Source organism: Rhamphochromis sp. 'chilingali' (genome assembly GCF_963969265.1).
Source record: "Rhamphochromis sp. 'chilingali' genome assembly, chromosome: 10".
Lineage (NCBI taxonomy): Eukaryota > Metazoa > Chordata > Actinopteri > Cichliformes > Cichlidae > Rhamphochromis > Rhamphochromis sp. 'chilingali'.
In genome coordinates, this window is record NC_137937.1 from 23,687,096 (window position 1) to 23,748,043 (window position 60,948).

Genomic DNA, 60,948 nt, shown 5'->3' on the forward strand with positions numbered 1-60,948 from the left:
TTACTTTTTGGGGGAAGTAATCAGTAATTAGTTACTGATTACTTTTTTCAAGTAACTTGACCAACACTGCTTATCATAGTCAGATAAGCCATATAACCATATGTACATCATAATCTGTCATTAAAACTATCACGCAAAAGCATCCATAAACCCTATACTTGCATTAAAGCTCTATGACCCTATAAATCCCCAAATAGAACCTAAATCACCCAATTAACTCACCCCCCACCCACCAAATGTTATCCTTTACCTGTCCCAGAACCTTTAACTAGTGTTCAGACCCCCAAGGACACATTTGCCTGAACACAGGTGAGTGTTTATTATGTCATAAATTCACTAAAATCATCACTCATATTCAAAATATTTGCACAAATGCTTTTACCCACACTATTCCTAACCAAATGATAATCAATTGCATTTGTGGCTAACACTGTCTCTTTATCTCACAGCATCTGCCCAACATCCACTGAATAGCTCATTAAGTATTGAAGGGTTCTCATAACCATGTTTCTTAAAGTGCAAACATGCACATAAAAGCGTTCGTCGTTACCTAAAACAAAATGCAAATTCCTCCTAGCAAGTAATGAAACAGCTCTTTGTTACATCCTATTCAAGCTCCCCCTGTTTGAAAGTAAGTTTCCTCCTAAAGCAGACGTTTATGTGGAAACCGTCCTATTTCTAATTTCAGGAATGCTTCCATGGGTCAGTTGAGACAGTAGGAACAAACAACCAGTATAATCATCCAACTGGAGGAATTGTCGGAGATGTTATTTTGACTTTGAAACCAAACCTTTTAATGAAAAAAAATTGTAATAGGATATACTATTTTCTTGTTATAACATTGTGTTTTTCATCTCCTGTGCGTAAATATTTGATCCCGAACATGATTTGTTTTTATTATTAAGTGAACCCATCTGTATCTGAAGCAAAGCTGCAAATCAGGGAGCTTATTCCCACTGAGAGACATTCATGTGTGTAAAGCCAATGTCTCACACATCGAATTTGTGTGTTCATGCAGATGTGTGTGTGTGTGTGTGTGTGTGTGTGTGTGTGTGTGTGTGTGTGTGTGTGTGTGTGTGTGTCTGTCTGTCTGTGTCTGTGTGTATATATATTTCCTGATTGTGGGTGGGCCCATTAGCCCACAACCTCTCATAGCTTATGGGTCAGTGGTTTAGGAAAAAATGTTCCGAACCACAACCACACATCAACACTAACCACAACACACATAACCACACCGTCGTGCCAAACTATATACACACATGCGCACACACATGAAAAAACACCCTCGATAGTGTGACACACATCATAACAAACATTGCTCACATAAACCAAACACCCTGACACGGGGAGCATATGTGTGTTTGTGTGTGTGTGTGCGTCTGGCTTTACTGAAGTTTTATGATGAAACATGAAGACTGAACCTAATGCAAACCATATGACAGAACCAGTGTTTGATCTCCACATGCAGCTCTCTGAGACACAGAGGGGCATACGGTGTGTGTGTGGTCACATGTTCACTTTACACATGTGATGAGTTAATGGCCTCAAACACACACACACACACACACACACACACACACACACACACACACACACACACACACACAGGCACAAAAAGAAAGAGTGTGTGCAATTGAGAGGGAGAGAGCAATGCAAGTGAAAACATTTGTTTTAGCAAAGTACTGTGCAACTACCAATCCAGTGACATTTGCCTTCAGCTGCACTGATCACACAGAAACAAGGACTGACTCAAAGGACTGCTCTGTGGCTGGTACACATTTTAGCCCTTTTTTAAAAACTGGGGGTTTTTTTGTAAACTGAACTCAATCTTACTCACACGAAATGTTTCATTATTTCACCGTGAAAGTTTTGCATTGTAGCCTTAGTTATAACACTCGCTTTTATTTTTGTTCATGTGAACTTTTTGTTGAGTTACAGTTAAAGTAGTTCCATGGATGGTATAAAAGATGGACGTAGCTACACCAACTAGTTTCTGAAGTCCCATTTTGAAGCCTCGAGATGAGCATTTGGGCCATCGCCATCTTTTTGCAAAAAACATGGATGTGACGACCCGGAAGCTACCTGTCCATCCATACTGTCTATGAGTAGTTTGTTACAAGCTACATTTTGAGGCGACTGTGCGCAAACGCCTTTCAGTTAAAAACTGCTGCTGTCACTGATTACGATGATTGTAACACTGTGCTCGAGGGAACATCAGAAGAGACGCATGACTGCCTTTGTGTATCCTGAAAAAGAAAGAAGAAGAAAAAAGAAAGTGTATTTGAAGATGGTTTGACTGCGTAAATGTTTGTCTTGTGAATTGTTTAACCACCGTTGAACCCTGACTTCAGCCTTTTCTCTTTCTGTTTCTTTGTGAGTGCTGCTGGTCAAATGTCTCATCTCTTTGTTTAGCTTGTCTTTTCTTGACGTTGCTGCTTCAGGGATTACCATACCTGTGTGCGCTCGCTTACTTATTATTTGACTGTGCAAACCCATTTAAACAGCTGACTGATAAGATCTCTCACTCACACTTGCTCCTGTTTGCTATTTTCATAGCTGCTGAACTGCAGCCGTATACATAAAAAGGCTGAACGGTATTCTCGGAAAGCTTTGATCAGATTGGATCATGAACTCAAGTCATTCTGTCAGGGCTTTGTTAGCCTGCGGACAAAATCACAACACAAAAGCTAGCCTCTGTGGGCAACAGTCATTGTTCGGCTTCCTGTGTAACCACAATATCTGGATAAGTGGTAACTGATTCCATGCACCAGGCATTGTTTACAAATATGAACTTAAGAAGCTAATAAATAAAATAAAAATGCAAAATATTTGTCGCACCCTAGCTGCAGGTTGTAATTCAGCAAATTCAGTTCCTTTTTTGGTCTCCACATGGAGTGTTCACCTGCATACAGAAAAACCCACTTAACTTGGATTGGTCAATAGATTATGGACAGCACACTAATACAAACAGAACCGTTATCCATTCCCAACAGCAATTCATGTTCTTGTGTTGGTCTATCAATATTAGCCTGTGTCATGGTGCAGAGGGAGTTGAGACTCAGTGAAGTTTTCACTTTACCTGTCAGTCTATGTTTCTTTCCTCACCTAAAGCTTGGGTCAAAGGTTTCATGCTCACACTCATTATGGGCATGAATGTCATAGTAATTATGGGAACTGTTCTTCTTCCAAGGTGGAATTATTGTACAGTATTACTTTAAAAAATAAGACTTGGGTGCACAAGATTGGATTTATTTTGGATTATCTCTAATGCCCACAGGCTCAAATATATACACCTTCACTAATATTTGGTGAAATGTCCCTTAACAAACTGCAACCATTTCAACCATTTAGCTGTTGATTTGAGGTGAAGTTGAAGAATTTGGAGGTAGTCCTCCTTCTTCATTATTCCATGTAACAGCATGATGCTATGGCCGCCATGCACCGTGACACTAGTGTTCCAGTTCAGTTCAGTTTCCAACCGGCCCTCTTCTGGCCTTCGCTGTGCGCTCATGCACCTTGCAGAACGGAGTTTAATGTGCAAGAAGTGGTCGATAAGGATGAAGAAACAAAAGCAAAAACAAACAAAAGGTGGGGCTGAAAAGTTAAGAGAGAACTAGAAATAGATGCAGCAAATAGTGTCAGAATCACGGAAACATTAGCAGTTGCACGGTAAACAGTAGTGCCAGGAATAACTAATAAAGCCCTGGCAGTCACAAGAGGATGCTGTTGCTACCACTGGAGAAATGTAGGAGGAGGAGCAGTAATTGATGTGTAAGAAGATAGGGAAGAAATTCAAGTAAAATGTAAAATTCAGTAAAATGGCAGGATCCATGATTTTGTCTATTATGAGCTTTGGTTTGTGAAGAGATCATAGATACAGGTGGCTGGAAGGAGTGTGGACTCATACTTCAGGACAGAGGTGGAGCTCGGACGAAGTTGGTTTTGTTTTCTGACTGTGATACCATCCAGACAAATCTCTGGAGAGGTACTGGAAGAAAATCCAACTGGGAGGCTACAAAGCAGACCAAGAGCTGAGTTATTGTAGACTTTCTAAGTGTTATTGATGAAATAATTTCAATTCTAACCTTACAAAGACTTATTTGTTTTAAGGCGCTCTTCGTTAGCTTTAACTTTACCTTTCAACACATATTGCAAAACACTTTTGTCTCGTTTATTTGCTCCTGTTCTTTCTGCACATGCTACATACACTATTTAGAAATCTAAATATCTAAAGCTACATAAGGCATTAAATGCTAATCTCTGTGCTTTAAATAAAATGACTATAGCAACAAAGTAAATTTAAATCTGTGAAACCGAATGTGGTTGCTGTAAAAGGGACTGGTTGAGGATGTTTTTCTACTGTATCACATCCAGTCAGGATGGGGATGGACACCTGATGGAGCTGTAGTGCAACTTAAATAGCACCAGTGAACATCTGAGGATAAGGATTTTGGTAGGAATTCCTTTGGGAGCTCTGTTATACACCCTTTCTCATTCTCTCTGTTCTTCGCCAAATCATTTCATCTTTCCAAACCACACCTTTCCTTCTTTTTTTTGTATTTTGCTTTTTTTATTTCTTTTTGTCCCTTTTCCATTTTGATTGAGTTCATTCAGTCTCAATAGAACTATTGCCTCCTTCCTTTTTACTTTTCTCTTCACCAGTCTACCTAGCATGTCATGATGGGGGTGGGGGGGGGGGTCTCCATTTCTTACCTGTGGTTCTCTTTGGCTGATCGGTGTTTTCTCTGGGGAAATCTTTCAGAAGAGCAGTACAACGCTGCAAACCCCCTGTGACTCTGTCTCAGTTTCCTATCATGGCAATACAAGGTTCACCATACAAAGAGAGTGCACACACACACAAATACAGTAAACAAATATGCACTAATGCAGGCACAAACAACACTCACATTAGAGTGTGTTTGTGTAGTAGAGCGAAACAGAGTGAACACAGCTATTTGTATTTATTCCATGTTGACTCAGTTCAGCGCTGTAATGATGCTTGTCATGTTCCACAACAAAGAATGAGCCTACTCACATGTGTGCGGGCACACACACACACACACACACACACACACACACACACACACACACACACACACACACACACACACACACACACAGGGCTTCTACAGGCTTCAGGCTTATAGTCACACACACACACACACACACACACAGGGCTTCTACAGGCTTCAGGCTTATAGTCACACACACACACACACACACACACAGGGCTTCTACAGGCTTCAGGCTTATAGTCACAACTGCACAGATAAATAAGTACAATATACTCCCAGACAATAAATAACTACAGGGGATTGGATAACTCCACCACCACAAGTGTTTGAAGCAGCAAACAAACACTCACATATGTATCTTTGTGCACAAGTAAAGCTCTCTCACACTGTTACAGTCCTGATTTTAATCCTGTGTTAACTTCAGTATCAAATGTGGGTTAATCTGCTCACGGGAACATGAAAAGTTATTCTGATTCTTAGTAGTAGCAGCATCAGTAGTGATGATAATAATACTAACAGTAAAAATAATAATGTATTGGTTGAATGCCGATTGGTTGATAAGTGGGCCAGAGATCACCAGGAATGGAAGAAGTGAGTAAAAAAAATATAAGATTAATAAAAAATACAGCATTACATTCTGCAATAATGTCCTCTGTGATTTTTTTCAGTCTCTTACATCCTTGTGGACAAATTTTGGCCCACTTGTTTACATTCTTAAAGGTTTGTGGACATTTGCTCATGCACAGCTCTCTTCAGCTCCTGCCACATTTAACTGTAGAATACTTTGGTATAAAGAGTTCATCACCTCAGTGACTGCGAGGCACCCTGTGGCTGCAAAACAAGCCCAAATCATCACCCCTCCACCACCATGTTTGACAGTTGGTATGAAGTATCCATGCGGATATGCTCTTCTTTGGTTTTTACCATTACCTTTTCTGGACATCCAGTCTATCAGATAATGTTCGGGACAAGCTAGTATGTGTGAAAACAGCTTAGGAGAATCTAGAGTCCTAACAAGAAGTACTCTTATCTACATCTATTTGATAAATAGTAGATATCTTAAGATACTGGTCTGCTGTTTCTTTTTTTAGTGGTAATTACCACTAAAAAAAGAAACAGCAGTCCAGTTTGGGGGTTAAAGACTGCAGGAGGTTGGAGAGGTGTTGGTGTCACCGTTATCAGTTCACCAGCCAGCAGACTGAATTTAACATCCTGTGTGAAACTCCCTGTATGGCACTAATACCACAATCTGGTGAGCTGTGAAGGCCCACCAAAGGAAATCCTATGAGTTACTAAGACATGCAGCTACACCTTTGACGTAACAGCATTGGTTTGCATCCCTCGGCCTGATACACACAGTCGACTACGGCGCAATAATACAATTAGCTAATATGTTTCCCAGTATGATGTTGACTGGTTCATTGGGGCCAGAGGCATCGTCGGCAGACTTAGGCAAACAATATTCAGAAGCACATACAGCTAATCAATTTCGAGGAGGTTCAGTGTCCTTGAGGAACCCAGAGCAATCCAAGCATCACGGGTTGATGTGTTGCCTTGATAGCATTTATCCCTGTGTCCCAAGTGAGCTTCTTACCACCCACAAAGCGTACCAAACAGAAACAAACTCTCAATAGAGTCACAAAAACATTCAACACATTCAACAAACACTTTCTGAGCTCTTTTAGAGAAACTAAAATAAACTTTTCTGAAGTGCTTCTTTGTTTGCACCACTTGTTGCAGCACCAAGGAATTTGGTAAATACCACAAATAAAAGAAAATTCATGATGAATTACTCATTTTTGTGTTTCCCTGTTTTTTCTATCCTCCACTGTGCCCTCATCTCTGTTCTCACATTTGCTTGTTAGTCATTTCTTTTTAGTTACTTTTCTGATGTGCTGTTTTCACTTTACTGTTCCGATTGTTGTGTCTCATTGTTAGATTGTATGCTCACCTTTCTGTGTCCATTGCGTTTTAGTGTCGAGCGTTCATCTTCTTAACCACTATCTAATTCAAGATCACAGCGCTGGAGAGCTGAACCCTAACCCAGCTGCTCGAGAGGTCGCCAGTCTGTCTCAGGGTTTGTTCCCATTCCCTTCTTTTGGAGTTCTGCTGTTTCCTCATCTCCTCTTGTTGGAATATCCTTCTTAAATTTTGGAGCAGTCCATGATTTAGTCCATTATTTGTTTATCCCCTGCACTTTGGACTCCATGTTGTCCCCTATCTGGGTTGTTTTAATAACTTTGACTTTACTCATGGCAAAGACGTGCAGCAAACAAAACATTTAAATTCAAAGAAAAAGAAAAACACAATAAATACTTGAAAATAATCATACTGGTTGAATTTCTTTTAGAGCTGGTAAATCTTTTACAAACACCTTCTTTGGTTTTCTAACATAACATTTTATCAAGTCTTTAGATTTTTATCAAGAAGTGTTGTGTTTGATTTCTCTTAGACATTTTTGATTTCTATCAGAGGTGTGTTCTTTTGGCTGCAAACGAAGAAAAAAATATCTCGGAATCTGGTGGAATTTCTTTTGAAGTAATCTGCACTCATCTCTGACATCCTTCCACAAAGGACCAAATTTTACTCAACATTATGCAGTCTGTCTGCTTCCCAGCCTGAGGAGGGTGGCTCCTACCATTTGCCCAACATATCCAACTTTTTGTTTCAGTTGAATTAGCTATTAGAGAAGAAAACCTTTAACAAACAGCATCCCAAAATGCTTTAAACACAGATGGAAGAGATTTTGGTTTCTAACAAGCGGTGCAAGAATGTGTGTGTATCTACAACCATGAGAGAGCAAGTGTGTGTGTGTGTGTGTGTGTGTGTGTGCGTGCGTGCGTGCGTGCGTGCGTGCGTGCGTGCGTGCGTGTGCGTGTCTAACCATGAGTAGATGAGGGGAGGCATGTGGTGGCCATTTAGAAGGATTAGAGCTGTCAGAGACATCAAGCACGACTAATTATTCTGTTAGCACACTACACTGCAGGGATACAGTGTGTGTGTGTGTGTGTGTGTGTGTGTGTGTGCGTGCGTGCGTGCGTGCGTGCGTGCGTGCGTGCGTGCGTGCATGCGTTAGGGAGCTGTAAGCAAGGAAAGATGGAGGGCGAGCAGCTAGTAGCTAGAACAGGGGAGATATATAAGAGATATGGATATGGAGGGCAGATGGAAATGGATAAGGCCAGACAAAGGAGAACAATAGTGGGAAAAATTGAGGAGCCGTGAGAGCTGCAGTTATTACCCAGAGAGAAAGCACTCTGTATGAAAGATGGATAGATGGGAACAGAGGGCGTCATTGAAAAGCCCAGTGGTGAAATGTGTGAAACATAACAAAGACGGAGAAAGAAACAAGAGAATGAGGACGTGAGGAAGGAAAGAGATGTTAAAATCGGAAGGACGAAAGAAACAGAGAGAAGAGGGGTGACCTACCTCATGCCTTCACGGATGACTGCATTTGTATCCAAACATCCCAACATGCCCTGCTCTGCCACTCGGGGCAAAATCAGCCTCCAGCATCCAATCAGCCGTGGCCTTTTACCACCTCGCCGTGGGGCAGAATGTGCACGAGGGAGTAAGTCAGTCAGTATATTTGTGTTTGCATGTGTGTGAGTCAAAACATGAGCGTGCGCACACACGCATCTGTTTGTATATGTGTGTGTGTGCGTGTAGTTATAGAGCTCCTCACTACGCTGCCTCTCTGATTTATCTTCAAACGGACAGCTCATTCGTCTCACACACACCTCCTCTCACATCCATCCCTTCATTCCTTCTCTCTCTCGTGTTCACCATCTTCCATCCATCTTCTAAATACCACCCAATCAATCCAACCTTTCCTCACTAAATTCATCTCTTCTTCCATTCACTTCTCCTCGTTCCATGTACCCATCCCTCAATCTGCATTTACTTCCCGCAGGGATACACAATTTCCACAATCGCACTGAGGTGGAAGGATTTCAGATTTAATACATCCCCCACTCGTGTGATGTGCTCAGGCTTCAGAGGAAGAGGTGAGGGGTTCGATGGAGGACAGGGAACGGGAAGCAGCAGAAGCAAAGTTGTAGGATGAATACATGAATGAAGGGAAACGTTACCCAGGGTCCTCTTACATTATTCAAACACAGCAGTCTGTCTTTATCCTTGACATTAAAAGTGAAATACACTGTTTAACATGCGGTGTCAATCAACAGCAATTTCAGCCAACGGCAGCTTAATTACAAATCTAGTTCACAGATGACAGAATCTCCTCGTGTCACGAGTCACTTCAGACAGCATAATTAGTGGCCACAAGCAGTAGTTTGAAACATGATTAGACACACAGCTGTCTGAAATCAAGAAGCATTGCAAATTTTTAGGCGTTATCTCAACAACCTTGAGAGACATCATTATCTGTACATCATGTCTCACAATTTTTCATCTTAAATCAAAAGGTCTTTTAGAAGTGATGCAGAAATGGAAAGACATAAGAACAAAAGCAGGAGACAGAAGACAGTGTGACAACAAGCAGCAACTTCTCAGGCTGAAAACTGAAGCCAGAGCAGAAGTGCCTGAAGCTGCAGTTCCTTCAGTTGGTCAGCAGAGGTGATTCTAAATTGCATGTGAGTGCGGGCGGTTTTCTGTCTCACTGTGTTAGGCTTGTGACACACTGGTGACCTGTCCACAGTGTACCTCGACTCTCCTTCTACATAACCACAGGATGTAACCTGTTCCCCTGGGACAGGGTGCAGACAAAAGCACGTCAGAATCAGAAGTGCATTTATTGCCATGTTTTCCACACAAATGAGGTGTTGGAGGGAAGGAAGATTCCAGCCAATCACCTTCTCAACCTGATGAGGGTGGTGTCATCTGCAAACTTCAGGAGTTTGATAGACTGGTGAATGGAGGTGCAGCAGGAGAACTGCTGCTAATGGACTGATGGTCAAAGTCAAGTGAACAAGCAGTGACGAGGTGAATGACCTCGTCCCTTTATTCTTTCCTCTCGGCAGAGAGATAATCACATCACCTGTCTTGCTTTTCTGTTTTATTTACAGCTTTGACCATGGGTGCACAGCGTAAAGCCCACACACCAAAGCCTAATTTAAAAATCTGTGTCGTACCTTACAATGCAACCAGAAACCCCTCTTCCATTCAGACATTGCAGGCTTAAATACATCTGACATGTAGTTACCTTTCTCTGGAGGTGCACATCACATTGCATGGAAGGTAACGTTACAGGGTTAAAAGGGATTTCCAGTTAGGATGTATGTAGCCACAAATATCTAAGGCACTAGAATGATAATATTCACCTCTGAAATGCTCTGTCTCCGGTGTAATGGTGCAGACCTTGCTGCCTTTCAGTGCATCTGAGCTATTTGTGAGCTTGTGGCATGAATTCGTTAAGTGGCATCCGTGATGTGTGCTGGTTTAATGCTTAAAATATTCACAAAACACTTTTTGTTATGCCATTTGAACGTAAATTAAAATACATTTTACATAACGCATAGTAAACTTATAGTACATAAGTTTACTATAAATGCAATGAAGCATTGTTGTTGGTTTATGAGGATATGTGTATTTGATTGCACTTCTTTAGCCTTTATTCAAGTTCTGTGGAACCCAAAGAGATTTTATTTTTAGAGCTTGCATTACACATATTTGTCACAGCAAATGAACCAACAAAATTCATCATAAATTTCGTCGGGAGGTGGACACAGAGCAGAGCTGGTGGTTTATAGGCTGGTGGTTACTGCACTCTGCTGGTAAGTGATGGGACTTAAACAACATACAGCCAAGTCAGGCCGTGTGTGAGTGTGTATATTTCTAGATCAGTTTTTCATTTCCCTTTCAGCTCTGGTGCTCCCTCTATTCATGAATTGTGACTGAAACTAAAATAACGAGGTAACGATTTTTAATTATCATGTTGCTCATGGACAGTGGGAGGGGAAGAAAAAGAAGTATCACTTAAGAGTGAGAAATTGGAATAAAGTGCAACTGACAAGAACAGAGAAAAGGGAGGCACTGAGAATTAAAAAATAATTGTCCTCGCAATTTCTTCAGTCAAGGTTATTTGCTAGGAATAAAGATCAGAGCACAATGAGCTCAGTGAGGGGGTGATAAGAAAGGGAAACAAAGAGAAAGATGATAGACAATTAAAGTCATATTATGGGGGCATGCCAACTACATTAGCTACCAAAGCTGAAAATTAATCATCATCGTGTGCCTGTCAGTGGGTAATAGTCACATCTGTAATTGGGACAAATGGGTAACCAGTGGGGCATTTAAACTTTGGTGTGTGTGCGTGCGTGTGTGCAAAACATGCTCTCATTAACGTGAAGAGGGTAAAATGAGTGTGCCATCAAAGATAAACAGCGTCTACTCTTCATCCCAAATAAACACCGCAGCAGATGTTTTCACGTCTGTAATTAGCACCTCGTTAAGCGCAGAGGGGAAAATAATGTGTAAATAAAATAAGCAGCTGTGGAGGAGCAGCTAAAATAAAACCTTCATGTTTCACTAAACGCTGGAAGATCAATACGAAACATTTCCTTCTGCTGAGAATCGTGTTTGCAGTAACTGCAACCCTGTGTTAACAATGTTTATACTGACTAAAGATATATAACACTATGACACAGAGATTGTAAGGTATGTGTTAGATTGTATGTAAATATGTAATTACAGTGACCTCTTGCCTCATTGTAAATGTTAGACCCTCAGGTAACTTTCTTTCTAACATATGGTTGTGTGTATTTGTAAATCTTTTATTGCTGGTTTCAGTCTCTTAGATTTACCTGGTCCCCATCCGCTCTTCTCTTCCTCCCGGGCGTTGACATTTTGCCGCATTTTCCTGAGAAACAGGGTGCATGGGAGCTTCTGCACCCTGTTTGTAAGCAGCAGATCAAATTATGCACATCTAACCTTGCTGTAGCAAGAGACTACTTCTGTTTGGATCACTTCCAAACTTGTTCCGCCTCTCTACACAACTTAATTAATTCTGATTGGCTCTCGTCTCTCCAGAAAATTTTCGTCTCGATTTTTTTTTTTTTATTATTATTATTTCTTGTGAGTGAAAAAAGGAAAGTAGTCGTCAACAGTGTGGAAGGGCATCCAGCAAAAAAACTGAGATTTCCATACTGGACCAGTCTCCATCTCTCCAGTGTTGTTGGCCAACACTGTGGTGGTCCTAATGCTCACCTAAGGTAAAGGAAGGGGAAAGGTGTGTTCGGGAGGCAAGGCAGAGTGGGTGGAGATCAGTGTCAGGGGTGATTTGTGACAGGAGAATAGCAGCAAGGGAAGGGTCACAAGATGGTAATAAGGCTTGTTATTATGTTTTTTTTTTTTGGACACAGGAGGTGGAGCTGGAGATGGCTGAGTTGAAGGTGCTGAAATTGTCGCTGGGAGTGACTAGAGTGAACAGGATTAGAAATGAGTATATGAGAGAGACAGCTCAGGCTGAGCGATTTGGAAACAAAGTTAAGGGGGCAAGCCTGAGATGGTTTGGATATGTGGAGAGAAGGAATTGTGGATATACTGGGCTTCCAGGCAGGAGAAGAGGAAGCCCACAAAGAAGATTCATGGATGTAGTGAACGAGGACATGCAGAGGACAGAATAGGATGGCAGAGATGGGGTGAAATGAAGGCAAACGATCCACTATGGCAACCCCTAAAGAGCGCAGCAGAAAGCAGAAATGTGTAAACTGACATATTCTTACTAGACAGTATCAGTATCAAATATTGACTGAGCACAAATGTTTCCACATGATCCTTATTTAAAGAGCCATCCTGCATACAAACATACCTTGAGGAAATGTATGATTTATAAAGTTCTATTTCAGTCAAGGACAATCTAACAAAAATAATAAAATAAAAATTATATCTCATATAAGTATTTTACTGTATTTTCTCATCTGTAGCTGAGTTTTGCAGCATTTGTTTTAAAGATAGGCACAAACTTAACTGTTGCCCAAAAGCTAAATAATCTGAAACCTTTCAGTCCAGAATCACGCAAATACTGGAGACCTGTTGAAAACCACCTCTAAAGCACTCTAGTGCAGTGGAAATACCCCCAAAATTTCAAGATACCCCATATCGAAGGTAGAATGGTTTGGTTTTGGGATAGCTGTAGCTCAGGAGACAGAGCAGGTCATCCACTTATTAGAAAGTTGATGATATGAAAGAAAAAGGGGAAAAAACATCTATATCTGTAGGGCCTTCTTCTGACACAGAAAGAAATGTAAATATATTACTTTAAAGTTTTCAAAACGGAGAGAAAACACGCCAGGTGCAGGTCAGAGTAATAGACGGGCAGGCAAAGTAAATGCATTCAGAGAAATCATGAGGTCTTTGATGTAGTGAGAAGTTGCAGCAGTAATAATTAGTTACAATATCTGTAATAGCAGCAGGTGTACTAATACAGCTAAAAGTAAAATTAAAATCATGAGTTATGAGAACGAGAGCTGGCGCTCTTTACGCATGCGCAACGCGCAAAGAGCTGGCGCTCTTTACGCATGCGCAACGCGCCACTGAAGGAAATGGTTAGAGAGGAGTGAGCAGACCAGTCGTGAGTTTCCACGAAATCTGAGATTTGACTCTGATTTAATCCCCGCTTCACTCTATAGAGTATAAAGAAGGGGTTTACGGACGTCGGAGCTTTTCCCCGTCTTTCCTTAAAACACCTGCTGGAAATTATAAGGATAACCTAGGCGGTGTGCAGGACCTGCACAGACCCATCGCTGGCCCCTGTCGGCACGGCTACTTGGGGACAGGGCTCGTCTGTTAGCCGCTACACCTGCTAACTCCAGGTAAGCGTAAAGTGGAAGGTTTGAAACACTAAAAACGAGTTTGTGTTTTTAAACTACAAAGACCTTACTCACCAAAGAGTGTTTTACTACTTGTGAGTGATCACGTTGTTGCTTGATGTCGTGTGCGGCGGAACTTGCCACAATAACAAACATGTCTGCTAACCTCACGATTGCACGCTACGTAGTTTGCTATCAACAGTCATCTGTGCTAGCTGATATTTTGGTATCGGGTAGCAAGAACTACAAGAGAGTTGGCTTTAATTAAAGCAGTTATATCCGTGAAAGCACATCAAAATAAAATTACAGGCAAAGGCGATTAATCTATGCACCTAATATATATTTTGATCCCTCTGAATTTGTGTTGAAAAGAAAATAATACTTTGTGGCTTGTATGACCAACTTTTAATGCGCCTGTAGACCAAACCATTGTTGAGTGCCCAACCTTTAATTTTGAAGAGATTGTGCGCGCATTTCCGGTTATGTCTGTCAATTGGGAGTAATTTCCTGAAGCTTCCTTCTGAACAAGCGGCAGCCAGACTGGCGCCGCTAGTTAGCTGAGCAGCTAGCGAACACAACAACTCAAACTTAATTTTTACCCACGAATAAAAAGCTACGGGAGTTTCTAAACTCGGCTGTGGATATACGGAAGGCCGCTTCGACATGTCATTTGGTTGTTGGTGAGCTAGCATTGTCATTATGCGGCTAAAAACTTCTTTTTTCTTTATAAGGTTAAGTTTCTGGTTCACACCTGCTGCCAGCCACCCAGACTCAAAACAGAAATCCTGTTTGTTTGTTGTTGTTGTTTTGTTTTCCTGGAAAGCTAATCTGTCTTTTGAATTAACAAGGCAGTAACTCAACAGGAAAAAATGCTGTTAAAATGTTTTGTCTTATGTCTTTATATTTACCTACTGAGCTGTGCAGCACCATAATCTATTCTAGAGGTTTCAAAATTACTGAAAAGCTGAATCAGCTTTTCAGCTAAACTGATTTTATTTTTTTGCTTTTCATTTTACTTCCAGAGCTTGTCACCAGTCTCATTAAGAAGCACTGCTGAACTGTGACAGTCTCTCTGCCCTAACATCTTGACAATGAGGTGAAACCGTGTCAAAAAGCCGCAGTGGGAAAAACATTAGCCGAGATGTCCATCACCAACACTCCTACCAGCAATGATGCCTGCCTTAGCATTGTACACAGCCTCATGTGTCACAGGCAGGGCGGCGAGAGCGAGACGTTTGCCAAGCGCGCCATCGAGAGCTTGGTGAAGAAGCTGAAGGAGAAAAAAGACGAACTTGACTCTCTCATTACAGCTATCACCACCAATGGGGCTCACCCGAGCAAGTGTGTGACCATTCAGAGGACACTTGATGGACGGCTGCAGGTATTTAAATATAAAGGCTGTTTCTGCTTAATACATCAGTGGTCATGAGGTTTTACACATCTATGAAAATTGCCAAAGATAGCACCGCTTGTCAGAAAAAAAATAGTATTTCTGCACCGCAAAGGTAATTTGCAAAGAGCTATTATCCAACAGATTTGGCAGATCTCAGCATGGTGTGCAGTGAGTTCTTAAAGAAATTTGAGGAAACTGGACAAGAGGAGGACAAAATATGTGGCAGGCCTTAAAACTAAACTAAGGAATGGCCCTTAAGATGAGCCATCTGCCAGAAATGGTGTCACTGGAAGGGAAACTAGGGCGGAAAATCAGTGGCAACAGGTGAGAGGGAAGAAACTTAATTTGATATTTTTGGATCAAATTGTCACTGATATACACAGATGAGACCAGGAGAGAGGTACAACAGTGAAAATCTATAGCCATCAGTAAAACACGGTGGAGACTATGTCATGGTTTTGCACTGTCATCATGTAAGTTTGAAAATTGCATGAATATATTCTTTTTCCCCAGAGGCCCATAAAAAACATACATGGGCCAATAAAACGCTGATCCACTGACCCGAGGGCTTTTAAACTGTATGCTAACATCTACTCCATCAGAACGTCTGTTATCTGCAGCAGGAAACGTCACATCAAAGTGCAGGGCAAACCTCAGAGAATCCTGATATGCTCGCTTTTCTTGAGCGCACCCGCCACATTTTCTTTTAAAGGCTTACAAACACACATACTCACTCATTTACTAGCACGTTTAAACATGCCGACACACAGGTGAACATATACCTAATGTAGGGCTGCCACGATTTGTCGACTAGTCACGATTACGTCGACTATCAAAATCGTCGACGACTGATTTAATAGTCGACGCGTCGTTTGAAGCTTTGTAAGATCCCAAAAGACGCAGGAATAAGTAGCAGGATTTAAGAGTGTAATAACGGACTGAAACAGAAGATGGCAGCACTGCATGTACAAGGATGCCAGCTGCCGTTAAACCCCGAAGAAGAAGAAGAAGAAGCAGCTGTGTCCCAGAATTCATAGCGCGGCCCAGCTTAGTTTCCAACAATGGCGGCAGCTAGTTAGTTTTAATATTACTCTTATTATTCTTTCTGGGTCAGAAAATAAACGTTTAACGTATTTTCAGGTGAGAATGTAGCTGTGTAAACCTCAAATATCGGCTCAGTTTATCAGGACACCACATATTTTCAAAAGCGCTCCGACGTTTTCGGAGACGTCTGTTACCCACCAGCTCGATAGCTAGCCGGGGGCTAGGTCACTAGCGCGGTGAGAACACCGGACTCCCGGCAAATTGTTTTCTAACCCACCGCCGTCTTTCGCTACTCAGGTTAAATATATATGAGTCACTTAGATAAATTAAAAAATGTTGTTGTTTGGCTTTTTTTTTTTTTTGTATTTTATTTGTTCCTGAGTAAATCGGTTTGTCTGAGATTAAAGTTATAGTTTTTACACAGCTGAATAAACGTCAAGCAGACAGCTGATTATCAGAAGTGTGAGATGCTGGAGAATATACTCCGTTGTCCTGTTATATTTTAGATAGCAAGGAGTTCATTAAACTTCACCGAAACAATCTGCAAATTTCATTAAAATTGAATAAACTATCATCTTGTCTTTATTTTTAGTTAGCACCTTAAACACTTAAAGCTGTAAGCTAATGATAGTTATATAAGAGCAGATGCTGCTGGTGCAATAAGCTGTAGTTTTACGTCCAGTGGATGATGATCTGATTAGTCGACTAATCGCATAAATAATCGGTGACTAGTCGACTATCAAAATAATCGTTTGTGGCAGCCCTAACCTAATGGTAATTCATCCAGTCAGAACTCTTTTTGCCTCCTGCTAATGTAAGAAGGACTTCCAAGAAAAAAAGAGGAAATTTTTATGCCTTACTTTAGGTTGTATGTACCGTATTTCCCGGACTACAAAGTGCACCTGAATATTAGTCGCACAAGCTAAAATCAGGGGAAAATCCTGTTTTGTACATACATTAGCCACACCTGACTAAAAGCCGCAGGTGTTTCAATGTTGTCTTATCATATGTAAGAGAATATGCACAAAGGGAATTGTCAGGAAAGAGATGGCTGTTTGGAGACACATCCCTTTTATTAATATTTTGAAAAACAAGTTATGGGTACATATTTGCATAACTTTTTAGGTATATGTACAAGTAGCGGTAATTACAAATACGAAACATGTACTGTGCTTCGTAAATGAGTAACAAATGTAGTACATAACAATAACCTACAGCACACCAGAAAAATAGATTCAGACTACCTTTTAGGCTCAGGTGCAACGACACGGCTTTAACAAGAAGAAAAGTCAGTCATTCACCATCTTTCTCTTCTTCCTGCGCACTAAAACCACCAAAGTCCTCTTCTCCAGTGTCGGAAACGAACAGGCTCAGGGTGGCTTCGTCATCCACTCTCAGCTTTCCTTCCTTCGTTTTCACATTTTTCCACGCTGTCAGGTTCCACCGGTGGAGTTGAGCATAACTTGCTTTTCGCAAGATTATTGCCGCTCGTCATCCACGTCTCCCGCTGAACGCGTAGCGCTACTTTGAAGTTTGTTTTTCGCGCTACTTGTACGGCACTATGTTGCCTGGCGGATGGACATGTGACCAACATACCACTCTTGAACCCCGATACTGTGTGTCTGATCGCATGCCCTTCCGCCAGGCAACGTAGTGCCGTACAACAGCAGAACAAACAAAACAAATAGTCTTACAATATGACAAAAATCATGGACAATCCATAGAAAAGCCGCAGGGTTCAAAGCTTGTGCAAAAAGTAGCGGCTTATAGCCCGACAATTACGGTACCTTCATTTATTTGACATTGTTAATTGTCAATGATTTTGTTTTCCTTTTTTTTTTCTTTGTTTGCATTTATAATAATTTATGACACATAAATGCAATGGTATTGTATTTACAGATATTATATACAGTTAAACTATTAAAACATCGGTTTCCGTTTGAGAAATATCAATGAGCTACACAAAAGTTGACAATAGGCGTTCTTTTCTGCAGCAAGCATATAAATGAATTAACTCTGTTTTCTGTTTCTCATTGTTCCCAGGTGGCTGGACGTAAAGGCTTCCCTCATGTAATCTATGCACGGCTGTGGCGCTGGCCTGACCTGCATAAGAATGAACTGAAGCACGTGAAATACTGCCAGTTTGCCTTTGACCTCAAGTGTGACTGTGTGTGCGTGAACCCCTATCACTATGAGAGGGTGGTGTCTCCTGGTATAGGTGAGTAATGTTGGTGAGGTTCATTTAAGATTTGCAGTTGATCCAGTTATAATCTGAGTTACAAATTTGGCTACCAACAGTTAATAAAACACATTTGTGGACGTACAAAGTTACTGTGAAGCATTTCGCTTTTATTCATTCATTTGGTAGTTTTGTTAAAAAAAAAAAAAAAAAAAAAAAAGGTAATACTTGCCTGATGAGGTATTGATGGATAAAAGGTTATGTGTTTATTGTAATACCTGTGCTGATTTTCTAATATTGTCTCTAACATATGCCCTCCATATGATAATATTTTAAAACTGAAACTAATACAAAAATAAGCCCAAACTAAACATTTTCAAAAATAAAAACTAAACTGAATCAAAAACAAGAATCAAAATTTAATTAAAAAAAAACACAAAACTATAATAACTCTGGTCTGTAACACAGATTGTAGTTTGACAGCTGCTTTGCCGCCTTAAGTGTTGTGATATTTACACACATCTGCATACCCATGAGCATCTGGTGCTGCCAGTGACCTGTTCCACCTGTCCTTTCTCTCGGTGTGCAGACTTATCAGGACTGACCATAAACAGCTCCGCCGGGCACAGCTCATCCATGATCGTTAAGGATGAGTTTGATTTTGACGGACAGCAGAGTGTGTCCTCCATTGATGGCAGCCACTCCCTTCAGACCATCCAGCATCCCCCAACCAGTAGTCGGCCACCACCGTCGGAATCATTTCCAACTCCAACTCTGCTCCCGCCCCCTGAGCCCTCCACCTCTGTCTCAACGGCATCCTTTCCTGCTGTTGCTGCTGGATCAGGCAGTAAGATACAGTCATAAAACATCACCTCGTAAACTTGCTTGTCAGTGTGAACGTTTCATACAGTCTGCTTCTCGTCTTTGAAAGTGTGTTGCACTTTTTGGAGTTCCTTGTCTTTGTCTGTCCAGCTTCAGATCTGACTTTCGTTCTCTCCTCAGATCCCACCTCCGCCTGGCCCAGGAACGGCTTCACTCCCACCATACCCCACCACAGCAATGGGCATCTACAGCATCACCCTCCTATACCACATCCAGCACACTACTGTAGGTACACACTGACACTACAGCTGTAACTGTTTATAAAATCACAGACTTTTCTTTGCAGAGCAGGTGATCGCTGACATCTCTCTCTTTCTCAGGGCCAGTGCACAATGAGCTCGCCTTTCAGCCTCCTATATCCAATCATCCAGGTGAGGAAACGCAGCCCACCCACCCAAATACACAAACCCTGTTTCAGGGGTGAATACAATAGAAAGTCTGATTTGAAAGCATCACACTTTTAGAAATGTAAAATGTAGTTTGGTTTTTCTTTCATTATAGATTTATATATACATATATAACTCAAAGATAAGAAAGTTTATGTAGCCTTGAGGATTAACTATGGTTTATTTCTATTGATGTGAAATTATTGAGATCTTCTTACCCTCTGTTTCAGCTCCTGACTACTGGTGTTCCATTGCCTACTTTGAGATGGATGTTCAGGTTGGGGAGACATTTAAAGTGCCCTCCTCGTGCCCCATAGTGACTGTAGATGGCTATGTGGACCCCTCAGGCGGTGACAGGTTCTGTTTGGGCCAGCTCAGTAATGTACATCGCACTGAGGCTATCGAGAGAGCAAGGTAGGCACCAACAAGAATAATGAACTGAGATTTTAACGTGTTTTGCTTGGTTTGCGTTTTTGTTTGTTTGTTTGTTTTGTATTGTTTTTTACTAGGGATGGGTAAAATAGCACCGGTTCTGACATAAACGGTAGTAACCAGACCGAAAAGCAGCGCACATTTCGGTGCTTTATTTCGGTGCTTTTTTTTTCCTGAGCTGTGATACACTTTAGATTCTAGCCAATCATTTTACGTTTCCGAGGATAGTAGGCGGGTCCAGGTACGTACGTTCTTTTAGAGCAGAGCTACAGATTAAAATGCCCAAGGCGAAGCGGTCAAATGTATGGCTGTACTTCACAGCAAAAGATGCAAACTCAGCACCCTGCAACAAGTGCTTTAAGCTGATACTGTGATACTGTCAAAGGAGGTAACACCTCAAATCCAATGAAACACCTGGCGACGCATAGAGGTTGTTTTTTTTTTTTTTTTTTTTTTTTTTTTAAGCCGAGAAATGCGCCGTATTTGATAGCTTGCTGCGAGACCTCACTCCGTGCACATCTACTGCGGGTGGGTTGCCTGTTATCGGACCCAGAGCAACATCCCCCAAAAACCCGAAGAATAGAGTCCTGGCCCCTAGCCCTGCCAGTGTAGCAGAAATGATGAGGATGATGATGCAGCAGCAGCCGTTCTTCTCTGCGTGAGTAGCTTAATGTTGTTCGTGTGTAATTTACGTTGAGTAGGCTAACCACGTTATTACATTAATGCAGGTAAGGTGAACTAGCAAACATCTTCATAGCTACGTGCGGCTCTCTTCTTGTTTGATGGCAGATACTCCCTTCACCCTGGCCAAAAAGGCTAAAATGACCAAAGAAAAAGTGGAAAACAGTTAAACATGAGAGGTTTGTGTTTTTTCCATTGTTTAAGCACTGCTTCCAGCCAAGAGTGATACCATATATGCCCCATAGCTGCAGAAAAGGCTAACATTGTTATCTTTTTACAAAAAAACCCAGCTGAACATGAGAGGTTTTTGGACAAAGTTGGTGTTCTCCATTCTTTGAGCACTGTTTGAGCACCGGCACAGTTTCAAAAGTACCGATTTGGCACCGGTATCGGATAAAACCTAAACGATACCCATCCCTATTTTTTACAGATTAGTTGTATCAGTTTTGGTTAAATGTTTGAAACTGAACAGTACCATATGTTACATACAGCCACGTGAAAAATCAAATGCACCACACCAGTCAACTGTTTACCAGCAAACCACCTTTACCAGCAATAACTCAAAGTAATCATTTTCTGTGTGACTTAATCAGTCTCTTACATCATTGTGTAATTTTGGCGTGCTCTTCTTTACACCTTTGATTCGGTTTATTGTGATTTGTGGCCATTTGTTTATGTGTAGATCTCTAAAGGTCCTGTCAAAGCAGGTCTTGAGTATGGTGTTCTTAAGTATTGGTTTTCTTGAGTATTGGTCTTGAGGTCTGGACTTTGGCTGGGCCAAATCCACATCTCAGTCATGCTGTTGTAGATTTGCTGCTGTGCTAGGGATCATTGTCCTGTTGCATGACGACCTTTTAGCCAAGCTGTAGTTGTCCTTCTGATAACCTCACTTTTGACTTTAGAATACGTTGCTATACAGGAGATTTCATGGTTGCCTCATTTAGAACAAGGTGCTCAGGTCCTGTGGTTACAAAACACACCAAAATCCTCACATGACCACCACCGTGCTTGACAGTTGTTATGAGGTATTTGTGCTAATATGTTGTTTGTTTTATGCCAAATGTGGTGCTGTGGATTATAGCCACAGTCTAAAGGACAATCTTCCAGAAATCTGGCAGTTTTTTCATATAAAACTTTGCAAACGAATCCGTGCTGCCGTGTTCTTTGTAGAGAGATGTTTTCTTCTGGCAGCACTTCCATACAAGCCACACTGTTTTGAACGTCATGCTTAGATGAGTGATATGTTTGTGGGGTTTTTTGTTTTGTTTTATTTTTTTGCAGTTTCTCTGAGCATTGACCTTGAGGCCAGGGAAGATTGGCAGCTCTCTTGAATGTTTTCTACTTGTTAATGTCTTTCTTACTGTAGAATGACAAACTTCAATTTGTTTGGAAATGACCCTCCAACTCTTCCCAGATTGATGGACAGCAGTAATTGTTTCTCTAAGATCACTGCTGATGTCTGTCCTCTTTAGTATTGTCTTGTCACAAACCTGGATGCTCCAAAATTTCTGCTTTTGTCAAGGTGGTCACATTTGCTGGTGATCAAAGAATAAAGTCCATTTGATGAATTTCTACGTACCCTCTTAAATCATATGGATGCAGTAAGATTGCCAAGAGAAAAATAATGTCTTTTCACATGACTGTAGGTAGAAATTTCAGAAGAATCTGTTCTTCTTATAACTTCTGTTTATGCCTTCCTGTTTACTTAAAGAGACCCTTTATTCTACTGGCATGAGAAGTCATTTGACTTGAAACATAACGTTTGGCACTTTTTGCTACATTTTAAGCGACAACTTGCGTATTTCCTGTAAATGTGACAATGGGTGTTCTGTGGGTCATGCCATCCTCAACTATAGATTTAGAGAAGTGAGGAGTTGCATAATAGAGGAATATCAGAGGAGGCAGCTGGAGTCTCCTATAAACATGAATTTTACAGGAATAATTTCAAACATTTACCTCTGAGGCTGAATGAAAGTAGATTTTGGAATTGCTGTTTGTTTTGTGTAAATATGTGTCCACATCAAAAATGACAATCACATTGTGTGTTTACCTTTGAAATGATCTATGGATCAAGGCCTTGTTTATGTGTAATTTCTGAGTGCAAAGCTGACATTTATAGGAAGTGCACACCATGTTTTGGAGAAAGTCACTCCAGTTCATTCTCTTTCTCATGTTTTCCTTCTTTTCTGACAGACTACACATTGGTAAAGGGGTCCAGCTGGAGTGTAAAGGCGAGGGAGATGTGTGGGTGCGATGCCTCAGTGACCATGCTGTGTTTGTTCAGAGTTACTACCTGGACAGAGAGGCGGGCCGAGCCCCCGGTGACGCAGTTCACAAAATCTACCCCAGCGCTTACATCAAGGTGAGGCCACAGGTTTCAGTCCACAGCAATTTTTCCTGTGTAATAAACTTGTCAGCTTTCATATATTTTGGTTTGAGAAATGTAAATAAAAACAGTATTCAGAGTGTCGTCTGTCCCACCAGGTATTCGACTTGCGTCAGTGCCACAGACAGATGCAACAGCAGGCTGCTACGGCTCAAGCAGCAGCAGCAGCTCAAGCAGCAGCTGTGGCTGGAAATATACCTGGACCTGGATCAGTAGGAGGGATAGCTCCAGCTATTAGTAAGATATAGCAACTGCAAATACTGATGCTATGAACAGAAATTAAATCAAAATGATTTTATGGACTCCTGCTCAGTAGAGTCTTGACTACCCCACTCCAAAACTGAAGCTGGAAATCTTTGGATGTGTTACTTTTCATATAGACATAATCTGAGTGTCTGTACATCCAAAACCTCACAATATTGAGTTTACTGTCATCTAAGTATAAGAAAAACAATCATCTGAAAAACATATTTTGATTTAAAAATGTCCTTACTATTAAGTTTAATAAATAGCTTCACTTGTAGTTGATGAGAATCACTTGTAAGCTCACCTGAAGACTTTTCCTGGATATTACCTGACGGAGGTGAACAGAAGAACACAACTGTTTGATACAGTGGGGCAAAAAAGTATTTAGTCAGCCACCGATTGTGCAAGTTCCCCCACTTAAAATGATGACAGAGGTCAGTAATTTGCACCAGAGGTACACTTCAACTGTGAGAGACAGAATGTGAAAAAAAAATCCATGAATTCACATGGTAGGATTTGTAAAGAATTTATTCGTAAATTAGGGTGGAAAATAAGTATTTGGTCACCTCAAACAAGGAAAATCTCTGGCTCTCACAGACCTGTAACGTCTTCTGTAAGAAGCTTTTCTGTCCCCCACTCGTTACCTGTATGAATGGCACCTGTTTGAACTCATCATCTGTATAAAAGACACCTGTCCACAGCCTCAAACAGTCAGACTCCAAACGCCGCCATGGCCAAGACCAAAGAGCTTTCGAAGGACACCAGGAAAAGTATTGTAGACCTGCACCAGACTGGGAAGAGTGAATCTACAATAGGCAAGCAGCTTGGTGTGAAAAAATCAACTGTGGGAGCAATCATCAGGAAATGGAAGACATACAAGACCACTGATAATCTCCCTCGATCTGGGGCTCCACGCAAGATCTCATCCCGTGGGGTCAAAATGATCATGAGAACGGTGAGCAAAGATCCCAGAACCACACGGGGGGACCTGGTGAATGACCTGCAGAGAGCTGGGACCAAAGTAACAAAGGTCACCATCAGTAACACACTACAACGGCAGGGAATCAAATCCCGCAGTGCCAGACGTGTTCCGCTGCTGAAGCCAGTGCATGTCCAGGCCCGTCTGAAGTTTGCCAGAGAGCACATGGATGATACAGCAGAGGATTGGGAGAATGTCATGTGGTCAGATGAAACCAAAGTAGAACTTTCTGGTATAAACTCAACTCGTCGTGTTTGGAGGAAGAAGAATACTGAGTTGCATCCCAAGAACACCATACCTACTGTGAAGCATGGGGGTGGAAACCTCATGCTATGGGGCTGTTTTTCTGCCAAGGGGACAGGACGACTGATCCGTGTTAAGGACAGAATGAATGGGGCCATGTATCGTGAGATTTTGAGCCAAAACCTCCTTCCATCAGTGAGAACTTTGAAGATGAAACGAGGCTGGGTCTTCCAACATGACAATGATCCAAAACACACCGCCCGGGCAACAAAGGAGTGGCTCCGTAAGAAGCATTTGAAAGTCCTGGAGTGGCCTAGCCAGTCTCCAGACCTCAACCTCATAGAAAATCTGTGGTGGGAGTTGAAAGTCCGTGTTGCTCGGCGACAGCCCCAAAACATCACTGCTCTCGAGAAGATCTGCATGGAGGAATGGGCCAAAATACCAGCTACTGTGTGTGCAAACCTGGTAAAGACCTATAGTAAACGTTTGACCTCTGTTATTGCCAACAACGGTTATGTTACAAAGTATTGAGTTGTATTTTTGTTATTGACCAAATACTTATTTTCCACCCTGATTTACGAATAAATTCTTTACAAATCCTACCATGTGGATTCATGGATTTTTTTTTCACATTCTGTCTCTCACAGTTGAAGTGTACCTCTGGTGCAAATTACTGACCTCTGTCATCATTTTAACTTGGACAATCGGTGGCTGACTAAATACTTTTTTGCCCCACTGTATAGTCAGCTCAGATACTGAATTCTCTATGGTTGCTTTTATTCATAGAGTTTTTGGGGATATTGCTTCTGATAGTCCAGTGAGTTTACAGCTAGTGGTTTTCTGGCCTCCTGCAGGCTGTGTACTAAGCACACTATCCCCCTTGCTGTGCTCTGGTACAGAGACATGGATACTTTAGACTTGTTCCCAACATTGTCCCGAATTCATCTGTGAAAATTGCCTGATTGAGGGATGCATTTTGGGTTGGTTTGTTTTTGTCACAGTGGTTTTAATTGTGTCTTTCTGTCTCCTGTCAGGTTTGTCAGCAGCAGCTGGAATCGGTGTGGACGACCTGCGGAGGTTATGTATTCTCAGGATGAGCTTTGTTAAAGGCTGGGGGCCTGACTACCCACGCCAGAGCATCAAGGAGACCCCCTGCTGGATTGAGATCCACCTGCATAGAGCTCTGCAGTTACTGGACGAGGTTCTGCACACTATGCCTATAGCAGACCCACAGCCTCTCGACTGAGATCTTTGTAACAGCAGCATGTCGCTGCAGTATACAGTGGCAATGGAAAGTCTTCCTCTGTGAATTGTTTTGGGTAGAGAAGGTGAAACTGAAGCTGTCCCACATGAATAAATACTTCCAGGTGTGTTTAAAGCACCTTCTGTGCACTGTGGCCCTAACTTTAGCTCGTGACACTAAATTAGCGGAAGCAGTTTATTAAAAATGCTTATCCACATTTTTGATAGATGGCTTTAATTTGGAATGACTGGAATGGCTTAAAGTCACACAGCTTCAAAGTATAAATCACCAAACATGCACAAGGTTGACCTGCAGACCCCATTAAACTGGAATGTTCACCAACACAACCACCCCACTACTGACGGATATTAAAATCACACGCAGGCAAAAACATCTGTGTATTACTGGTTTGTGTTGTGTCAAGTTTTATTTAAACTGTTACAGACTGCTTTACACTTGGAGAAAGGCACAGGTTCATTCAGCTGTCAGGCTGAATAGCAAAGCAGCAGCACCCCCAACACTCAGAGGAGGGAAACCCCTCAACACCAGCTCGATTCTCACCCATCCACAAATGTTGCAGGAGAAAACAACATGCCCCCGTGCCTGAAGACTGCTTCCAGCTCCCTAACTGAAACATCTCTGTGGACTTGGGGTTTTTTGTTTGTTTGCTTTTTGGTGTGGTGTTGTCAAAGTACAGGTTTGGACTTCAAGTGATAGGTGCAAGTCTGTGCCCATGGGTGTCCTGATGTCCTAGTTTCACCAGTTATTATACAGTGTTCTGTGCAATGAGCAGAACATCTGGATTGGAGATCTTGTGGCGGGGTGTTTTATCATACTAGAAGAGCCTTCTGTCATGCTAGATGTTGCATTTAGATGGGCGTCAAAGTAACATTCGTACAAAAGCTCAGAGTCAAGATTTCCCAGCAGACGTTTGGTGTCTCAAGAATAACTGAAAAATAAGTAATAACGTTTGTTAGCTTAGCACTTCAAAACCAGCGTTACAACATGCTTTACACCAGACACACACTGCACATAACAAAATTCACATAAGCATACACAAATGATTCATTTCTGGCAAGAGGCCTTTGTAGATGATCATTCAGTCTTCTTTTAAACCATGGTCGCCTCCCATCGGTTTCAGATACACCCTCCATAATGCCGCCATGATACTCGGGCTCTGTACCTCCTCACTTTTGTGCTGAGAACACAAAGAGAAAAGCTGAGATTCTTTGGGTACGATAAGATGAGCAGAGCAGAGGCAGACTGCTAATTTTTATCTGTGATGTGCTTGCAGAATAAGGAGCAGGCTTTGTTTTGGCAAACCAAAGCGATAAATACTGAGAAACGGTATAAATGTGTGATCATGACAGCATGAAAGTCCAGTCACTGGCAGCTGTTTCTCAACCTCTGTTAGCTGAGGTTTCTTTAATTGGATTTTAAAGGCCTAGACCTAATTGCACTTAAATACCTTATGACTTGCAGCCCACTTATCCAGGTCACCTGTGTGTAGTTTACCCACAAAGAGAAGGAGAGTTTAAGGCGGTTAACAGCAATATTGATATATTTTCTTGGTTTTATTTTTGTTACCTTTCTTTGTAAATTTTTAGCACTTTACTTTTTTTCCTCGATTTAATTCAATAACCATTGTTTTGAGGTGGCGAATGAACAGTAGAGCAAATAGGCTGGTTTACAGCTAACGCAGGGCTGTGATCAGGCAGCATCGTGTGATGCTTTGTAATGAAAACATACTGTATGCAGCATTGGGACACCTTTTGCCCTCTCACTTTTCATTTAAACACATCTTAGTTTTTCTTTTGGCTTATCAGACTTTTTTTCCTCTTCTTTTGATTTGCAGTTTTGTTTTCCTCTTTAATCCATGTAAATAACTTTGCTTTCGAAATGCATGTCAGTGTTTGCATGAATTTTAATGTCAAAGAAAGCCCTTTTTAAAATGGAGTGATTCATTTGCTCTGCATTACATGCAAATTATCATCAGAAGAGAGTAGAAACCAGCACCTGCTGTGTACTGATGTTTGTGTGTTGTAGTAAAGGCAAATAGAGGGAATCTGCATAGACGTAACTTACTCAAATGATCTAATGAATTCATGTAAAATTTTAGCACGTCCTATTAAAAAAAGGCACCTTAAAGACATAAATCTCTGGTTATTAGCGGTCCACCTCTAATAAACGACCACTTCGCTTGCAGGTTGAAACCTGAAACAGGTGAAGTGTGACAAACTAGTCAAGAAAAGCGCGTCTGATGGATTCTGTTGCACTGTTTGATGCAAGTTGTCACATGTTGATCACTCGCAACCATCAACTCACGCTTGTTATTTTAACACACAAACTTCCGCTCAGTCATAGCTTCATGAAAAGGATTTTTCTTCACGAATGTCCGTCTGTCCTTTTATTCTTTGTTCACAGGGATCTTCACAACCCAACAAGTAACCATAACTAAGCCGTGGTTCGCTTTCCTCATCCCTGTTTGCATTATGTCACCATCATTTTGAAGAGCTGTGTTCAAAAATGTTAAAATCTTGACACTTCTTATTATGGATCTAATCTATTGCATGGCAGGAAACAGGATAGAGAATTTATGCTGAAGAATAGAGTCCGTTATATGATGTTGTGCTTTAAGGTGGACAGATGTTTTTATATAACTTGCGGTTATTATAGGAGCCAAAAGACAGCTCAGATGAGTTGATGCTGACTACTATGACAAATTGCAGATATAAAGTTTACCTGTATTTCTTATGTGAGAGTCTATAATTAAAAATGGCCTGATATTCTCTACACAGTGTCCTGTTCTTTTTTTTCACAGCAACATAAGAAAGCAATTATTAAATGAGGTGATCCTTAATGAAAAGGCCTGGATAGACACACGGGAGTGTACAGTTACACCAGAGCTCAAGTTAAAGTTAGAAGAACACTTTGAATTTCAACAAAGAACAAAGGATTGAAAAGCTCAGCTGATGTCTGTTTCAGTGCTGCTACTTTTACTGGCTCCACTTTTGATAATTCCTCTGATCTTAAGAGGTGATTTAAGTGTACAAAGAAGAGTTGAGACAAATGTTTTATAAAACAAGTAATGAAAAATATATCAATCAAGAGAAGGGTGCGTGGGTATGCCATGGCACACGATCATTGGAGACACATATATATGGCACAACCAAGACCTGGATATCCCTCCAAAACTGATGGGAAAACTGGTCTGGAGGCTGCTGAGAGGCCTACAGCAGCATTAGGGGAGCTGCAGGAATTTCTGGCGAGCAATGGTCGTGTACTAAATGGGCTGTAGTGGCAAGACATGAACCATCCAACCCTGAATACGTTTTGCAACCGTGTACACCAGGTTATTAAAAAGCATGTGGGGCCATGTTGAACTTTGTAGCCATAATTCCTACAGCACTGCACATCACAGGGACATCATGATCACGGTGGCAGCGTTATGCTTTGGGGCTGATTTTCCTCTGCTGGGACTTGTGCTTTAGTCAGGGTGGTAGAAGTTTTAACACAAGAAGACATCTAAAGATAAAGAACAGTTTTATCTTTTGCTGTAACAAGTTAAAGCATATAATCAACAAAAAAATGACTTCAACAAAGAAGATTTTCAATACCCCATCCACTCAGAGCCCATACCTGAATCCCACCTGTGTCCTGGAGATGCCCTTTGCAAAGAAAAGTGGGTAAATATTGACCCCACCCCCTCATTCAAATGCACTTTTGCTATATTTCATATCTCCCCTCATTCTTCTTTTTGCTCTGTTGCACCCATTTTTTTCCATGTTCGTTTGTCACAGAAGACATTTGGACAACAAATCAAGAAAATGATTTTTAAAGGACATCCATGAGGTCAGAGGACACAGCAGACCCTGCCTTATTTACACGTGTAGTTTTCCAACTGTCACAGCTCAAAACCTCTGGGGCAACAAGCATTCTGTAAATACACACATTCTTTATAATACCAGCAGAACAACGTGCACTTCAGCTGATGTTTAATTAAAAAGAATAGAAGGCACATGTGGGTGGGCTTTTTCAAATTTACTGCCTGATGAAAACCGTTAGCAGTCGTGTACATCTTACGTTCAGTCGTGCTGCCTCTAATATCTGATTTCTTTCTGTACAAGGCTGGATATTTGAGTGGTGTGAAATAAATAAAAGAAACAAGTACAAAAATCCCTACGGCTACTGTAAAGCATATGGAAAAAGTAATGTAGAGAAAGCCATAAAAAATGGATGTAAAAAACGCTCCAACACTGACACACACTGTATTTCTATTTTTTTGCTTTATCTACAGAGATGATGAGCGGCAAATTATTGAATCTATAAAAAAAACCAAAAACAACAACTATGTGCTGTGTTTCCAAACTGGAATTTCTAATCACAATTTCTAACTTCACCCTAGTCTGAGCAGCAGAATTCAAAGAACAAAGTCCTCGTGCTATTTAACGCTTACCCAACTCCATATCAATATTTTTTTCAAAGGCTGCACTTTGCATCGTTCTTTTTTCTGCAATCTTGATCCAATAATTCAATTTTTGCAGGTCCTGAGGGACATTAATGCTCACTAGTGAGGAGTGTGGTGCTGCTTTCGTCAGGAATACCTGTTAAAATGAAAGCTTATTTCTGCCACTGGTGGGAAAAAACAAACAAACAAACCCTTCTCATAAGAGTTTCAAGGTTAGCGTTCCAAAATTTCAACTTACTTAGAAGTCTGAGTTGAACTTTTGAGATAATAACTTAAAATTTCACCTGAACCTTCCCACTCAATCGCAAAAAACATCCTCCCGTATGTTGTAATTCTGATGAAATCTGAACTCCTCGTGAAAACAATCCCACGGGAAATATGAAAAGAAAAAAAATGACAGCAGTCTGGCATGGCTTAAAATGAAACAGTCTTTATTAAGTAACTTTAATATCAGAAAAATAAAACTCTTAAATTCTCTTTACAGCAAATATATAATATCAGTGCTTTGGCCACAATAACTTAAAAGGCCGTTATAAAATATAGTCTGCTTTTAAACTCCTGACTCAATTTGAAAGAATTTATATGCCATAAGACTCCCCCTACATATACATAACAAAAGTAGTAAAATTAGCAAATACTTTGAACTGTTGGTACAGCTTAACAATATATGTATTTATATAGAGATAATCTAAGATACATTTTAATAGTATACCGTTCTTAATTTGGTGGTGTACAGACATGACAGGCAGCTTGGATCCTTGGCCTTTTTACAGTTGCAGTGTGATGCTTTACATTGGCGGTAAATTATGAAGACATGCTCGTGATGCACATTCCATTTTCCACTAGGTTTAAACGGCAGTTATCAATACTATTATGATCAATACTGTAAACTAATACCTAGACTACAAGCAGACAGCACTGACACTCTCCTGCGTGGAAACATGTCTGTGTTTCCAACTCTTCGTTCACCTAATCACTCAGAAAATTAAAGAAAAAAAAGAAACATTTTTTTTACAAAAATCTTATTGTAAACATTTTAAAGATATATATATTTATGTATATATGAAATGTAACAAAATAAAAATAAGTTCTGTATATTTATCAGTCATTAACAGTAACATTATATAATACATACACAAAAATGTAAATAGATTCATATCGATAAACTGAGGGCCGACAGTGTATTGCATTCCCTCAGAGAGAGAAAGACTAAAAGGAGATCGGCTCATCGTAGAGCTGAGAATACAACGGGACGGATGGATGACCCAAAGAGGGGGGCAGAAGCGGGACTTGTTTGGTTGCATTTTGTTATGAAAGCCAAGATGATGGATATTAAAAAGAAACGGAGCAAAGCTGTGTAAAAACTCCCAAAATACTGTTTACAGCTGGAATGCTAGAGGGACTGCAATCCAGTGTCCACACACCAGAGAGACAGCAGTGACCTAATGTAGTGCGAGCGCAGTCCGAGCTGAACTCGTTCCAGTGCTTCCCCCTTTTAAAAGTGTCCGTGAGCTCATTCTGTCCTGTACTAGTCTAAAGACACAGATATTTAAAGCTACGATTTGAGATGAGAAGGTGAGAGGAAAGTCGATAACATGCCTGTCCCGGCCAGTCAATAGTGTGATATGATAATGGGGAAGCTCTGTGCTTAGTAGTGCACAGGACAAAAGCAACTGAGCTGGTTAAAGGTGAAGTGTGTACCGTTAAAACATCTCATTAAAGAACTGAAATGTAATAGGAATAAAAAACTAAAATAAACAGACGGATTATTTCTGTCTACAAGTTTAACCCCAAAGTTTGTTTGTTTGAAACCCGAGAAGCTTCACTTAGTGCTTCGTGCTGAGATGAATTTTGCATAGGCCTGGCAGAAGAGACGTGGGATTACAAAAGTGAAGCAACGAGCGGCCTTCATCTCAGTTTTGCATCCCATTGGAATCATTTTCCTGACTTCCAACCGAAAAGCTGTGAAGAGACAGCCACGGGGTGGAGCCGTCCAAACGAGTCGACATTCAAGTGAAAGAGAAGGATATTACTGAGATGTCTACAAAAAGAAAAAAGAAAAGAATCAGTAGCCTGCCTGTACAGTACAGGGATTTGTTCCAGATCACAGCTGTCTTCATAGTTTCAGAAAAATCTCTTTTTTGCTCCCAGGTGTGATTTAAGTAAGAGTAAATACTTTAACAACAGGGAGGAGGAATGTTTCCAAAGGTACAAGCTGTGCATATCTGTTTTTGGCTGAAAAACAGTACTTTGTTTCCATACAAGGTCGTAACGGACATATAAATTAGAAGTAAATAAACTCAGGTGGGGGTGGGGAAATGTGACAACAGAAATGGACAAAATAAGAAAGTTTGGTGCCAAAAAATATGAACGCAACACTCGATATCAGCTTGGGAAAATAGGAAGCGAAAGAAAGCGTCCTCGTGAGACAAGATTTGTTCCAGCGAGGAGCGTCTTGGGAGACTGAACCTCGACAAATATATTAAGACTTCGGTCTGTCAGCTTGTGTTCTTTTGAGCCCGAAAATCTGGATCTGAAGATAGTGTTGTGAATTCATTACTGGCTTCCCAAAAAAAGGCCACAAGTTTGTTTAAAGATAGAGCAACGCCATGTGTCCGCTGAACCGGTTTACTTCTGTTTACACTCAGAGTGGAATTAGGCACAAGTTTACCGTAAACAGTTTGTAAGTATAAGTGGAAAGCAACGTGGCGATACTGAAGCGGTATCTCGACCCCAAAAGTAATAAAAAAAGTTACTCACTTGTCGGTGTTATTCTGGGAAAAGAATAAAGAAATGAGGCAACGAGAGATTGCCGTTGGAGTGCGACAACTTTCAAATTGTAGTTAATAAAGTCAAAACACGCCGCGGGTGTGTGTCCGTGTGTGTTACACTGTTATTATATTAGCAGTACTCAAAACCTCTCATTCAAGTCCTACTGAATGTAAACATCCTTTTTAAAGACGCGCAGGTGTGCGCCGGTAGCCTGATGATATTTGCACCAATCATCTGGGAAACATGAATTCTGAAAAGACGACCTACGCTGTATCAGATTTACTGCATTAACTTGGTTTTTTGTTTGTTTGTTTTTAAGTAACAAGAAGAACACTATTTTTCCTTAATAGTGTAGTTATACAGTCACATGTGGAACTCATGGAAACTCATTTGCCTCTACTTTTTTTTTTTTTTTTTTTTTTTTACTTAAAATAAAGGCAAAGGGTCTTGGCCATAATTCAATGTATTTTAAAGAAGAAAAAAAAAACGTTTGAGATGTAGACAAAAAAGGCCAATAGAATTCAAACTCAATTTAAAACAAATAAAATTATAGGTAGGTACAAAAAAATAACAATAACTAAAGATTTTAAGGACAAAAAAGAAAATATGAATCAAAAAATATATCTATCCCAACCCCACCCTCCCCCCAATGCTACATAGAGGGTTTCGAACCCTCTCGTTGATCAATCAAGGAAGAAGACTTCACAATACCAGGCACGTGAACGGGCTCAGCACCCTAACCTCGGCCCTAAATCAACATCATTCCTTATTCACCTACTCTGCTTCACCAGCTTAAAGGAAGCCAGATGAGAATTACACTTAGACACTGACCTGGGGTCAGTTTTGTATTTCCCTCCCCTACACACACACATGTCATGAACCATAAGTGTTGGGCAGGCTGATCTCTAATCAGTTATAAAGGAAATTAAGGGGAAAAAAAGAGAAGAAGAAGAAAATCACATATTGTGAAGCTGAATGGCCTGGGTGGCTGGGGACAGACACTCAGGGCACACAGCATCTGGACCCTGGCATATCTGGGTGGCACAATTTAGACAGAAGAGGTTATGGCCGCAAGGAACCAAGGCGGCGATCGCCTGGTTATTCATACACTGGACGCACAAATCCTGTCCCCTCCCTGTTGATCCGAGCCCCAGTCGATAGGCGAGCGAGGATTCGGGAGGGGAGGAAGAGGAGGCGGTGCTTTCACTTGAGGAGGAGAAGGCTGAGCTGTAAGAGGGGAACCTGTGAGCGTCGAGAGCCCCGGCCGAGCCAAACGGTCCCCGGTGAACACGCTGGGCCTGAGGATGCTCCAGGGCATCGGTCCCAGAGAAGGTTGGCGAGAGCCGGGGTGTCCCAGGCTGGCTTGTCTGGAGACATCATAGGTGTTGAAGATTAGATAAATGGACACCATCAAAAAGTTTATGTTAAAATTGAGCTATGCAGGCAAATAAGTTAGTGAGAAACAACATATTAACTTAGCTTACCAAGTTTTATATCCACCATCATTTTTTAAGGGATTTCTAATGTTATAACAAAATCCTTATAAATGCACATCTGTGATAAATCACAGTTCTGAGCCTGCAATTTGCATATCAAACTCCCCCTGCACGCTGCTGACCATAAAAAGACTAAAATAAAACTGCACAGGAGGCCATAAAACTGCAGCTGTTAAATTTCTCTTACCTGAGACTGAAGAGCATCAAAGGCCTGGAGGGGCTGGTGGTCCACAAAGGGGCTCCAGATGTGTGGCTGTGCAGTAGGGTGTGACGAATGGGCAGTGGAAATGGTTAATGGGTCAAATCCTGAGGAGGAGCCTCCACCTCCCAGCCCAACCAGCTCCTCAGACCCCACAGGAAGAAGGCCCTCGCCAAACCAGAAACTTGCACTGCCGCCATTGCTGTTGTTGTTAGCGTTGGCATTAAACGGGCCGGTCGGGCTGACGTCTGCCAGTCGGTTGACGTTCCCGCTGCTATAAAAAGAATCGGCTGAGCTGGTGCCGCTGCCCAGGGAGCTGGAGCTGTCGTTGCGGTAGTTGGAAGACATCCTGGCGCCATTGTTGATATTGCTATTGACTCGCTGAGTACCGCTGATGTTTAGTGGCAGCAAGCCACCGCCGCCTGGTGATGATGCAACTGCCTGAAGCCATCCGGCCTCTCCCAAAACAGCCGATGTCTCGAAGCTGACATCTGTCCCGTTGAACTGAAAGTCATTGTTGTCTACACCTGGAGCCTCGATGCCCCCACAGGTTCCGGTGCGGAGGGCGATATGGGCCTCTATCTCCTCCCTCGCCCGGTCCACGTTTTCCGGCATGCCCGTAACCTCGAACACTGGCTCTTTGTCCCGGCTCGGCGTCACAATGTAGGTGTGGGTCTGCTGCTGAATGCGTTTTATGGTTGCTCCTGAAAGATATGACCAGACCAGCTCTTTCACTCAAAACATGAGACACACATGTTGAATACAAAGACTCAATCAACGTTCTGCTCACTTTGCAACATGACTGTCGGTTATAGTTTGAAGTGGATATAATATGTTCATTTTCACATTTTCAAGAGTCTGAATATGACGTGGGCGGGGCTTAGGTCCTCATAGTCAGAGCAGTGAGATTGCTGTATTGGGGATATACCCCTCCCCCCTTTGACGTCACACAGATACAAGAGTAGAAAAAAAGTGCTTGAACAAAAGTGTCACCTAACCTTAACCTCATGATCAGAAACTTTGTCCATGTTTAATATGAGCAGCCACCAATGTAAAGCAAACAAATGGCACATGGACACTTAATTTTTAGTAGCTGGTGGTACAAATCTCATAAATCAAATAATAGTCCATCAAAATCTCAGACTGCATCACTAACAGCTCTGTGTACTTGTTTGTCTTTTAACAACTGCAGCTTGACAATCTGACAAAATAGGCCAAGCTGAGTCACACAGAAACTGCAGTCACAGCTAAATACTCAAGATTTTAATCACAACGACAGTAGGGCTGGGCTATATCATACCGTTCATGATGATACCGGTGTAATTTTGGGCAACGATAGGAAAATGAAATATCACGATAGAATATGGTAAAACGCGCATGTGCAGTGCCTTTGTTTACATACACACATGGCAGAAAAAGCAGAATGAGAAGAGCGAAAGTGGATCGTTAAATGAAACGGATGAACCAGAATTGGTTTGTAAAAATGCTGCAACTTCAGTGGTGTGGAACTGGTTTAGCTTTCGTCCGTCAGATACACAACAAAGCACTATTTTTGGTAGCGCATGCTAGCGGGCTGTCGTTATTACCGTGTTGTTTGGAAAATACGGCACACTTAAAATCAATCATTTGATTTTCCTGAAAATCGACAGTGCCCCTTGTAATCCCATGTGCCTTATGTATGAATTCTGGTTGTGTTTACTGACCTCGAAACGATTTTATGTGGTACACCGCACTCGAAAATCTGTCGAATGTTTTAGTACGACTTTGCTAAGCTACGAACCCGCACCGCTTGATGGATTGTCGGAGCATTACGGCTATCGTAGACAGGAGTCTCGCGGAGTGATACGTACTGCGCTTCAACATAATATTACCGTATTGTGTGTGTATAACCTCTTTTTAAGTTTCGTGGATATTATACATGGTTATACTGAGAATATGTCGGCCAATTTCCACTGGAAATGCCTTTTGGTTAAACTGTCAGCAAGGAATTTGCACTGTTAAGTTTTTATATAACTTTAATGCACATAAAAAAAACAGCTGCTTGTTTAAGTGAAAATACATTGATGGGTTTTTTTGCACAAATAAAGTTGTGGAGTTGTAAAGTATTTTGTCTAGTGTCAATTATATCGTCAGTTACATCGTTATCGCAAATTTTCAAATGTATATCGTGATAAATATTTCTGGTCATATCGCCCTGCTCTAAACGACAGTATTGTGCATTTACGGCAGTTACACTTGTTTCTTGGTTGTTGTTTTTTTTATAGATTTTTTTTTTTTTGGACAGGACAGGAGAGAAGCTTGGAGAAAGACATAACTCAAAAGCGGGCCTCAGCATTAACCTTATAGCATATGCATCACCGTTGCTCAACCCAGTGAGTCAAACCAGCGCCCCACACTCAGATCTATTTAATCATTGTGTGTGTTGCTTTGAAAATGGAAACAGCACAGCTGTGCAGTAATTACAGTGCTCAACTACAGGCTGGCCTACTGACTCATCTGGCTGAAATCCACACCACCTGACCAAAACACTGAATTCAGATCCAGTGTGGAAACCTTATCAAATGTCAATACTGTGTTTTTAACCGAGAACAATATCCTAGAGTGCATTTTGATGCTTGTAAATACTCCACAGCACACCTCTCGACTCTGTGTTTGTGTGACGCAGTGTTTCATCCTAAATTTTCAACTCCAGTGACTTTTTTTGACACGTCACCACTTCCTCTACAGGTATTATCGCAAGTTTGGTTGGTTTAACAAACAAAAAAACAGCCCATGCTATTTGACACACAGCTGGTAATGTCAACAGGGCAAAGAGTTAAAGACAGTGAGCAAATCATAATCAGCCTCAGGGCTTTTTCCACACACAGGTGCTAATGTGTACAAAGACTAGCTGAGAGCGACAGGGAATCTTCTGGACTTGAGCTGATGGATATCAAGATGCAGAGGCTTTTAGAAATACAGGATATCCATTAGACAACACAGAAACAGAAAGCCGTTAGATGTGGGGCCTGATAGCAGAGCTACACAACTGAACAGTCCCATAGTGCCTATATCATCCAAAAAACACTTTTAGTCTGCATCTACTAACATGAAATTTGTTTTTCTGACTCTTTTTGTCCTAAATTGTATGTTTCACACCTTTCCTGCCATCTATGCTAAAACAACATATAATTAAGCTAAAGGGCAATTCTGATTTTTGTTTTAGAGACTTTCTTTAAAACTATGACTTTCAGCAGTTACATACATGCAAACAATACAAATTAAATACCCACCTTTAGGACCCACAACCAACCCAACAACACGATATGGTACCCGCACCTGTACAGTTAAAACGATAAAGGTTAGCTACACACACTTTAAAATACAAAACACAACAGAGAGCCTTATTTATACAATAATTTTGCCTAGATACTGACACTAATAACACAGAGTCATCCTAACGGTTGTTCTCAACCCCTGAATGACTTCTTTTCTTTTTTTTTTTCATTTAAAGTCAAGCTTGCTGACCTGAATGGTAGTCCGTCCAGGTAAAGCCGGAGTCCCGAGGCTGGCTCCTGCAGTAAGAGGGCCGGTCCTGTTCCGAGAGGCTCTGATAAGGGAAAAGTGCTCAGCCGCAGACATGATCTCCCTTTTAGCCATGGCCACATCTTCTTTACGCCCCGTCACAACAAAGACTGGCTGTTCCCCCCTCACTGGTGTCTTAATGTAGGTGTTGGTCTTGGCTCGAAGTGCCTTGATCTTACAGCCTGTCACATGGGCAAGTTAAAAAACACATAAGGGAACCACATTAACCTTCACAGATTCAACATTGAACTCTTGAAACTCTGCATCTCCTAATAAACTAATGAACTAATAAAAGATCATGACACAAGCACTACAGCACAGGTGTCCAGTCATTAATGCCACATAAAAGTTGCATAGCTTATAAATTTAATATTCCATTCAGCAGTGGTTGAGAGTCCAGCATCATTACCAGAGCCATTTCCTGTTGTTGTCAACACCGCAGTCTGTGCACCATCCCCCAACTTACTCTCAAACATAATCACACTGCCCCACTAACCGAGTCCAGCCATCTATGTAAAGTTTAGATAAAACAAAGACCACATATAAGGGTCTAAGAACAGCGAGGGGATGTTTAGCTGAAATCATATCGGTTATGTCACGGAGCTAACTATAACTTGCAGCTGATGTGGCAAAAGAATGGTGCCCTCTCCTCCGAGACAAAGCCCAGGCTGGTTTAGCTCAGCGAAACACGGCTACGGGGAGGCTCACTGACAGCATACCCGTGATATAGGCGAGCTACTGCACCGAGGCCACAGAGTGGGTTCCGGAGACCAATAAAACTTTAGCTGTAAACTTTTTTCAGGGTGTTGGGCGAGGGTGTTATTGTTGACCCAGTTTGAAGGGGGAGGAATGCTAAGCTAGTAGCTGACTATGCCACTTTTCTTCGCGACGATTTTTTTTTTTTAAGCTATAACTTAGTTTTATCTCGTTGCTTTTCTGTTCCACGCCTTTAATTAATTAGAAGATAAACTCGCGATTCTTCAAGTTTCTTTATTTTGTCCCTTAATTCGGTCCTGCCTAACTCTCCCCACAAAGTTTAGTCTAAACTCCGTTAGCACCTTAACGTTAGCTCCACAAGCAGTCAAAAAGAAAGCGACTCACCCTGCCTGCCAACGATCTCCGCGACGTGCTCCGAGCTCGGTACGGCCACACACTCGGTCGTGTTTACGCTCTTACGCCGGTTCAACAGTGATGTCTCGGCCTCTCCGTAATCCGGCTCCCCGAACCCGCCGGACGGTAGCATCGTCATGCTGTTAGCCGGCGGGAGAGCGCCGCCGACCGCAGGATCGTCCCGCTCGTCTCCGTTGTATAGCAACACAGTCTCGATGTGCTCCATCCCGGAGCTAGCCGGCCCAGAAAGGAGGTGTTGGTTGCGGTGGTGGGCCTGCGTTAGCAACGAGGAATCGGTTGCAACTAATGGCTCGTCCTCAGCCGCTGCCGTTTTGTTAATTTCGTCTCCCGAGGGCGGACGAGGCAGTGGCAAGGGCTTCAAGTCGAGGACCGTACCGAGGAGGCTGAAATGGGAGAGCGGGAGGTGGTGAAAGGGGAGGCTCTCGTCAGCTAGTTCGGGCGTCTGGCTATGAGCGCCGTGCTGCTCGTCAAGGCCCATACCGGCGAAAGCGTGCAGGAGCGGCGGTGGGACCTCGGACTCTCCCTCATCGGCCTCCAGCAAAGACGTACTACTCGGCATGATGCAAGCCTTTTATTGATATTGCCGGTAATCGTTATGAATAATGAATGAAATTTGTTTGATTACAAAAAATAAAAAAGCGACCAGCGCCTGTTCGTTGAAATGTGTGGCTTTGTTTTGTCTTTACGGCGCTCCTCTTCTCTTCTTTATTGAGGCGCATTTACAGCTGGCTTTCGATTATTTGGCGCACTACTGCCCCAAGTGGTATGGAGTGAGCGTCGACCCAATCATTTCAACGTTCAGAAAAGGCGGCGGGGGGGCGTGAAAGTGAAAGACGCAAAGCTGTTCCACAGTTGAATATTTTAATGATGTTCCAGTGTGTCTGATGAAAAAGTCATTCCTTTCTCCACACCTACTTTCTCCCACTTTCGTTTAATTAAACTCTAGTCTTTCCTCTTAACCTTTGACTGTTTTTGATACCTTTCATTCGACACCTGCTTCATAATGCATTTGCTTTATTTCCTGCTTAACCATAACCCAACCATAAAATCCATCTAACTGATTTCTGTGGCATGTTTTGCTTTCACTGCATACCAGTGTTGGGTAAATTACTTTAAAACAGTAACTTAGTTACATTACTAGTTACTTCTCTCAAAAGTAACTCAGTTACTTCAAGTTACTCGTTACTTTCAAAGTAACTAGTTACTAGGGAAAGTAACTTTGGTTTTACTCAGAATTCTCTTGTTAATGTGTTTCTTCCATAACTTTGCCAGTCTTCTAGCTTGCTTACTTGCCACAAGTGCACTGTGCCACCTACCAATAGAAAGGAAAAGATATTGTGCATATTTCCACGAGAGAAATCCCACGCCTGGACCGTCATTGACTGCTGCCATGATTCTAGCCAACGTCACAGCGTCATGTGCGCCTTTTACATCCAACACAAAAACTGCAGTCGTGGTGCTTTCAATTGTACTCAGAACTCGGAAATTCTGCCTTCTGAATAGGAAGATGTAGGTAACACCAGACTGCAGATGAGCTGCATACAGGGCTGGACTGGGACAGAAAATTGTCCCGGGCATTTTGACCATTATAGGAAAAATCATAAAGCCTTTGAATGAAAATAAACACTGTTGTGACAGTGATGTTCACTGTCTTGATGGTATATATGCATCAATCTATCAATCGTTTGTTGTAAGATTCAGATAATTATTTTTTAAAAGCTAGACATTTTAAATGAGAATAAGAAAGAAAAGTATTTCTTTGTGCCCCCCTTTCCCTGTTAATGCCCTACCTGGCCCCCCTGGCCACACTTTGCTAGACCCGCCCCTGCACAGTTACCAGCTGTCAGCTACCTAAAAAAGGATCCTGGGGTTATTTGTCTCTCAGAAACAGTTCATAACTTCCCTTCAACTCATTCCTGTCACCTAAAAGGTAAACCTGTTTCTCCATCACCTGTTCAGCTCTGATGATTCAGTAAGGACATCTCCTGGTTTCATCTTCATGTTTCCCTCTCACCAGATAACCAAACCATATCATGACCAGCAGGTTTACAGCTGTGGCTCCAGCAAACATCAGCTGATACTAGAAATTAATATTAAATAAATTTTAACAGCTGATCAAGCTTAAAGTGCTGCTGTTGTTTAGTGCGACATCCGCTGGTTTCCTCTTTCGGCGCAAAGTGGGCGATAAACAAACAAGAGAGCCGATCAGCTGATCACTGATCAGTTTTCATGATTGAAGTAGAAACGGGAGAGGGAGGGGGGAGAATGAAAGAAGAAGAGGCAGCTGTGCAGCAAAGACAGAATAACTCCAGCTTTGTGCCTTTTTCATTGTAGCTGAATTACGGGACAAACTGTTCCTTTTCACCTCAATAAGAAACGTTTAATATTTTCTCTGAATACCAGACGGGACGGTTGGCAACTCTAATAACTTATGAACAAAATAAAGTTCAACATCATTAACTTCATAGCACCACCCAGCTGTATAGAAACTCCATCATGCTAGCTAGCATGCAGTACGGAAAAAGTCAGAATAACGAAAATAAACTCCACCTAAACTTGGTTCATATCTGACCCAGAGAGACTGCAGGTCATAACTTCTTACCTGAAGTTCAGTTCACACTTGGACCGGCGGCTGCCTCGGGTCTCTTTTCCTTCTGCGTCCCTTTTCCTTCATCCACCTGCTGGCCTCCACCACTTGCTAATGTTACTGAATCTGTGGAAGCTCCGCGATAGCCACCACACGAAGTAACGAGTAACGACCCTATCTAAATCCCAGTAACGACTAACGCGTTCCTGATTTTGGCATAATAACTAGTTACCGTGCTCGTTACCACAATAATAGCGTAGTTACTGTAACGCGTTACTTAATAACGCGTTAGTCCCAACACTGCTGCATACACACTGCATGTTCATGTGAAGCTTGTTTTCAGGGTGAGATGCAATTTCACAACTATCAGGAAGATGCACTCAACGTACATTATGAGGGGCGTTGTGTCATGGGAATATTAAAATGATACAACATCTGTGGGTGTTGGCATGGTCTACACCCCAAAAGTATTAAATGAGTACATGAATATTAGATGTGAGAGAAAGACATTGTGGTGTTTTCAGTGTGCGTTTTGTTGGCATAAAGATTGAGAGATAAATATAAATGCTTATAGGGATGGGATGTAAATGTATAATGAAGGCATGGAGAGTTTTTATTTGCAAGGCAAGAGGATCGATGTAAGTCTGGCTCCTTGCCATCTATAACATCTCTAAGTGGAAAAGTGCAAGGGTTTGAAGACAGCTGTCCTGAACATTTAAAAGGTAAGCCTGCTATGAATAGAATGATATAGTTTTGTTTTTGTTTTTCATTCTTACAATTCACAACAGAAATGCTAATATGTACTCAAGAGCAATATTTCTTTTTCATGATTTTAGGGGTTACTTTGCAATGTTCAACTCCAGCAAAAATGTTTTAAAAACAATTTTTTCTATATATTTGTTTTAAACACACAGGGAAAATAGATCATTATCTGGCACGATAACCTTTAAAATCAAGTCTACTACATATTGTGAATGAAAACTATCCACTAATATTTAAGTCAGTCATTCATTTTACACCATACAGAAAGGACCCAAAGTAGAGCTCAAAGTAGTTTGGAAAAGTGGTCTAAACCCATAATGCAACTGAGAAAATGAGCCAAAATGTTTTTCTAGTAATAAATGAAATCAAAATTTTCCTTTCAACAACCAAATATACTTCTTCACACATTCATCCACATACAGGTAAATTTTAAAGATTATTTCACCCCCTTACTCCTTATATATTGTGTCATTATATAAAAATAAATGAATATAAAACTTAAGGCACAGTGTAATAACAAAAAAGACAAAAGGAAATAAACAAACAAGACAAATCAAACAAACAAAAAAACATGTTTTGTTGCCAGAGTGTGACGCTGTCATAGGGGTTAAATATCCCAAATTGTTACGAAACATTTAATGTGTCTAATGAAATTTGGTTATAAGTAACATAAATGTAACCACCATGCTATACCGATAGGGCTTAAGCAGCATTTCTACTCCATTCAAACTGCCTTCACTTTCATTTTAACCGGCGGCCACGTTGGAGCCCTGGATTCAGGTACTAAAAGGGAAGCTACGCTTTGCTCACACTTACGTGGTTGTGGCCCACGTGATGTTACAATGGCTCCTCCTTTTATGTTTTTCCACCAGTGAGAGCAAGCAAAGGCGGGCTTTTACGGATGACGGCCAATGAGATGTGTCGTTAGTAATACGCGTCTTAGCATTAGTTGCATCCGGGTGAGGACTGGGGTGAGTAGGTAATTCTAAGTAAAACATAATCTAAAATCGTAAATATTTGGATTTATTTTAACGCCTGTTACTACTTATATCCTAATAAAACAACAACACAGCAACCATTGAAACATATTACAAATCCCGAGCTTCTTTCTTTCTCTAAAATATAAAGACCAGCTAGCTCGCTAGTTAGCTTTAAGCTAGCAGCTAGCCGCTTATATCAGTGTCCGGGTTTTCCTTGTCGGTATTTTCGCCACCTTCGGTGACGGTTTTAGTTTTAAATCTGTTGTTTTTACAGTTTTTTTCTTAGAAGCTGTCGGCTCTCAGTCTTCAGGATGCACGGATCGCTTCGGGTGTTGCTTCAGGTGCTCTGGGCCCAGCTGCTTTGTGGGTGGGTGCTCGGCTCCGAGCTAACTTTTGAGCTGCCAGACAACGCTAAACAGTGTTTCTACGAAGACATCATCATGGGCACCAAATGCACCCTGGAGTTCCAGGTGCGTGTCTGTTCTTTCGATCCCTCCCATCCATGCGAATCATCCTTGTCGTTTCCCCCCCCCAAATTAAATCGAGTATAGATTGTCCCCTTGAAATCTGTATCAGGCGTCAAAGATGAAAACCCAGGGACATGAACAGCTTCATGTGCATGTCTGATAAACATTAGAAATGTAAACCAACTCAGTTACTGTACTTCTACCTGAAAGATCTTCAGGTAAATATTTAAATTTAATAAGAGGTGTCCAGGTAGCCGCAGGCCTAGTTATAAGTAATAAATACTATTAAATGATCTTGTTCATTATCTGTGACATGTGCCTTAAACATTTCACTAGAACTACACACACACACACACATGCAGGGTGTATAACAAACACAAGAAGTGGCTGATATTGAAAGATTCTACCAATGGCTGGTTAAAGCTTGACAGGGTAGACGGCACAGAAACACTACTCATGGTAGCAAAAGATCCTTAGAGGTCGAGGTCTATCATACAGGCTGTGCAAAGATACCCCAGAGATAATCCAGCACATAACAGCAGAGTGCAAGATGCTAGCAGGCAGGGCATACATTGAACACCATAACCAAGTGTGTGGCATCGTATACAGGAACATCTTTGACGAGTATGGTCTGGAAATCCGGAGGTCAAAATGGGATACACCCCAAAGGTGATTGAGAGTAACCCAAGCTAACATCCATTTAGACCTCCAGATGCAGACAAACAAACTGGTGATGGTTAACCAATCAAATATAATGTCCACATGGTGGACCATCAGAGGAAGAAGGCCACGGTGATGGATGTAGCTATACCAAGTGAATCAAGAAGAAGGAATACAAGAAGCTTGAGAAATACCAAGGGCTGACGAGCCCACAGGTCGAGTGGGGAATTATTGTACAAGTATGCATTAGGATCATAGTGTTGTGTTATTTTTAAAGTGCAATAATCACATACTGGTGCCTCAAGTGTATTTGCCAAAAAAGAGAAAAAGTGCAATAAATGAAGATTAATCTGGGTGATTGTTTTTATTTTTAATTGTGTGCATAATTAGCCTGTAATAACAATCTGATGATATATAACTTTTCACTGTCCACTTTCTGCTGTAACAAAACAAATTTCCCACGTGTGGGACTAATAAAGGTTGTCTTATCTTATGTTGGGGCAGTTGTTTTAAACTCTGTTTCTACACTGTGTTCAGATTAATTTGCACTGACACTGAAAACATGTGTAGGACTCAGACATGAAATTGATAAAGAATCTGACCTGTAAGCAAAAACGCTATCCATATATATTTTTAAAAACACTTTGTCAGTATCCATCCTACCCCTCCTTGGCTTTGTTACTCATTCCTTCTGTGCTTTCGATTCCCAGGTGGTGACCGGTGGTCATTACGATGTGGACTGCCGCTTGGAGGACCCAGATGGCACAACACTCTATAAGGAGATGAAGAAGCAATATGACAGCTTTACCTTCACAGCAGCCAAGAACGGCACCTACAAATTCTGCTTCAGCAATGAGTTCTCCACCTTCACCCATAAGACAGTTTACTTTGACTTCCAGGTTGGCGATGACCCTCCACTTTTCCCCAACGAGAACAGAGTCACTGCTCTTACTCAGGTAAACTGTGAGGATGCACACATAAACCTGTTAACTGCCTGTTTCTCTCACTGATGTTTCCTTCATTGTATTTGTTAGGGCGAAATAACCTAAACGGTTACCCTGTCTTCATCCTGGTTGCACAAATGAACCAACACAGTTTCTTTAAATTAAAAGCAAATAAATCCTGGTGATAAATAACCCCCAAAAAGCAGAGCAGCCACCTTGCAGAGTTTGTTTATTTTATTCAGATAGAAAGGGTCACCAGACAAGCTTTATCTGTAAATGAAATCTCAGTACTGTGGCTACTCTCACAAGATAATATCAACTAAAAGAAGGCTGAAATTTGGTGATGTAGCAAGACGGTGATCCTAACCAGTGATCTACCAAAGAACGATTTTAAACAAACAAAAAAAAGACATTTGGAGAGACCCAGACAAACCCAGAAAATGACCGTTTGAACTTTGTGCAATTACTTCAGGGAAGCTGATTACATCCTAAAAATATGGCTGAGCTGGAGTCATTCTTTTTAGAATAATGGGGGGAAAATTCCTGCTAAATGTTGCAGATGTTAGTCCCCTCCTTCTGGAAATGTCTGACCTTATCACCTTTTTGTGTTTCATTAGATTAAGTAAATGATGGTTGTCATTTATCAGGCACAAAACTAAAGGCAGAAAAAGACAGCAAGATGTGGGATGTTCAAATACTGAAATATATGTCTGTTCAGACAGACTAGAAAAAGCACAAAATATCATCTGCCTACTGTAATATTAGCTAAGGAAATATAATTAAAAAGCACTGCCAAAACCACTGTTGCCAAAAGAATACCAATGATATAAATACAAGAACCACCCCTCCCTTAAGTGACAGACTCATATTTGTCAGCCCTGCAGATTTAATGTTCCTGGTGGATGAATTTAGTAAATATTTTCAGCCATCTTCCAAAAATCTAAAATCAGTTTTGTTTTCCAATCTTCACCATTTACAGATGGAGTCAGCCTGCGTGTCCATCCATGAGGCTCTGAAGTCGGTGATCGACTATCAGACACACTTTCGCCTCCGTGAGGCCCAGGGACGCAGTCGCGCCGAGGACCTCAATACCCGCGTCGCTTTCTGGTCCATCGGAGAAGCCATTATCCTTCTGGTGGTCAGCATCAGCCAGGTGGTCTTGCTGCGAAGCTTCTTCTCTGACAAGAAGACCACGACAACGCGTGTGGGCTCATAACAGCCTCTGAGATCTGACTCATCACTTCCTTTGTCTGTTCTTGAGCTTGTGTGCATGGAGTGCATAGGAACAGCCGCGCTGATCTGTAATTGAATCATATCAAGCGGCCAGGTCCTACAATCTGATGCGGCCTCTTAAATCAGTACAGCTGTTCTTACAACTTTATGCAAATTAGTCTTGAGGAGAAAAAATAGTTGTGGGTTAAAAGTGTTTTTGAGGATTAATAAAAAAACAGGAGGAAGACTTGATTGTGTTGCTTGTAACTATCTGTATTTGAAGCAGTTCAAGCACCGGCCATATAGCTAAAGAAAAACTTTAAGTCATTTGAATATTTGAAATGATTTCTAAATGTGTTCTTATTTTAAATGTGTCCTTTTCTAACCCCTGTCTTCATGATCTGTTCCAATTTTCATCCCAAACTGCTCTGAAATAAGCACCCAAGTGGATACTGGGACTAAATGTAGTCATATTATAAGGATACTGCAGATATTTGTCTTTATCTGCACTAGCTCTCAAAAGCCACACTCTCAGTGCGAAGGTTGGATTTGTTTATGAAAAATCTGTTGCATTTTTTTCCTGTGTTACTAAAACTCACTTTATTAAGTGAGAAATGGTAGATGTTGTGTTTTTTGTTTTGATCGGCTTTGCCATTTTAGATAGTAGTTAGAAAGGAGTTTGCTGTGCTCTGCAGAGAGTAAGCAGTCCTTTAATCCAATATTAGTTTGACACCCTTTGTTCATAAGGTGGTTGTTGGGTTGAAGGATTGAATTAAAGTGCAGAAGGTATACCACGAGTGACTGCAAACCTAATTCCTTAAAGAAAATCTCTATAAATTAAAAGTACGTTTTTGCTTTGTTTCCATTTGCTCTCTTTTACATTGGGGGAAATATTGATCGGTTTAAGTGTGCAACATAAATTCTAACATATGGGATGTAGGTTTTTTTTGTTGTTGTTGTTTTTTATTATTACATCTGTGTGACTCTGTGGCAGACAAAAAAGAAATGACTCATTCTTGTATTTAAAACCGCATCGTTTTGTCTGTTAAGTGGCAATCCCAGCTGTTAGAGGTGCACCAGTTCCTTAAGTCACTGTCTTTCTTTGAGCCGACGCTGTCCATTTGGTTTTGTACAACAATATTGTAACATTTGTGTGGTTGGAAGAATTGTTGCTTGAATAGAAGATAATTCAAGTGAATACGAGTTATAATTTGATGTTTCAAAACTCATCTCACCCTTTTTTGACATTTATTTAGCAGTGCAGAAAGAAATCTTAAACATGCATGTTTATTTTTAGGGGTTTCACTACAAATTTCGGTGAGCAGTTTTTTTGTACTAGTGTAGGTCACATGCAATGGTTTATGGGCTTAGTTCACCTGGGTGGTTTTGACTTTCAGGCAGGAATCACGTGGATCTTTATTTGTGGTTTACAAACATCTTACTGTAAATGTATCTCTTTCACATAGACATTGGCTAAAGCACAAGTATAAAGAAGCTGTTTTAACCTACATAATTTTACTATACACAGCTATATGAAAAGAGATGAGAACAGATCGAAAGCTAAAAGATTGTGGTTATATGTTAAACCTTTTCAGTCAGGGATGGGAAAAGAAAAAAAAATTCAGTGTACAAATATTATCCCACTGAAAGAAGCCAAAAAAGCTTGTTTCATTTTATTGTCCAGGTTTATAGAAGTGTCCTACTTGGGATAGAAGTGATTAAAAACAACAAAAACTTCAAGAACAATCAATTTGATCTGTTATTCTCTCTCCAGAGGTCGCCATGTTTTATGTGGTGCAATTTTGGCATTTCCATTTGCACAGGTTTAGCTCCGAGGCATTGTGGGAAGTTGTTAAGTTATTGTGGGATGGATGAATAAACTTTTTGTTTAAATGTTAAATTCTGCACTTATTTAGTCACCATTAATTAATAAATTGTACATTGAGGTGTTGGGTTTCTAGATAACACAATCTGCTCATGCTTCTTTTATCCTGAGGGGGGTGATATTGTCAAGGCCATCACAATTTTCTAAAGCATGTTCATGGTTTCCTTTAGGTCAGGGGTGTCAAGACTCCGTTTATTTCCTTTGTCACATGCAGTCTTATTCTTTATTTAATTATTTTTCTCATTTTAAAAAACAAATTTACACACAGCTCGATCTTTAGGAAGTGTGTAGAATGTTGTGTAGAAAAACTCATAAACCTGCATTTTATTCACAGTAGAATGTGGAAAAGCTCTAGATGAGGCCCCGTGGTAGACTCAGGACACGCTGGAGAGATGATGTCTCTTGGCTGGTCTGAGAGCGCCCCGGTGTTCACTCGGATGAGCTGGAGTAAGTGGCTGGGGAGGGGAGGTCTTGGCATCTCTGCCGAAACTGCTGTCCGCATGGCCCAGACCTGGCTAAGCAATAGAAGATGGATGGATGGATCCTGCACATAGCATATTTCAGTAAGACGAGACTAAATCATATAATTCCGCTATTACAACAGCGTGGCATCATAGTAGAAAAGTCCAGGTGCTGAACTGCCAAGCATGCAATCCAGACCTTTTTCCAACTGAAAACATTTTGCAGCTAAATGAATAAATATGAAAAAGCAGACCCACCCAGAACTGTTGAGCATCTAGAATCAGACATGAATGGGACTTTTACAGATGTCATCTCCCAGAAGTCCAACACCTGGTCTCATAAGTTCACAGATATTTACAGATTGTCAAAGAAGAGTGGATGCTGTGCAGGGGTGAACACAGCTTGAACACTTGATATGTTTTCTGGGTTCTGTTATTATAAACTATAACTATATCCCAAGTTATAGTATTATTTGGTGCATTTGTACTGTTGGCAAACTGATGTGCATAATCAAAGTGAGAAAAGTTGAAATAAAAAGGTGGTAGATGTTATTTATATAACTAGAAGATCAATAGGGACTCGTTCTCTGTTTATATACAGTAAAATGTATGCATACATCTACATATGATTACAAGACCTTGGTATGTGTACAAAAATAACTATATGCTACTACACTCATCAGGCACCTATCCCCATTAAGTTTATGGTGAAAAATTGTTATACAAGATTTTATTCTATTAAATATATATCCATATAGGAAAACGTGACTTAACTTTACTTTCAGTATGATTGTATATTTATATGCCTTGTGGTTTATCTATACATGTCAGTTACATTCACCTAAGACAAATGCTTGAAAAAAGGTGATAACTCCCCCCTCTCCAACCTCTCTTTCACCTGTTTTCTACTGTCTACTGTTTTCTACAGATCACAATGTCATCTGCAAACATCAGTGTCAACAAAGAATCCTGTCTGGCCTCATCAACCTGTCTCACTGTCCTGACCAAGCATATTACAGTTATTAACAAAAAACAATAATTTGCAAACTAAATAAATAAAGCATACAATATATGATTAATGTATTACAGGGTATTGATGCAGATGTTAGTGGGACTGGAATCTCCAAATGACTGTGAGTCCCGCGTTTTTATTGCAATAGTTGATCTAACCCTAACAAATAAGTTAAAGGAAAAATAAAAGATCAGACTGAATGAATAACTTCATACATAAATAAATAAGTATAGTCATTAATATAATTTTTTTAAAATCATTTTTCATGCTGTCTCTTTAATTTCAAACTGCCTCTGGAAGCTGCTGAGGATGTGCATTACCGTGTGTCTTCCTCAGCTATCAGTGCAGTATTTGAGTCTTTCCTGTGCCTCTGTTTCTCTTTCTATGGTAGTAAGAAAATTCATTGGTGCTTGAAAAACACTCTCTTTTAACTCTTTGTTGTTGTCTGCGTAACAGGGCTTCCAGCTCTCTGATTGGCTGTCCACCTGTCAATCATGTGCTCCACTGGAGAAAAAAAAAAAGACTGCGTCGGGTTTGTGATTTGACACAAACCGAGTCGTGATCATCCGGTTGAGCCGTGGGTGGTTAGTTAGCCTCCCCTGTTTACCTTCTTTTCCTTTGGCGGACCTGCCAGCTTGTTGAGCGGCTGTGTGGACGACTGGTAACCTGCCGTTTTTGTGGTAACGCCTGTTGGTTTTTGGAAGGGGACGAGGTGTGTCTGTGAGAGAGAAACGCGGCACGGTTAGTGGGGGATATCCCCTCGCTTGTTTGACTGAACGTCGTTTTTCCTGGCTAAGCTAGCATAAGCAGCAGCAGCGTAAACGGGTGGGGGTGGATTTCTACGCTTCGGCCCTTGGAAAGCAAATATAAATAACCCACTGAGGAGTAACGTTATGCTGGGGAACAATGACCAGCGAAGGGGACAGATCTAAGGAAGAAGGGCTTCTCGAGTGGAGCGGACATGTCAGTGGATGAGCAGCGGTGAAGAGTGGTTCGGCTAAGCGGAGCTAGTCGGTTAGCTAAACGGATCGAGGAAGTTGACTAGCCACTTTTGCTAACTGGGCTAAAAACGTCTGAGTTAGTAATATAGATTAAGATTTAAGTGGTGTCAACTTTTTAAAGCTGGAGATTTAGAAAGTCACGAACTATTTGCGGATTTTAATCCCCAACAACAAGAAAAGGTAGCGCATTGGTTTAACAGTTAGCTAGAAAGTCGAAGCTTGTTATAAACAAAGGCTGCCAAGCTTCACCTGTCCACAGCGACCATACACATCCACGGGTCGTCGACCCCATTGTTTGACAGACAGCGCTGCCATTTTTTTTAACTACCATTAAACCGTGAATTTAAGTCTCGGGGATGGATTTAAAGACCGCGGTGTTTAACGCAGCCAGAGATGGTAAGCTCCGGCTGCTTCAGAAGCTGCTGGAGAACAAAGATGGGCACGAGGTGACCAAGTTAATGGGCGAGAAGACAAACGGGGCCACCCCGCTCCTGATGGCTGCCCGGTACGGCCACTTGGACCTGGTGGAGTATCTGCTGGAGTGCTGCAGTGCTCCTGTCGAGGTCGGTGGATCGGTGAACTTTGACGGGGAGACTATCGAGGGGGCGCCCCCTCTCTGGGCTGCCTCGGCAGCGGGACATCTGAAGGTAGTCCAGTCCCTGCTGGGTCACGGAGCTTCTGTCAACAGCACAACGCTGACCAACTCAACGCCCCTGAGGGCGGCCTGCTTTGACGGCCACCTGGATATTGTGAAATACCTGGTGGAGCACAATGCTGACCTGGAAGTAGCCAACAGACACGGCCATACTTGTCTCATGATTTCATGCTACAAGGGGCACAAGGAGATAGCGCAGTACCTGCTGGAGAAAGGGGCAGATGTCAACAGGAAAAGCATCAAAGGTGAGTCTGTAAAAAGCTTTCCACAGTAAAATGTTGACTACATGGATGATAAGCCCTATTTTCTTTTTCCTTTTTTTTTTTTTGAGCCGATAGCAGATAGTTTGAGAAAATCGAGCAACAAATGGGCAAAATGCACGTGACACGCATGCATCCAAATATAGGGTTTGTTATCGGATGACAAAATTAACTAATTTGCAATTGCTTTTTTTCCTGTATGAAATGACTCAACAGCAAATCATGAACTTCTGGTTTCACAGTGGAAAGTTGCAAGCTAGCTACGTCAGCCTGGATGCGTGCGTGTGTGTCAGGGTGTGTCTGGAAGCTCATACTTTGGATGGTGTTTTCTAAATACAGGAACAATAAGAATTTGTCTTTAAGATCATTGTCTTTTATACGTGTGGTTAAAAATAAAAGCACTTAACTTCTCAGGATGTTCATTATTTTCTCTTTCTATGGAAACTGCTGCTTTGGTAGGCTTGAATTCACGGTTTTACAGTGAATTACAACCACAGACCTTTGGATACCTACCTAGATTGGCACATTAAAGTCCCTACTTTTAGCTCTTGTGTGATCAGAACTATATAGTTGAAGCTTATACTTAATTTCCTGTGACTAGCACTAAACTCAAGAGCAGGGCACAAACCACCCTCTCTACACTGCTTTTCACAAAACAGCTGTATTGACATAAGAGGGTAAATCTCTATTATTAGATATGACTGGAAACATTTCAAAAACAATAAAGCTTATGTTTAGGCAGGAAAGTGAGCAAGTTAGAGGAGAAAAACAGTCCTGACAAAATAATCACAGATGACTAGACTGCTTCAGAAGTTGTGCCCTGCTCACTTCCTCCTCAGAAAAGTCATCACTTTTCAGTTCATGAAAGACTTTCAGTAAATAACCTGTTTGGTGAGGTGTCATCTTGAATCGATTAATGCAGACAAACAAATCTTAAATCATTTCTTGAAGTTTTTCCAATCAGTGTTATTTATCCAAACCACATTAAAACACTGATTATATAATCAAAAGTCAGTTTAAACCATTTTTTAGTATAAACATGGCTTTCTTGTTGTTTACCCAGTTTTGCTTGTACATATTTAACTGAGGGGGGAAACTGTAGCGCTGCTGCTGCTGCTGCAGTTTTCTGTCCAGAATTGTTATGTTTGCATAAACCAAAGAATATAACTGCTGGTTGATCCCAAACTAACCCTGTTTGGTCTCATCTGACTGAGTGTGGAGTAGCCTCAGAGAGCAGAAAGAAAAACAAACGCACTGTTAACCAGAAGAAAAAAAAAAAAGGGGGGTGAGCTTGAAGTGTTTATAATTCCCAGTCATGGCATGTGTTGAATTTCCTCAAAGGGATTTACTTATCTTTATGGGACTCAAAGTTCAGTAAGCACGTGTGTGTGTCTGTAGATCCCTTCCTCTTTGGGGAAAACTGAACCTGATTTTTCAGGACTGAGTGACCTACTTTTAACATGCCAGACTTGAGTAAATGTAGCAGTGGTGGAAATGGTCCTGCTTCTGCTCCATGAGTGATCTTGAATGTTATTTTTTGTACTTTCAAATTGTGGGTTTGTTTTATTGTTTTTTTGTTGTTGTTTTTTTCCTTGGCTACAATACCACTGTGTGACTCTTGCACGGTTTCACTGACAATGTGACATACCCTCCAACGAAGGCAAACAAGTCAAGACTGAAAACACTGCTGGTGGAACTTCATTTTTCACTGTAATTGTTTGTAATAGGTTCTCCCTTTTTTCTTTTTAACAATAGCTTAGCTCACCTTACAAAGTGCAATTTCTCCCTTTTATCTGAGGAATGTGGCATTGGAAGTTTGTGGTCATCCCTAAATATTCTTACAATTCATGATGGAAGTTATCTGCCCTTGACTCACCTTTACGTCCTGCAGTCCAAAGAACCAGTGGAGTTTCTCAGACTTTTCTGTTGTACAAATGTCTGGCCCTGTGTTTTCCTTAATGGTGAACCACATAGGTCCATACGGTGGTCTGATATGCTAATTTAAGCGCGCTTCAGGCATTTTCACTCTGTAAGTTTGCAGTCGTAAGAAACTGTTATCAGAACAGCTTCTCTGAAATTCAGCACCACAATAACACCAAGGTACTCGAAGCTTGGTGACTAATTGTCTTCTTCTTATTGACTCTTAATAGTTGTATTTAGTCTCAGTAGTGAATGGAGTTAAACAGAAGTGTGATTGGGAGTACTTCCTTGTTTTGAGTTTGGTAAATTCCTGGGAAACCCCCAAGGTGGAGAGATGTCTTATTTTTGTTGCTAAACTGGATTAAACTAGATCTCTGGTATCCCTGGAATGGAACATTATCAATTAAAAGGAAACTAAATTAAATGGATTAAACTTTTAAAGAATGCATTTTGTGCTCTTCCTAGTTAGACATTCATATTTGTCTTTGTCTTTTGAACTGCTTATTTGTTTTTTTGTTAGTTTTTTATTGTGTTGCATGGTTTTTTTTGGTTTGTTTGTTGTTGTTGTTTTTCTTTGTCCGTGTTGTGCTGAAAAATACTTCATGTGATGTGTGTCTGTTTGCTCAAATCCTTTGTAGAAGTTGATTCTCTTTTTCTGTTCTAAAACTGATGAAACCGCTAAAAAAAAGTGAATATGACTCATCTTATGGAATAAATAAATGTAAAGTGGTAGCATCCATAAGAACTTTAGCATCAGTCATTGAGCCTTTTAAATGTTTTTTTTTTTTAATTACCAGCTTATGATAACATGGAGAGAGAAATTCCTTAAGTCTATATCAAGGTAATAGGATGGATGTAGTCATGGATTTGCAAACTGAATTCCTGCTAGTCTTCTGTGAGCTAATCTAGGTCTTATGTTTAACTCACTGCACAACATGCGTCTTCTTTGTTCACAGGCAACACGGCGCTTCACGACTGTGCGGAGTCAGGCAGCCTGGAGATCATGCGGATGTTACTGCAGTATGGCGCAACCATGGAGCAGGATGGCTACGGCATGACACCCTTACTTTCTGCCAGTGTTACAGGCCATACTAATATTGTAGACTACCTGACTACGCATCAGCAGGTCAGGCTTCCTGTCACCTACAGTTAAAGTTTGTTTGTGTAGAGTTGTGTGAGGATCACATAAATCACATATTTTGTCTCTGCAGACGAGGCACACAGAGCGCATTGATGCCCTGGAGCTCTTGGGAGCTACGTTTGTAGACAAAAAAAGAGATCTGCTTGGAGCTTTAAAATACTGGAAAAGAGCCATGGATCTGAGGTACATGGACAGTAACAACATCATCCAGAAGCCGGAACCCAAGCAGCTGATCATGGCATACGATTATGCTAGAGAGGTGAGTGCATTTACCCAGCACCACCTTAAAGTGGGCTTGCAATGTGTTTAAAGCTCTTGAAATAGGTTTTCTTTTCACATGATGTCACATTTTGATATCAAGATGGAAAAAGTAAATGTTTTCATTTTTCTGGGGAAAACCTTTAATGTTACACTCTGGTCTTTAGTATTGGAGATGTAGCCTAAAACTTTGTTAATTAGCTATATAGATTAAATCCAAGACCCATATATCGATATGCGTCTTGGTGCTGAAGTCACAAGTCACTCTGCTACTTTTTAAATCTGCTTTCTAGGTAACAAACGCAGAAGAGCTGGATGGACTTATTTCTGACCCAGATGAGATGCGCATGCAGGCTCTGCTCATCCGAGAGCGAATCCTCGGTCCACAACACCCAGACACTTCCTACTACATCCGTTACCGTGGTGCCGTCTATGCTGACTCTGGAAACTTCGAACGCTGCATAAATCTGTGGAAGTACGCGCTGGACATGCAACAAAGCAACCTGGACCCCCTCAGTCCCATGACTTCCTCCAGCCTGCTGTCATTCGCTGAGCTCTTCTCCTTCATGCTGCAGGACAGGGCCAAGGGGCTCTTGGGGACATCGGTGTCGTTTGAGGACTTGATGGGGATACTGTCCAAGAGTGTGATGGAGATTGAACGAGCCATTAAACAAAGTGGACCAATGCCTCCTGACCCTGCTCAGCTCAGCAAGGCCCTCTCAATTATTCTCCACCTCATTTGTCTTTTAGAGAAGGTGCCATGTACTGCAGAGCAGGACCATTTCAAGAAGGAGACCATCTATAGGTGTGTTCCTATTGAAAATCTCCTCAGTGTTGTTTATAAAGGTCACATATGTCTCTGTACACAATATGGCAGTTGGAAGGGTCTAAAAGTTTCCTGTGACAGTGATTTTTGTTAATGTTCCTTTCAGTCACATATACAACCGTTTTTTTTAGCAAACCGGCAGGATGTTAATTGACCTTTGCCACAGGCTTTTTGCAATTCTGTCAGTAATGTTGATTTAAAAAAAAAAAAACATTAGTTTAATCAAACTTATTGTTCATATTCATAATTCTTTGCCTTTCATTCTGACACTGTTGCATCTCTAGATTCCTGAAGCTCCACCCATGTGGTAAGAATGGCTTCAGCCCACTGCACTTGGCAGTCGACCGCAACACTACCTGCGTGGGCCGTTATCCCGTCTGCAAGTTCCCTTCCCTCACGGTCGCTTCAATCCTACTTGAGTGTGGGGCAGATGTCAACAGTCGAGATGACGATGACAACAGGTCTGTTTTTAAATATCGCGCTTCTGTTTCACCCACACTCTCCAGCTTTTAGTTTTCACCTAGATTTGTTCTGGGGGAAAATGGCAGAAAGTGGATAAGAAGACATGTGTGCTTGTATGTTGTACAGGATAATCCTCTTACAGATCTATTATCTTTGTATCCACCAGCCCCCTCCACATAGCGGCATCCAACGGTCACCCTGACATCATGAACCTGCTCATTTCCTGCGGGACTCACTTCGACAGCACCAACGCCTTCCAGCAAACGGCCTGCGACCTCCTGGATGAGAAGGAGCTGGCCAGGAATGTCATCCAGCCCATTAACCACACCACTCTGCAGTGCCTAGCCGCCAGGGCTATCATCAAGCACGGCCTCGACTACCGGGGAAACATCCCAGAGAAACTGGAGGCCTTCGTCTTGCTCCACAGATAATGATTGTGAAGGAGTGGAGAAGAATGGATGGGTGCACGGGGAAAAGTGTGAAAAGGAGCAACATAATCTCAACGCCTCACCCACAGGGTGCTTGAAAAACAGAGACAATTATGTGGGTTAGGTTTGCAAATTCAAACTACATGGAGAGTATGGACTTGTTGGAAGAATTAAGTGCACACAAAAAGTCCTCAACTAACCAGGATGGACTTAAAATGATTTGGATTAACTGGCCCAATTTTTTTGGGGATGCATCAGGAGTGGATTGCAACATTGACACAAACAGCTGCATCTCTGGATGAACTGAGCAAAGGGGTTTATGTATTTTTGCTTGAGGTTTTTTTTTTTTTTTTTTTTTTTTTTTTTTTTGCATATTCATCGACTTCTATTTATTAAATGAAACTTGAGAGATTTTTCTCCATGCTGGCTGCAACCCAGTCTCAACATTGCCTGCTCACGTCTTCTCAGTCTCAAGGCATTTCTACATATACTGGGAGTTCAGGTTGTTATTATTATTTTTAAAAAATATTTTTGGTTTGCCAACAATCATGGACCCTTCCTCAGTCATTAGAATTTTTTTTTTTTTTTTGTTTGTTTTAGTTCTTTTGTACTTTTACAAATACACCTAGTTTTTGGTCATGCAAATCTGGACATCTGCCAAGTGCTGTGGATTCGAGACTCATTTGTCGTTCCCACTTAAGTGTACAACAAAGCTTTACAAGAAGGGTTTAATGCGTGCAAACACCATAAGTGCTTTATTCTTTCTATGCACAGGCTAGGCTGTTGGAAAGAGAGACTGTTGTATTCTGTGCCGGCACTTGTCTGTGCAATATCTCTCATGAGTTTTTGTGTTTACCTCATTGCTGCCGTTTTCTTCAGTATCCACCTACTTCACTCAAAAAGGAGGGGGAGAGGGGTGCAAAAAAACATTGTACTGATTGTTGTAAGACGAGTGAATGAATTTGAGCAACTGTTTTTTGTTTTTTTTTTTGCGTGAGTGCGTGTGTGAAAGAAATGCGAGTGCCCCCCCACGGTGCGTTCCTTGTAAGCAGAGTGGGTTTTTTGCTTTTGTTTTTTGTTTGACTTTACACAAATTGTTGACAATGGGAATTTTGGTGAAGTGGCGCTCATGGAGATTCCACAATGCACGTGACTGCCAGTAGAAACCACAGCGGCCAAACTAACAGTTCACAACCGCTGGCGAGTGCAGGCTCGTACACAGAAGTGACCTCTTTAACATTCATACATGGCCGACCTTTAAATACTGTCGTTCTTTAATAATTTTTATCCCCCCCCAAAAAAACGTTTGGGTAAACATTGTCCCACTGTTCGCGTGCAGCAACATATCAACCAACCAATCACTGCAGAAGACCTTTCATGACAACACCTACACTCCAAACTAGAGCAGAGCAAGGGTAGATCTGTTTGTCTTATACAGCTGTCATCCAGCTGTGTGAGGAGTTGAAGACACGAGTGGGAGGATGCCTCTACATACAGAATAGGAAAGCTTTGTGAATTATCTCATTTGCACATTAGCTTTAGATGTGTGGGTTGGAAATTTTAAAAAAGGGCTTTTCATAATTCTTAGGATTTCATATTACAGTTTAAAAAGAAAAAAAGCAGACATAGCAAATGTATTGAGGACACCCAGGGCAACTTGATGTGAATCTGCACTTTACTACAGCGGAGTTTAAGATTTGATATGGCATTAATTGAGTTCATGTCTTAATAACCAGTTTGACAATAAACCCATGTTGCACTTGTCGTCTTGTCCAAATGTCTTTATTTCCTGGTTTTTCTCTCTTTGTTTTAATAGCTATACACCAGTCAGCCACAACATTAAAACCAGCTGCCTAACACAGTTTGAGACCCCTATTGTGACTTACTGGGTCAGGCACAAGGGACCTCTGGGGGTGTCATGTGGTTTCTGGATTAGGAAAGCTGGAGAAAATCCTTTCAGGATGAGACTTGTCTCCCATAAATGCCTGACTGGATTGGGAGTTGAGCAGTTTGGTGGCCGGATTGATGCACCTGGCTCTGGTTAGATTCTTTGCGCTGTGGCATTGACACATTGACAGCAGCCTCTCCCAGGAGGACAATGCGTGTTGTGCTTGACCTCCAACAATGTTTAGGTGGGTTTTATGTGTCTTAAGTGAACTCTGCATTCTAATAAGGCAATGTTACTTGACTTGTCTGCGGTTTTAATGTTGTGGCTAATGGTGGAAGAGCGCAAAAAGGCAACAGCTGATTGAGTCAGTGTTCCCACTGCTTTTGCTCTATAGTCACTGAGCAGATCTTTGAGTTGGGTGAAGCAAAGAGGACCCCTGAGATGTGAAACTGCAGACGGGGGTTGCTCATGTTGTTCGTGAGTTGCTTCCAAGAAATGCCCCCAAGTAAAAACAAGCTAATTTATGACTTGCTTGTTCAATACTTTGTGCATGAAGCAATTAAAAACAGCAGCTGACTGGTGTGCAGAGAACCTTGGAGTGTTTATTCTTCTCTAGACTACAGTCATTAGGACCCAGTAACAAGTATTGTCTCTGTATCCAACACCCGATGTGCTGCGTTGTATATTAACTCTGTGAGGCTCAAAGCATCAAAAACACATCAGCGAGGCCCTTGATGCTCCACAAGAATCAACAAGAAAAATCTAATGAATTATTTAAAGACCCAAGATGATATGATTGGTGTTCAGCCATGCTGTGTTATGGCTCCACTGGTGGCAATGTCATTTACTTTGCACATTACCCTCCAGGATTACATCAACATTTCACCAGGAGCCAGAGGTTTTCTTATTTTAGAAAAAAAAGGCTTCACACAAATGAATAGATTAACTTCAAGTGTGGTATGATATCAGTCGACAACATCGAGTGGATGGATCTGGACTAGGGCTGTTCGATATAACGCTATATATCGGATAACATATAAAAACGTCTATCGTTTCATTTTACGCTATTGTTTGTTTCGTGGTGTCGCAAAATAAACTGTTTACAGTAATATTGTTTCATCTTTTTGATGGTCACTGTAGTGGCTATATTAATTTCTTAAAGTTCTCTCTTTCTTTTATATTTAATATAACCACACTAAGGATGGACAAGCGCCTGTTTTTATGCGTTGTCATTAGCAACAATGACGGTAAAACCATCGGGTGTCCGCTTGTTTGTTCCACATAAACTTTTCACAATAAAGCTCAAGATCCTGTTGAGACTTTTCAAAATAAACTGAATCACGTGAAAGATTATGCCGAGTATTTATGGATGAGAAGCAAAAAAGAGCCGCCAGATGCTAAAAAATAAACCTTAGACTCAAACGTTAGAACAGGCTTTTCCCCGCAGCACCGCTGTGTAATAAATACTCACAAAGAAAACAGCGGCCTTTACAACTTATGTCTAAAAATGTATCGTTTCATGCATCTGTTAAAACACTCGACTCCAGGTACATGAAGCCCAGCTGGAAACACTTCATGCGGGTCGAGCTGCCCGATTTTCACAGAATTTACAGAAAATGTAAAAATTTTGTG

At 41.3% G+C, this 60,948-nt stretch overlaps 4 protein-coding genes across 5 annotated transcripts; 3 read left to right on the plus strand and 1 right to left on the minus strand.

Annotated features, from left to right (window-relative positions):
* The first annotated feature begins 13,507 nt into the window (after positions 1 to 13,507).
* On the plus strand, positions 13,508 to 28,673 carry LOC308403557 (mothers against decapentaplegic homolog 4-like). Its single transcript, XM_080893087.1, has 10 exons — positions 13,508 to 13,786; positions 14,806 to 15,164; positions 18,264 to 18,438; positions 18,989 to 19,246; positions 19,402 to 19,506; positions 19,602 to 19,652; positions 19,898 to 20,081; positions 22,974 to 23,142; positions 23,265 to 23,403; positions 25,669 to 28,673. Exons 2-10 carry the CDS (start codon positions 14,925 to 14,927, stop codon positions 25,878 to 25,880), a joined length of 1,533 nt encoding a protein of 510 aa, XP_080749213.1. The 5' UTR covers positions 13,508 to 13,786; positions 14,806 to 14,924; the 3' UTR covers positions 25,881 to 28,673.
* Positions 28,674 to 31,179: 2,506 nt separating this feature from the next.
* On the minus strand, positions 31,180 to 40,213 carry LOC308404255 (RNA-binding protein MEX3B-like). Its single transcript, XM_080894222.1, has 5 exons — positions 39,478 to 40,213; positions 38,320 to 38,558; positions 38,085 to 38,130; positions 34,801 to 35,516; positions 31,180 to 34,484 (listed from the first exon to the last, which is right to left on the minus strand). Exons 1-5 carry the CDS (start codon positions 40,064 to 40,066, stop codon positions 34,074 to 34,076), a joined length of 2,001 nt encoding a protein of 666 aa, XP_080750348.1. The 5' UTR covers positions 40,067 to 40,213; the 3' UTR covers positions 31,180 to 34,073.
* Positions 40,214 to 43,736: 3,523 nt separating this feature from the next.
* On the plus strand, positions 43,737 to 48,865 carry tmed7 (transmembrane p24 trafficking protein 7). Of its 2 annotated transcripts, none has more exons than XM_080892858.1 (4): positions 43,737 to 43,827; positions 44,111 to 44,306; positions 45,674 to 45,919; positions 46,887 to 48,865. In XM_080892858.1, the coding sequence occupies exons 2-4, from the start codon at positions 44,148 to 44,150 to the stop codon at positions 47,121 to 47,123; spliced, it is 642 nt and encodes a 213-aa protein (XP_080748984.1). In that variant the 5' UTR covers positions 43,737 to 43,827; positions 44,111 to 44,147; the 3' UTR covers positions 47,124 to 48,865. The 2 variants fall into 2 exon arrangements, with proteins under 2 accessions (XP_080748984.1, XP_080748983.1); XM_080892857.1 differs by having other exon boundaries at positions 43,741 to 43,835.
* Positions 48,866 to 50,998: 2,133 nt separating this feature from the next.
* fem1c (fem-1 homolog c) lies at positions 50,999 to 58,820 on the plus strand. Its single transcript, XM_080892856.1, has 6 exons — positions 50,999 to 52,378; positions 55,270 to 55,439; positions 55,525 to 55,713; positions 56,006 to 56,517; positions 56,823 to 56,999; positions 57,167 to 58,820. Exons 1-6 carry the CDS (start codon positions 51,835 to 51,837, stop codon positions 57,429 to 57,431), a joined length of 1,857 nt encoding a protein of 618 aa, XP_080748982.1. The 5' UTR covers positions 50,999 to 51,834; the 3' UTR covers positions 57,432 to 58,820.
* Positions 58,821 to 60,948: the final 2,128 nt, after the last annotated feature.

Bases quoted from the DNA above. Each gene is read 5' to 3' on its own strand.
- LOC308403557 (XM_080893087.1), top strand. From the start codon at position 14,925: ATGTCCATCACCAACACTCCTACCAGCAATGATGCCTGCCTTAGCATT. The intron at 15,165-18,263 runs GTATTTAAATAT...CATTGTTCCCAG, and splicing joins CACTTGATGGACGGCTGCAG to GTGGCTGGACGTAAAGGCTT. The intron at 20,082-22,973 runs GTAGGCACCAAC...CTTTTCTGACAG, and splicing joins GAGGCTATCGAGAGAGCAAG to ACTACACATTGGTAAAGGGG.
- LOC308404255 (XM_080894222.1), bottom strand. From the start codon at position 40,066: ATGCCGAGTAGTACGTCTTTGCTGGAGGCCGATGAGGGAGAGTCCGAG. The intron at 38,559-39,477 runs GTGAGTCGCTTT...CCCATGTGACAG, and splicing joins GGAGATCGTTGGCAGGCAGG to GCTGTAAGATCAAGGCACTT. The intron at 38,131-38,319 runs GTCAGCAAGCTT...TTAACTGTACAG, and splicing joins CTGGACGGACTACCATTCAG to GTGCGGGTACCATATCGTGT.
- tmed7 (XM_080892857.1), top strand. From the start codon at position 43,768: ATGAGATGTGTCGTTAGTAATACGCGTCTTAGCATTAGTTGCATCCGG. The intron at 44,307-45,673 runs GTGCGTGTCTGT...TTCGATTCCCAG, and splicing joins AATGCACCCTGGAGTTCCAG to GTGGTGACCGGTGGTCATTA. The intron at 45,920-46,886 runs GTAAACTGTGAG...CACCATTTACAG, and splicing joins GAGTCACTGCTCTTACTCAG to ATGGAGTCAGCCTGCGTGTC.
- fem1c (XM_080892856.1), top strand. From the start codon at position 51,835: ATGGATTTAAAGACCGCGGTGTTTAACGCAGCCAGAGATGGTAAGCTC. The intron at 52,379-55,269 runs GTGAGTCTGTAA...CTTTGTTCACAG, and splicing joins CAACAGGAAAAGCATCAAAG to GCAACACGGCGCTTCACGAC. The intron at 57,000-57,166 runs GTCTGTTTTTAA...TGTATCCACCAG, and splicing joins CGAGATGACGATGACAACAG to CCCCCTCCACATAGCGGCAT.